Consider the following 72089-nt stretch of genomic DNA (forward strand, 5'->3'; position numbering starts at 1 on the left):
TGAAAAGGTGATACAATTATATGCAACCAACGTTGATGAAAGTCTCAAATTAGTTTGATATATATATATATATATATATATATATATAAAGAAATGTTTGCATTTGAGTTTTTTTCAAATTAAAAATGAATCTTATTTTAATATTATTTCATGTAAAGCGGACAAAAATATTTTGTACTTTTTCTAGTTCTGCTATTCTGGTTTTCTGTCTTGACCGTGTACGGACAGCTGATCCTCTATTCTGTTCTTTTCGTCTGTTACGTTTGAATACTTCTTCTTCTGTTAACTGTATCAATAAAGATAGAAGATGAATTATCAATGACCCTTGCAGGATTTATTATGTTTATATTTCACACACTACAACTGCAATAAATGTTTAAACAACTAAGAACACAACTAAACAAAAAGAAACGTTATGACAGAAACAAGCATTATACTTCTTGGAAAAATTGAAATGCTGATGCCATCAAAAGTGTTTGTTTTTCATCCTTCGTCATCGTTTAAAAAAAGAAAATATTAGGTGCTATTTCATTGTTACATTTGAAACATATACACGACTTTATTTAGTTAGCGAAGATAAGAAATAAATAGAGGAGAATGGATTTTTCGTCACTATCTTTTGATTTTGCTATTTGATTAAGGAATATTCGTCTTGGATTTTCCTTTGAGTTCAACAGTCTTGTTATTTTTTACTTTTTTAGCAATGGGTCGATACTGCTGTTCGTGGGTTATCAGTCCCCGCGGGTATCATAAGTCCAGTAGTTAGTACTTCAATTCGGTAGTATCATCATTTAGAACACACCTTACATCTAAATCACTCGAAATTGACCTGATATAGAATAAGCTATTTTCAATTTTTTAGGTCAATTTTGGTGATAAAGCTCATCAAAATTTCAAGTTTTTACATATCCTTGTCTTTTTTATATTTGAATTTGTGCGTCACTGCTGAAGGTAAATCAAGAAAAGGCTTCGGACGCATGAAATCTATATAGTTTCGTTTTCATTTTTTATTTTGTTTTGTACACTTTGACATACAGATTCAGAATACTTATTCAGTACTTCCGTCAGCAGTCTCCTCTGACTGTCAAGGTCAATTATCAACAAAATGGTGTTATGCTTAATTTTAACAAGAAGACGTTTTCATTTAAATGAGTGCCCATGAGACTGAAACCCAGCAATTTCCTTAATGTTAATTTAACAAAAACATAGAAACAACTGTTCATGTTCTAGCCTTAAGATGATTAATTTGGTCCTTTTTCGGAAAACTTACTGAATATTGAACACGTCGACGTTGATCCACTTTTAATTCTTCCTTTCCAGATTCAACCCTCTTACACTGAATTTTTAATTTGATTTCTTCCTTTATCAAAGGGAGACAACTCTCGTCTTCGAGACATTGTTGAATAGCGTTAACCATTATCTCCTCTTCTTCATTCTTAGTTTTTGCCTTTTCAATGTCTGTTGGAACTTTCATCTGAAAATATATTGAAAAAATATTTTTTTTTTACTAAACTCAAATAAATATTCAAAATGGGAACGTCCGTAAAGTCTGATTGATTGAACGCTCAACTATATCAATTAAAGGAACGACTAGACAACAACTGTCATAGATATCAAATAAGAAAATGTTTTAACTTATAAATCAAAGTTGGGATCAGTTGCATTTCCGGTACGTTTATTTGTATTGCGAACCTGAAACTCAAAAACGTCACACCATCTACAAAATTTGAAAACAAATTTCCGATTAAAATGTTGGATAAAAAAAAAACAAAAGCAGGCTTATATTCCATGTTTTGCGAATGCTTACATTGCGTTTGATTCGTTATTTGATTTAAAAGTAAAATCACAAAAGTTTTCTGACGTCAGATACGCAAATCAATGAATGTGTTTGTAGATAGATGTATTTTGTTTTCTGTTAAATTGTTCCTTTTAAAATTGTTACACGATGATGACTGCTGGACCCATTTTTTGACTATTTTATTTATTATGTCTGTTTAGTTCACGCATCATTGTAAATATAACGGAATTTGATGAGACAGTCATCAAAGTGAGAGGGTTAGCGATATAACACTAGGTTTAATCCAGCATTTTCTTCATTTGAAAATGCCTGTACCAAGTCAGGAATATGACAGTTCTTGTCCATTCGTTTTTGATGTTTTTTGTTATTTAATTTTGCCATGTGATTATGGACTTTCCGATTGGATTTTCCACTGAGTTCAGTATTTTTGTGATTTGACTTTATACTGAACTACGAGGAAAATACAAAACGGAAAGTCCTTTATCAAATATCAAAATCAAAAGCTAATACACATCAAACGAATGGGTAACAACTCAACTGTCATATTCCTTACTTAGTACAGACATTTTATAATTTTAGAAAATGGCGAACTTCAACCTAGATCTATAGCTAGCTAAACCTCTCACATGTATGTTAGTCGCATCAAATTCCATTATATTGCATTGACAACGCTGCGTGAACAAATCAAACAAAAATGTAAGGTAAAAATGTCAAAAACGGGATACAGCAGTTAACATTGTGTTATAATCTTGATCACTAAAAACCAAACAGATTTGTAACAAAGAAGAACAAAATATAGACAAAGCACATGGCAAAAATGAACGACAAGCATACAAACCCACATATTTACTCTGCATCACATCATTGGTTTGCTTATTAAGAAAATCCAATTCGTTAATAATGAAACGTTATCATTTCTTGCATAACTTTACGACAAACGAGATAATTTCAGCTTCCCAATGTGAACTTTCCGTACGGTGACCTATAGTTGTTAATGTCTGTGTCATTTTGGTCTTTTGTGGATAGTTATCATACCACACCTTCTTTTTTATATTTCCATTTCTATGTAGCAACATTCCAGCAACGCCTGCTTACGAAGTTTATATCTCCAAATTGATACGATATTCCCGCGCTTGTATTTCTTATCACGATTTCCATGAGGATTGCTGCTAACAAGGAAGCTTTCAAAGCAATATTTCCAAATGGTGAAGTTGAAATCATCCCTTCGTCAATTGTACGGACACCATCACAAGTTAGTTGACCGTTTTGTAATAACCATTTTATAGATGATATGTTTTTTTACAATCCCCTTACCTTTAAATGAATGTGACCTACCGAATTAGACTATCTACCAGGTTTGTAATAACATGAGCAACTCGACGGGTGCCATCTGTGGAACAGGATCTGCTTACTATTCTGGAGCACCTGCGATCACCCCCAGTTTTTGGGGGTATTGGTGACGCTCACTCTTTATGTTGTTTCTTGTGTATTATTATTTGTCTGTTTGTCTTTTTTCATTTTTAGCCATTGCGTTGTCAGTTTTGTTTCGATTTATACGTTTGACGGTTCCTCTGGTATCTTTCGCTCCTCTTTTTGCAATTAGTAATTAAAAAATTAAAGCAATAAACATTTGATCGATATCTTCGATTTTCTATCAAATGTCATCAGACGTTTTCTAGTTCGCACTTGAATATTTAAACGTTATTAGAATATTCATTAGTCGCGTTCTTATTCTTGTTATATAACGTTACCGTTAACTTTCGACAATAATGGTTTTCTTTGCAATGGACAGGCTTGCTTAAGTAAATTTTATAAAAAGACTAACCGTTCTCATTGCAATTAAAACCTTATTCAGTAAATATGAGGTTTGTTTTAAGTTTTTTGTGAATTTCAATCAGTTTCAAGAATATATTTGTACTATAAGGGGAATGCGTGTCTTTTTTGTTGATCTTGTTGAGAAAAAAATGTATGGCTATCCAAGTATTTTTAGCCATAATTGAGGGCATTTCTGGTAAAGGCGTTTGATCAATTCGTTAAATTTTACTTGTCGATTTTTAGGGAAACTGTACCTTTAAATAGACTCAAAATGCCTGCAAAGTGACTATCGTATTATACCATTCAATTTGATTCAAACGTCCACAACTTTACAATTTCCGAGCAAACATAAAGAGCTTTTAAGCATAACGAGAAATACAATTTAGAAGTACTGACTGATATCACAAGTACATAGATGCAATGATTAATAAATGTAGTCATATGGAATAAGGCCAAGGAGACGGTAGCTTAACTAAAGTAGGTTGTCAGGTATTATCAACCGAAATCATAAATATAAAAAGCAAAAAAATGTATAATTTTGGGAGAGTTTGTTTGGTTTGGGAAAAGATGGCTTGATATCGGAAAGGATTATCGTGCCAACTTTTGATTGCGTTAATAAAGACGCCATTTTTGTTTAGGATATGCATGTAATCATAATCATATTTTTGCAATTTCATGAACTTACAAATTAGTCTTGTTGATAAAATACATAAATCAATGCACAAAGCCAAATCATACAAATATCTTACCGTGTATTTTCCATTGATCGCGAATAATTAATTACACGAGGAAACTACTGAACTAATTATATATCCAGCTTGTGAAAATTTTCATGTTCATGGGAAACCCAATCTATTTTTATATTTGTGTAAGTCATGATATAATCTTTATAAAGCTACACGTAGCATGTCTATTGATATATCGGTGAATACATACAGCTGTCTGCCTTTAAAAGTTATCATAATTTACCTCCGTACCATAATAACAATCATATTTACAAATACAAATATAGCTTTGATTAATATAATATGTTCAGGCTTGTGCTCCTTGTTGTTTTACGGTCAAATATACATATCATTTTGTAGACCCGAAAAGGTCACAGTGTTGATATTGTATGAATGAAATATACTTAGAAGACGAAATATATGACAGCAATGCTTTCAAATATTTGCAATATTGTCTCTTTTTTCGCTTAAATAAAAGTACGAGTGACACATCATCATCTCAGGTTGTACAGGAAACTTTAAGTCAAATCAGGTGACATAAATTTATTTATATTATTTCACTTTAGTCTGTCAACACTCAAAAGAATGAGTTTCCCAATCACGATTGTGTTTAGGAAGAAGTTTGGCATAGAGACGGACTTTATTAATATGGGGTGGATTGAGTCCGCATAAACATATTTATCCCCACTACATGTGCCTGTTCCAATGCAAGAACCTGCAGTTCAGTGCGCGATTGTTGTTTGTTCTAAAGTAATCAATAGATCAACGAATAACATTCAAAATATTTGGAGCAAACCCTCTACTATGAGGTGTGTTTAAATGGTTTGATTTATGACATATTTTTGATACAAGTTATTAGTTATCAACTCCTTTCAGCATTAATTATTTTTTAAAAGTATCGGAAATTCAGAAGACAATTCATGTTTACTCGATCGCCAATGTTCCTAACGCATTTAATAACACGATATAGCTTAACTAAATAATATTATGTTCGATTTTAAAAATCTTCGCCTCCAATCCTTTCGACATTCTGGCCTTATACTAGTATTATATTGTATACTTTAATTAGTGTTTTACATGAGTGACATGTACATGATGTAACATTGGTTTTGTAAAAATGCACTGTAAGTAATAAGTGGGAAAATTATTCTTTTTTTACATTAAGATTTATGTGAAATACTTAAGCATGTTGGTGTCGCCTCAATCACGGTATTTTATCTAATGTATCATTCATTCATTTGAATTTTAAACGTATACTTTATTAGTTAGTATTATTCCCTGCAATTCCTCAAATCTTTATTAAACCAATATTAGCAATTTTGCAATCTATATATAAACAACATGTAATCGTCTTTAAACACTCCTAGTGGTATTTTTAGATATGACGAAACAGTAAGTCAATGATGTCTTTTCGGATTGTTTAATTAGATAAGGTAGGATGTCATATTAAGATTATGATGTTACATATTTAGAATAAGTTTATCGTCACTTTGTTTTCGCTGCATTCCAATTTACGTGATGGTACTTCAAATTGACATTGCATATGATAAGTTCGTTACTAGTATTTGGTGATGTATATAATCATATAGAAATACGATGTGATTAGTTTCAGGCATTGTGGTGTTTGGTTTTATTGGCATAATGATTATTTATATAAATTTTCTGCATAAATTGTGCTTAATATAATTGACTTAATCTACACCTGTGTTCCCAATTGGTTAACCACTATCATCACATTAGCAGAATATGTATAGCACAATAATAACCATTTAGAAAGTAAAAAGCACTTGCAAATACATGTGGATACCACAGTAGTCGAAAACTAAGTGCCAGTCTCAACATTTCAAATATATACAGGAATGCATTACTGATTAAACCTATGTTACATGTATCACTATTATTGAAGAATTCTCTCGATAATTATATGTAGAATATTTGATAAATTTCGAAGTAAGTCCACATATATGCAGCAATGTATTTACAAATAGTATCCCGTCACGGAAGTATTGTGAGGTTTTTTTTAACTTATGTGATTAAATGTTCCTTTTATATCAGTTGCATCTGTTTTCCAACCGAAAATATCAAAAGTAATTTCTGACTCTATGCGAATTTCATACAAGTCAGCATTTTTGATAGCTATAAATTCAGTGTTAATCAACAATTTTCTACATTATAAAATGACAATACCAAATCAGGAATATGACTTTTTTTCATTCGTTGATATGTTTGCGCTTTTGATTTTGTATCTTTCTGTGTTGAATTTTCCTTGGAGTTCAGTATTTTTTATTTTACATTTTTTTTATATCCTACGTCTTTAATCCGAAAGCTTCATACAATTTACAGAGTATTTTTTCATAACAAACCTTCCTTAATTTTTTTTTTTTTTTAAATTATAAAGACATTCTAAGGTTTCAACTTAGTCATGCAAATAAGGCTGTGACTTATATGTTCTGTTTTGTCATATAGCTCTATAAATGTTAGTTTTATACATCTGTGACTTCCAAATATTCAGTTTGAGTAGTTAGTTATCAAAGGTACCAGGATTATAATTTAATACGCCAGACGCGCGTTTCGTCTACATAAGACTCATCAGTGACGCTCAGATCAAAACAGTTAAAATGCCAAACAAATACAAAGTTGAAGAGCATTGAGGACCCAAAAATTCCTAAAAGTTGTGCCAAATACGGCTAAGGTAATCTACTCCTGGGCGTAAGAAAATCCTTAGTTTTTCGAAAAATTAAAAGTTTTGTAAACAGAAAATTTATAGAAATGACCATATAATTGATATTCATGTCAACACCGAAGTGCTGACTACTGGGCTGGTGATACCCTCGGGGACGAAACGTCCACCAGCAGTGGCATCGACCCAGTGGTGTAAATAGTTATCAAAGGTACCAGGATTATAATTTAATACGCCAGACGCGCGTTTCGTCTACATAAGACTCATCAGTGACGCTCAGATCAAAACAGTTAAAATGCCAAACAAATACAAAGTTGAAGAGCATTGAGGACCCAAAAATTCCTAAAAGTTGTGCCAAATACGGCTAAGGTAATCTACTCCTGGGCGTAAGAAAATCCTTAGTTTTTCGAAAAATTAAAAGTTTTGTAAACAGAAAATTTATAGAAATGACCATATAATTGATATTCATGTCAACACCGAAGTGCTGACTACTGGGCTGGTGATACCCTCGGGGACGAAACGTCCACCAGCAGTGGCATCGACCCAGTGGTGTAAATAGTTATCAAAGGTACCAGGATTATAATTTAATACGCCAGACGCGCGTTTCGTCTACATAAGACTCATCAGTGACGCTCAGATCAAAACAGTTAAAATGCCAAACAAATACAAAGTTGAAGAGCATTGAGGACCCAAAAATTCCTAAAAGTTGTGCCAAATACGGCTAAGGTAATCTACTCCTGGGCGTAAGAAAATCCTTAGTTTTTCGAAAAATTAAAAGTTTTGTAAACAGAAAATTTATAGAAATGACCATATAATTGATATTCATGTCAACACCGAAGTGCTGACTACTGGGCTGGTGATACCCTCGGGGACGAAACGTCCACCAGCAGTGGCATCGACCCAGTGGTGTAAATAGTTATCAAAGGTACCAGGATTTGAGCATTCCCGATTAAGATAAATAGTACGCCAGACGCGCTTTTCGTCTACATAAGACTCATCAGTGACGCTCAAATCGAAATATTTATAATGCCAAACAAGTTCAAAGTTGAAGAACATTGAGGATTCAAAATTCCAAAAAGTTGTGCCAAATACGGCTAAGGTAATCTATGCCTGAAATAAGAAAATCCTTAGTTTTTCGAAACAGGAAATTTATTAAAATGACCACATGATTGATATTCATGTCAACACCGAAATGTTGATTACTGGGCTGGTGATACCCTCGGGCACGAAACGTACACCAGCAGTGTCATCGACCCAGTGGTTTAAATAGTTATCATAAGTACCAGGATTATAATTTGGTACGCCAGACGCGCGTTTCGTCTACATAAGACTCATCAGTGACGCTCAAATCGAAATATTTATAAAGCCAAACAAGTACAAAGTTGAAGAGCAAAGATAAAGCCAGGAAAACTGCTTCCGATGCAGGGAATTTAACAGAAACAAATAACATATTTCATATTACAAACACAGTGTGAATGACGAGATGGTTTCTTAAATTCAACTTTCGAACAAACGTGAACCATACCATATTAATTCTTCCTATTTTCAGCTTACTATTGACAAACAAACGGTGGTAATTGTGGAAAAACCGTTCAATACAAGCTAATTATAACATACAAAAATGAAAAGATTTTTAACAATACAGAAATAGCTATGCCCTCAGCAAGGTAAATGTTATACACACGAAAGCGATCTTGACGATATAAACATTTATAAAACAGTCATCAATATTACTAATGCTCAATTGTTTTCTGTTTATTACATAGCTAGGGTGTTTTTACATTGTCTTTTGGTTTTTTGTTGCACTTAAGTGTTTCTGTTGTTTCGTTGTTTTTCCTCTTATAGTTGATGTGTTTTCCTCAGTTTTAATTTGTAAGCAGGGTTTGTTTTCTCTCAATCGATTTATGACTTTCGAGCAGTGATATACTACTGTTGCCTTTATTTACCACAGGGGGAAATCCAGAACTATTTATAATTGATCAATGAAATTATTCTTCGCACACAAGAGGTGTCCTTCACACGAGCAATCTTTAGATGCATATATGTCTGAAATGTGATTTATTGATGTAATAATAACAGTGATGTGAATCACTGTTGTAATTTAAGGATTGCTATTTTATGCATTTGAGTTAAATGTAAAATGCCCTGGATATTTCTTTTAATGTGTATTAATTTTTTTTTAAATGTCTAGACTAGCTACAATAACAGTATTACAATTTGTTGAGTTCTTAATTGTTAAAAATCACATGTAAACATTCAATTGTCACAATTTTGGTGTAAGTTCAATCTCTGTCTCATTAATGATTTCCTCTTTATTTATAGAAAGATGATAATGACGTAACTGATGTATCTTTGTTAAAACAAATCTCTTTCGTTGGCAACATCTTCTTATCAGTTCTTTTGTCTTTTGATTAGCTGTTGTACATGACTATTCTAAATCTCCTGTATTTCATATCTTACAAGGAAATCATCTGTCGAATATAAATATTTTCTTAAATATTGTCTTATATACTGAAGTATATAACCTCTTATAAGAGTTGGATTCTCCATCGTAAGTGTTTTCAAATCGCTATAAATGATATTTATAAATGAGAAATGAATTTTAGTCCGTATTCTTAATCAATTAAATACAACAAAAAAAGATCATATGTTCAGGCATTAAAAGTGGGCGAATATAACAGAGAGACATTCAAACTAAAAAAAAACTAAAAATAGATTGATAATGTCTTTGTTAAAAACAACAACAACAAAAAACAAACAATACTAAACATAATACAACATAGAAAACTGAACCTCACCAAAACATAGGCTTCATCTCAGGTGTTACATAAGGGTAAGCAGATCCGGTAACACTCGTCGTATTGCTAATATTAGACCAAACCCGATAATGTCTAAATCTGTAGGTCACAATCAATAAAGGCGACGGGATTGTAGTTAGAAACATATTCGCTATCATCTATGAAACGGGTCTTCCGTAACGGTCAACCAACTCATGATGGCGTCGGTTATACAAAAAAGGGACGAAAGATACCAAAGGAACAGTCAAACTCATAGATCGAAAATAAACTGACAACGCCATGGCTAAAAAAAAAGACAAACAGACAAATATTAGTATACAAGACAAACCATAGAAAACTAACGACTAAACAACATGAATCCCACCAAAAACTGGGGATGATCTCAGGTGCTCCGGAAGGGTAAGCAGATCCTGCTCCAAATGTGGCATACATCGTGTTTCTCATGTGTTTTCAAACCCGGTAAATACTCTTATTCGTTAGGTCACGAAAAAGGGAAATGGATTGTTGTTTCCACATAAGGAACATATCCGATATTAACTATGAAATGATTATTCCATAACAGTCAACCAAACTCGTGATGGCGTCCGTAAAATGTACGAATAACATTAACGGTACCAATTTTCCTGCCCCAGATGCGCATTTCGACAATACATGTCTCATCAGTGATGCTCGTGGCCAAAACATATGAAATCCAAAGCGTATATTAAAAAAGAAGAGCTATAATCCAAAAGGTCCAAAAAGTATAGCCAAATCCGTGAAAGGAATCAGAGCTTAGCATGAGGGAGATACGTTCCTTAATTTATAATAATTTCTAACATTTTGTAACAGCAAATTTTAAAAACACAAAAAAATAACGACGAAGGAATGATTCAACTTCACCATTTGGAATTCTTGGCTTCATTGTTTCTTTGTAAGCAGCAACCCACTATCTAGGAAATCATTTTAGCAAATACAAGCCCGGTAATATCGTATCAATTGGAAAACATATGAAATCCAAAGTGTGTATTTAAGATGAAGAGCTATAATCCAAAAGGTCCAAAAAGTATAGCCGAATCCGTGAAAGGAATCAGAGCTTTGCATGAGGGAGATACATTCCTTAATTTATAATAATTTCTAACATTTTGTAACAGCAAATTTTAATAACACAAAAAAATAACGACGAAGGAATGATTCAACTTCACCATTTGGAATTCTTGGTTTAATTGTTTCTTTGTAAGCAGCAACTCACTATCTAGGAAATCATTGCAGCAAATACAAGCCCGGGAATATCGTATCAATTGGAAAACATATACTCCGTTTGCAGGCGTGGCCGAAATGTTGCATCATAGAATGGATATTATACATCTGGGATGCTGAAATCATCTCTTTTGTCATAAAGTTTTGTTTACAACCAATCCTCATTGTCGATCATACTAAATAATGAAGCAACATAGGTTCAAATCCCTATCACAAAGTTAACAAAAGCTAAATTTGGCTATTCGTTTTAAGCCCTTTTTCTGTCATATACTACCATTGGATCATATCGTTTATACATACGTGAAACTGTAAATAGTATCAAAATTCCTATCCTATCAAACTGGTAAAATGTTTTGGAATATAATTGTATATTATATACTGTAAGTGATTGACTACAAAACATGTACGCATAATATGTTAACAAAATGACATATTGAACTGTAACTTGCATCATTATTACTATCATTTTTATCTTTACCATATCTATTATTATTATCTTGATTTTATTTTATGTTGGTTTTTTTATTATTATTATTAACTTTATTTCCATTACTATTTTTATTACCATTCATGTTGTAAAAGGAGGAACGAATAAAGCATGATGTGCTATTTGTCTTGTGCCGAGATGCCAAATTTGTATAAAGTCGCTTTCTATAATAAGAAAAAAAACTATTACACATCACTGGTAATGAGATTTTATACATTATCGTTGATCATCTCAACGAGATTGATTTTCTCGCTTGAGCCGGGACGGCGAAAATGAGAAAAAAAACATCAAGTTCAGATGACCAATGATAATTTGTTCTACGATATTTTACCTATGACAGCGTTGTCAATTTCATGCCAATTTCATTAGCAACGCCACGTGTCCCCTTAGTTTCTAGAGAAAATTTTCATATCACTTCTCGACTCCGTTTCATATCACTCGACTCCGCTGAAAAAGAAAACTATCAGTCAGTAATTATATGTAAGATCAAGGGAACATTTAGTATAGTAGCGATATAAATTGAATACTGCATTTGATCGGTTTCTTACCCTTCTCATTTAATTATTTATTTAAATATATAGTCGTTCCGATGCAATTATTTAGGTAAGTAAATAAATTTTCAGATAAATCGAGTGTTAATCGGATCAATTGAAATGAAAGTAATAAAGAACTAATGAAATAATGAAATATTTATGATGTAAGATTTTTTGTTATTGTACTAATGCATACTTCCTATATCACATCTTCCTATATCTATTAAAAGAAGTCTTGGATTTTATTTGTACATTGTATGTAAACTTTAAGAATGAATTTTTTTTAAATGTGGTGTTTGATACTGTTTAAGTCGCTATACATAATGTTACACGTTAAGAAATTAAGTGAAAAGAGAAATAAAACCAATTCAAATATGTCAATCGGGTAATTTATATACATGCAATTACAATATATTTTATGAAGATATTAAATCCTTTGCGATATTGTTTGTTGTAATCATCCGTATACAAAGAATGTAGAAAATTTCAACGCACAACCAAAAAGTGCGATTCGGATACAAAGCCTAAGGATTTAAACAGTGCTGTTTCCAATTTGTTTATCCCGGTATATTTATATTTACTTCATTAAAAAAGTATATACTATATACGATCATTTTAACCTATATTGAGGGGGGCAGGACCTTTTTCGGAACTCCATGATCGGGTGTTTTAAGCCCGGGATTTTGGGATTGATCCTTTCGGGATCTGGGAATTCATTTTTCGAATTTCGGGATGTCGGGTTTTAATTTCTTATTCCCCCTCTATGTTTTTAACCTTTGTACGCGCTTATTTTCTTTGGTAGATACTTTTTTATCATACTTCAAGTTTGCAAAAAAAACAAAAAAAAAACAACATGTCTTTCTCATATAACCTTTATTATGGTTTATAAAACACATTATCAAGCTAACAATTGCTAAATATTACACACATCATCTTATTTGTCTGTATTTTTGTTTGTTAATAATTGCTTTTTTTCAACAATGTATCGAATGTTCATTTGAAATCAATTTCCATGTAAAATTATCTGCATTGCGTATTCCTAACAATTTCGTAAAATATTCCTTTTACACTATTAATGCCTTTATTCTATTGATATGTATACCACTTGCCGAATTTGATTTGAATCAGTGAAAAAAAATTTTAAATTTCCATATTATAGCATTTAATTTTTTGAGCTTTCGATTTGCCATTTAATTACGGTCTTTCCGTTTTGAATTTCCTCGGAGTTTGGTAATTTTCATATTTTACTTTTATTTGTACAGTAAGCAATTATATACTAAAACTTTCTTAAGATTTACGCTTAACACTCCAAATGGTATGAAGTATACTAATCATAAATTTGACATTGTCATTGGGGAAATTTTAATTATTTCTTTCAAATATTGATGTGCAAGTTCTATATGCATTATCTTGTTTTGAAATAAACTGCATCTTTAATTACAATTTCGTCTATTTAGTACATATTTCATATGTATGTATCTGTCTGCGCATTTACATACTGTATTCCTGTCACGTTGTGTTGTCATTTTAACTGTATTTTTTACATTGCCATATACCATGTGAGCAGGTTTTCGATTAGTCCTAAAACTAGGTTCAATCCTCTTTTTTTCTTAAAATGTCCAGTACTAAGTCAGGAATATGGCAGTTGTTATTAAATGTTTCTATGTATGGTGGCGTTTGGTTTTGTTGCAGTTCATTGTTTCTGTTGTTCCATTGTTTATCCCTTATAGTTAATGAGCTTCACTCGGCTTTAGTTTCTACCCCAGATTTAGTTTCTCTTAATATATATGACTATTAAACAGCAGTATGAAGATATAAGATACGGTATGATTGCCAATGAATCAATTCTCAATCCCAGTCACCGTTTGTATAAGTAAACCATTATAGGTCAACGTACGTTCTTCAACACGAAGCCTTAGCTCACTCCGAACAGCAATTTTAAAAAGTTCCCAAAAATGACTAGTGTAAAACCATTCAAACAGAAAAAACAACGGTCTAATCTATATATAAAACAAGAATGTGTCCATAGTACACGGATGACTCACTCGCACTATCATATCACATATTCAATGGACCGTGAAATTGGGGTCAATACTTTAATTTGGCATTGAAATTAGAAAGATCATATCATAAGGAACACGTGTACTGAGTTTCAAGTTGATTGGACTTCAGCTTCATCAAAAACTACCTTGACCAAAAACTTAAACCAAAACTTTAACCTGAGCTTCGCACTATCCTTTTCTTTGTTCAGGTGACAGTGAAATTGGGGTCAAACTTTAATTTGGCATTAAGATTAGAAAGATCATATCATGGGGAAAATGCATGTGTACTAAGCTGCAAGTTGAATGGACTTCAACTTCATCAAAAACTACCTTGAGCAAAAACTTTAACGGACGGGCGAAAAGACAAATGAACGAACGAACGGAGGCACAGACCAGAAAACATAATGCCCCTCTACTATCGAGGGTGGGGCATAAAAACAAAAGACCAGAAACACTTATGAACCACAGCAACAAACGACAATCACTGAACTTTAAGTTTCTAACTTATAACATGTGCAAACAAATGCTTCGGGTTTCAAGGTACAAAAAGAGGGGCGAAAAATTCCAGAGGAACGTTCAAAATCATAGTTCGAAAAAAAAACTAGCAACGTTATGGCTTTAGTAGTACCAATCTTCACCTTAAACAGTAGTGCAGCATCACAACCTAGAAACACACAAAATATCAATTGAAATGGCTGAACGCAATCAAACGACATATTAACACAAACAAATAAACATTCACTGAACGAATAAATTTCATTGATGATACAATGTAAATAAAACAAGAATGTGTCCCAAGTACACGAATGCCCCACTCGCACTATCATTTTTTATGTTCACTGGACCGTGAAATTGGGGAAATACTCTAATTTGGCACTAAAATTAGACAGATCATATCATAGAGAACATGTGTACTAAGTTTGAAGTTGATTGGACTTTAACTTCATATTTTGTGCTTGACCTTTCTATTCACCTTGGACTCCATTTAAAAAGTCTGATTGAGCACTCGACACTTCTGAAAAATTTCAACTTTTACCTATTATGTCTGTTTTTTTAGTTCACATATTGTTGTCATTATAATGAAATTGTATGCGACTACCATACAAGTAACACGTTAGTATGTGTTTTGATTGGCGTCCATTTCACTGACCTTTGACACATTCTCCATTTCCATTTTCTTTTCTTTTATTAAGATACATTTCTGAAAAGAGGGCAGAAAGATGCCAAAGGGAATTTAAAACAGCAAGAACACTACCAACAGCTGGATGTGAATGCAGGTGCTATATAGAAATGGAAAGTTCACAATCTAGAATCTGAAGTCATCTCTTTTTTCGCGAAGTTTTGCTTTTGATCATGGACTCCCATATGGACTCCAATAGTCCATTTCTTGATGTAAGACATGCGAGGCAGACTTAATTGTATCTACTGTATCAGTTATCTCATATTCGATACGACAAATTTTTTATTCCTTACTATGAGAAAATCATCTATATAACTGAAAATAAAGTTTAGGGATAACGCTTACTTCGTTTCTTTTTGCCTAAAAAGCTACTTCTGAAGTCAGCCGCATATGAATCAATGAAAAAGTCGACAAGAAGATGAGACAGTTGGGACCCATTAGAATGCTGATAGTTTCTAACACGTCCAAAGTGAGAGATAATGATAATCAGATTGACAGGAGTATGATGTAAACATATCAAATACTGATATACTTATTAAGGATGTACTTAGGTGTTCTTAGGTTGAATTAGATAAATCAAGAATTTAAATTAATACTTTAAGCTGGAAAAGTATTAGCTAAGGATCAGAATAAGCTAAAAATGTTAATAGGTCATGGAGCTTCTTTTCGAGATATTTGATTAATAAAATATGGCGGGAAAAGGCTGACTCGGACTTTTACCTTATGCTTGAATTGATATTATTTGGGTCTCAAATAAAAAGAAAGAAAATCAAAAATCTGCTTAAATTTTGTCAAATGACCTGTTATGAGCTATAAAGTCTTATATTAAAAGGTAATTAGGCGTTATTAGACAAAATAGTTTACCTTGTATCGTATGAGAAAACACCAAGGAGTTCCAATAGTTGACTGAAATTCCAAAATCTTACCTAAGTACATCCTTAAAAACTTTATTTTGAACATATCACACAGTATGCGGCTCTGTTATCGTGATAAGGAGGACAAGGCAGCGATCCGCATTTGAAACCAACCGCATAAAAAAGATGACCATTTTTGTCTTCTTGTCCAGCCTGCAAATATTCCGGATGACTATCTATGCATATGTAAGAAGAAGGACCATGATAGACGCTACCTGAAGCCAATAAGCCAGTATACTCGAAACTCCACCCACTAAAGCATGTTTTTCTGCCTGGAATCATAAGTGTTGTCGATGCTGTTTTGCTTCTACATACAGCACAAGGTATGTCCTCGTTAGCAGAATCGTATGCAAAGATGTTTCTTTCGTATTCTGATCCGTGTAAAAGGCTATCTATTTGGGAAAATGTGTCATTTGATAATTCTGGATTACTTGGAAGGCATAGTGTGTTTGATGGGCCACCATAATATGATGTGCTGCCTGTGTGATAATATGACTGCCCGGCTGTATAACCTGGAATAGAGCAAAAGACTATGTGGTACTCAAACTGAAACTAAGTCAATAAAAACCTTACAATGAAAGTTTACTTGAGACAATTCGATGCCATGGAAGAACTTATTACAATTATATTTTTTTTGTTGCGTTGTTACTTCATTCATGTACTGCAAATGAAGAACAAAACATTTTTAGTGTGTAAATAACGGTGTAGGTCTTATTCAAAATATCATTTGGCATCTAGTGCATGCTTCAAACGTTTATTTGTTCTTGTCCTGTTTAGGTATAAAAGATTTGCCGTGCGACATTACACAATCGTTATGAAATTGTTCAATCTGTAGAAACTAACAAGTTACGGTCAAAAGGCAATAAGACCTTATATTTCTCAATATATTTCTGTTATCAATTTGGATTGTGCAAATATCGAAAATAATTTCGACAAAAGGTGTGTTATTGGATCACCGCACTTTCGTAATGCGTTTTTATAGTGATAGCGTCATTCTAGTGCTTGGTAAATATTTTTTTGTTTAAAGTTATAGCACATGTCTGTTTGTAAATCATAACCTAATTCTCATTCGATACAATTTCACCTTGTATTGTGTTTTTTTCAAATTTTGAGATAGGTTGTAGGATAAGTAGAAAAGAGAGTAAAAAAATAGGAATTTTTGAACTTTTGTAAATAATTTGAACAAAGTTTACAACTTCAGAGTAGGTTTATCTCGTTATAAACTAAAAGGATTCGATTCATTTCGAAGCTGTGTTGAAAATAAAGTGAAACTAAAAGTGCTTGGAATAATTAAAAAGATAAAATAATCGTGTTTTTACAAAACTTGGCATTATTTCTAATCGAAAAAAAAAGTTTTGTAAGTTGACATTTCATTTTTCACACGAATAGAAGACAAACAGCATGTATAAAACACCTATATGAATACCAGTTATTAATACGACTTCGGATTTCTCATGTTTGCAAATGTCATGTTTGCATATTTATTTAACCGCATATATAATTTAATTGAAATGGTTGTCGTCATGATAAAGCAGTAGGGCCCCAATGCAAATTAGTTTTTCCGAAATTGGTTCTTTTGATTTTTCAACCCGGTATACCACCATTCCCCATGTAAAATTCAATAATCTTTTAAAATAAAATTGAGAATGGAAATGGGGAATATGTCAAAGAGACAACAACCCGACCATAGAGCAGACAACAGATCAATCATAGATACTTTTCAACATACAAATGGTAGCATACGCTATTAAATAATTACTTTGGAATACCATACCGCATATTTTGTTACAAGTGAACAAAAAGATAAAACACGGTACACAGAGTTGTCTAGTCAATGTTTGTTAATATCCATTTGACGTGGCAGGGTACTTTTACATCCTGTCATTGTGTTTTTTGTGCTAAGGTAATGTTTTGTACTCTCAGTTTAAACATATTTATTTTTAGTGGATTGGGAAACATTTTTTGCGACTTATATTAATTCCTTTCCACTTTGCGGGTGCGAGTGCTGCCTTGTACTCTCATATTTGCTTATGAGCTTTGTCTATGTGCCTTGTTGTATTTCTGTGTTACATATTTGTTTGTGTTTAAAGTGATTAAGATTATATCACAATGTTGACTGTTGTACCCCTATTTTAACATTTTTACCTATTATGTCTGTTTAGTGTGTTCATATATCGTTTTCAATATAATGGAATTGAATTGAATGCAACTGTCATACAATTGAGAGGTTTGGCTAGCTATAAAACCATGTTAATTTCACCATTTTCTACATAAAAAATGCCTGTACTAAGTCTGTAATATGACAGTTGTTATCGATTCGTTTGATGTGTTTGAGCTTTTGATTTTAGCCATTTGGTTAGGAATTATCTGTTTTGAATTTTCCTAGGAATGTTTTGGTGATTTTATTTTTTAGCAAAGTACCAAAAAAATTACCCTGTAATTTTTTTTCTTAAATGCTTAACATAACGCTTTTCATAAAAAAAAACCCTTATTTACGGGAAATGAATAATAATACCATACCTGAATAAACTAAATCTGTATTTGAACCTGGACATGTAGTTCTTCCCCAGCGCACAAATGTTGACCCAAAACCTAAATACACGATGTTATACGTGTTACACGAATGAATTCTACATCATCACATATAGTTACAGAAATGATTTTGCAAAGATATAATTACAACTTCTTAAAGCAACATTTGTTATACACGGAAATCATTTGATTGTATAATTTTTTCCAAAGATATGGGAAGGTCTGAAAAGGATTTTCAGAATAAAACATAGTGGACTAGCAGTTGCATAATAAAACACAAAAAAAAATAAAAAAAATAAAGAAAAATGGGGTGCTCAAAATGCAAAGAATAAAGAATAATGGCCAAAATAAATAAAGAATAGAGATGGCAATGTGCAATATCCTGCAAAAGATAAAACTCAAAAACCACTTTCAGCACAAATTGAAAAGCACAACAGTAGAAGTTATGTTACTTCTACTCCAGTAGCCAGTACTTCGGTACTGGCATGAAAATACGGATTTTTTGTGTTTACTGTTACAAAATGATAGAAATTATTATAAATTAAGGAATGTATCTCCCTCATGCAAAGCTCTGATTCCTTTCACGGATTTGGCTATACTTTTTGGACCTTTTGGATTATAGCTCTTCATCTTTTATATAAGCTTTGGATTTCAAATATTTTGGCCACGAGCATCACTGAAGAGACATGTATTGTCGAAATGCGCATCTGGTGCAAGAACATTGGTACCGTTAATTTTATTACTTCCGAATTTGATTGAATTGCACAATACCTAATCCTATGTTTTAAAGTATATTTATGAAACAGAAGCAAACAAAAATCCTATTGTGCTTCTGTTTTGTAAATGGAGAAACAAGATATGGATTGTCAGGTTGTCAATCTGGATATTTGTGGGGACTATACATGCAAAGACATCACCTACGTAAGAAAGATCGTTGACTATTATCAAGAAGTTATATAGAACATTACAGAAAAAACATTTTAAAATGTCTCTGTAAAGCTGGAAAGCAAGAGGGATTAAACAAAAAGGAATTACGAGAAATAGCAATTTTAAAAATGCACACAAACATATTTACAATTGTTTTTCATTTACTTTTTGTGTTGGTCTTTTAGAGTATACATGCTACAATGAAGACCTGTTGGTGACCCTCTGCTGTTGTTTTTTATTTGGTCGGGTTGTTGTCTCTTTGACACATTCCCCATTTCCATTCTCAATTTTACAAATATCAATTTTCCAAATCAGTAAGTTCCAAATGCATTCTGAATTTCATAAAAATTCTACTTACCACCAAGTAAATAAGACTAACTGTTACTCATGTGTATTTCACTTACCATTTACATTATCTACAGTCTGACGTAGATTTTGATTTTCTATCTTTAACTGTGATATTTCGTTTTCCATATGTGTTAGTCTGGCAAGAATGGCATCTGGATCGTTTAATAAAAGACGTTTGCTTTTTTCATTCGTGACTGCGTGTTCCGCAGTATTGCATGTCAAACAGAGGGTCCAGAAACATGCCATACAAATAACAAATTTCATTGTTACATTCATCAAGTAAATCTCGTTCTTCGATAATTTTTCAATTCGCTGGTTATAAAGATAAGATTATGTAGGGTCACATTACACTGAAAACGTGACATATTTATGTATAAGGATATGCAATAGAGATCAATAGAAAATCTTTGTTTCTGAACAATTTGGCAGCATATGAAATCAAACGTTTTACCCCGACGCATTATCACACCTGTCCTAAGTCAGGAGTGTCTAGCCTTTGCTAGGTTTTGGTTGGGTTTTTTGTTTATATTCTATTTCAGATCAATAATTATTCGGTGTTTAGTATGACGTTCATTTGCACTGAATAAGTACACATTAGTGTTTATGTACCATCTAAGCCTGCCTTCTGGTGCAGGATTAGAAAACAGTGGGATTAACCTGCGTTTTTTAGCTATAAATTGATTCTTGTCATTATCAATTGAATCGCGCAAACTAGCGCAATGAATGGTCTTGTATAATACCTAGTTAATAGACCACTTTCGACTTCATCCGTCACCGGAAAAAACTCGACAATTATGCATGCCTTTATGACGTCATTTACCAGATAGAGGAGATCGTCTGTATCCCTGCACTATCAACGTTCATCAACCGTCTTAGTGATCGTCATTGTGCAGGATAAACTAGAAATAATATTTGTTTTGTAAGTACTTAGTTACAATTTCCTATTGACAGCAGCGCTGATTGTCAATTATGAAAATCTAGTTTGCTGAATAATTTGTATTATAGCATTATAGTTTTCCAACCACTCACTCAACATTGGAACGGAAGTGACGATGCCCCTAAACCAACCAATGATGTTCACTAAAACCAGGTTTTTTGACGGAAATGCATCGAACTCGAAAGTTTTCTATTATGTCTTAAATTACTATTTTTGAATATCGAATGGTTTTTCGTAAATTATCTTTCTATACACCTGGCTGTTGGTTTTCTCGTTAGAATTTTGTCAATAGTTTCATGCGGGTCTTTTTATAGTTGACTACTATACAAGTATATGGTATGATTTTTTTCTCATTGTTGAACGCTGTACATTTGGCTACAATTTATAATATCCACTTCATTTTAACTCTGGTGGATAGTTGTTTCACTGGTATGATACCATCTTACTTTATTTTCAAATTAATCCTGAAACTGAATATTTCAAAAGTACAATTGATTATCATTACATAACGGATCACAGAAGTTTAACTAATGAAAAACTGCAAAGAAAAAAAATACCTGATAGTCCTGAGTACAAACTTTATTATCTGAAAACCATTCTTGGTCATCCAGTAACAAGTACTCGAAAGTAGAAAATCATGTACGTTCAGTAACAGACAGTAGATACAAAACAGGCCATATAAGGTTCATTATTATTCTTGGAGTACCTATTGTCATTGATTTCGAGAGTAGAGGTACTCAAATAATTTTACTGGTTAACGAAGTACACATTTTTCTATTTTCAGGAATACTACGAGATTATACATCTACAACAATACAATTTTCCTCATTGAATAAAAACTTTATCTTATGATATCATATTAATGGCAAATGTTTTGTATATAACAATCTTGCTTCATACCTCAAAACCATATATTTACGTACATGTTTTGTCTTAACAAACGTTTCAAATTGAACCATCGAAGCTTATTGTTTTCAATTGTTTTATAACATTGCCGTTTGACATTCTGTAGCATTAGAGCAAATAATTCATGATTTCTGAGTAGAATGTATAACGCAAATTTGATCTTGAGGAATAAGCTTTGTTTAGTTCCCTCAAACGATCACTAATTTATTCCCTGTAGGTAGAAGGGATTTCGCTGGACGGCAAGCAGATGTTGGTTTTATATTTGAACACTTGTGAATATGTAACACGCCGTCCAACATTTGTAACTCCGTTCTCAAAGTGTCAATTGTTTGATGCAGGGAATTCTGGTCTTCCTCTAATGAATTCACTTCCTGTCAAAATAAAAAATACGTTATATATAGTTATCAAAAGGGCCAGGATTATAATTTAGTACGCCAGACGCGCGTTTCGTCTACATAAGACTCATCAGTGACGCTCATACCAAAATATTATAAAGCCAAACAAGTACAAAGTTGAAGAGCATTGAGGATCCAAAATTCAAAAAGAGTTGTGCCAAATACGGCTAAGGTTATCTACCGTTTCTCAGTATGATAATAAAAAAATGGATAAAATATGTTACTATATGAAAACTAGGATAGCAACTTCATTTGTGCAATCAGAGATGTAAGAAAAATGTCAGTTTTGTCTTGATATATTAACGAGGTGTATGTTAAAATGCAAATAATATAAACTAGTCAACAAAAGAAACGATACGCAACTTTGAAATCAAATTGATAAAAACAAGTTTAATATAAAACAAAAAGAGATACGCTATTGTAAAAACTCTTCATTTTCCATGTATGTGCATATGATTATGAAAATCAAAACATGTCGGAAAGAAACTAAATTCCGCATAAATGATCACATGATTCAAATTACTTTTGCAGAAAAATTGCATTAAAATCGATACACAATTTTCAAAGTATTAATGAGAAATTCAAATTTGTTTACAAATATGCAAATGGCTAGTAAAGTCATGTTCATGTTGTAAATTTTGGGTTGAAATATTGATTTTTTTAATTTTTTTTGTAAAAATAAGTATTTTTCTAAATCTCAAAAAATAACAAAAATAAATTTTGATTACGTCTCAAATCAATGCTGTAGATATGAAAACACGAAACTGTAAATTTGGAACCCTTCATATTAGATTTTAGGTTTGATACCGTGTATTTGAGTTTCATTCCACATATACTGTATATGGTAAAAAGTAAAAACACAAAAACACTGAACTCCGAGGAAAATTCAAAAAGGAAAGTCCAAAATCAAAAGGCAAAATCAAAAGTCCAAACACATCAAACGAATGGATAACAACTGTCATATTTTCTGACTTAGTACAGGCATTTTCTAATGTAGAAAATGGTGGATTGAAATTGGTGTTATAGCTAGCTAAACCTCTCACTTGTATGACAGTCGCATCAAATTCAAACATTGTCAACGATGCGTGAACAAAACAAACATACTCAGAGTAAAATGTCAAAAATAAATGAAAGGCTAATGTATACATTTCTTATGGGACCGAATTTTGCTTTACAAATAAACGAAGAAACTGTATGATTTTTAGAAAAAAAATTGGTGGCAAACTTTACCTTTAAATGAAAGGTTGGTATCATTAGTTGGAACTACTGTTTATTTTTAAATTGTCGTGTTTTGTAAATTTTGTCAAAAAAATAGCTTCCCCAAATGACGTCATGGAAGCAAAAAATGTTTTTTGTAAACGGATTTAAAGTAACATGGTCATTCGGTATAACAATCTTCAACAGTGATCGTATATAATAAAAACTTCATCTTGTTTTTGAAAAAAAGTCTTGTATCGTTTCTTTTGTTGTCTAGTATAGATTATAAATGTATTATATATTTTTTCTAATTGTATACCCTATTGTCATTAGTATTTGATAACATAGGGAGGTACCCTACCGTCATTGTTTATGCTTTAAGGGACATTTTCCCAACCAACAGCATGAGTAGTGCAATAAAATATTTGAAGTTTTAAAAAAAAAGTTAAATGTATTCGTTGTTTTATTGAGATTTTTCAGAGTAGGTTTAATAAAGTCATATTTAAATTGTTTTATCTTTACAGTCGACAAATGAAGGTTTGAATCCGTACTTATATTGTGTATGTCATGTGTATATAAACTGGTATCTATGAGATTAAACATAGCGATCATATAAGGGAGCCAATACGTAAACAAAACAAAATATCTATGAATATTATGTATATCCCATAAAGAGTCGTGGTTTGTGAAACAGCTGTATTTACAAAGTGCAACCTATAAGAAACTGAGCTACTCAATCACTGGTACTTTTTCCAGTTCTACTATTCGAGCCTTTTGTCTTATCCTTGTACGGACAGCTGATCTTCTGTTCTGTTCTTTCCGTCTGTTACGTTTAAATACTTCTTCTTCTGTTAACTATTTCAAATAATATAATTAAATAATTTATAAAATTATGACTTAGGTTTGAGTAATTTTCATATTTTATTGTAAATTCATGTCACTGAACGTTTAATTAATTATTGTCTTGCAGTGAAAGCGAAACAATGAATAAAAATTAAAAGACATGTACAACGAGTGCTTTCCTAAACTGTTCTGAACTCTTATCATTTGGAAATCATCCTTGTTATCGTGGTGATCGAATGAAATATTTCTAATACTAGTACAGTATTATCTCTATAATTTGAGAAAACTTAAACATTGACTTGCACGTATGAACTTAACAAAACAACAACAGAAAATTACATACATGTGTTTCATTTATATGCAAAATACTTATACTAAAATATGTCAGTCCAAATGCGCATGCTTGAATAAATATGTTTCTCATTTTTCCATGTCTTGACCATTTATACGATATGGGTTTGCCTGATCCTAAGGACATAATGGTGACCTATAGTATCAGCAATCCACTTAATTTAAATTGTGCTGGATAAATGTCGAATATGCTAGCATACCACATGTCCTTAGTGTATACGTATTTCAATATAATTTGTTTTCAAGGCAAAACAATCTATTTTTTAATCCTTTTTTTTTCAGCAAAACAAACACAATGACATAGGTTTATAAGTCTAAGTCAGATGTTCGATGCATGTTAAGTGGTGTTTGTAATTTTCAGTCTTTAGTTTTGTAAGTTATCATGTGTATAAATTGCTTGTCTTTTTCGTTATTGCCATGAATTTGTTGTTTTAATTTCGACTTCTAAGTTTGAATATACCTGTGATATATTTTGCCTCTAACCTATTGCAATTATGTATATCAGTAATGGCTTATAGTTGGGTTCGTGTTATTCAGTCTTTAGTCTCTATGTTGTGTTTTGTTTATCAATGATTGTCTGTTTGTGTTTTTTTTAGCCATTGAATTATTTTCGACTGATGTGTTTAAGTGTCCCTTTAGTATCGTTTGTCTCTCTCTCAATGATCAATTATAACACTATCTTAGATGAATAATACATGTTTCAAATATACTTACTAAATATTTTACAGGTCGACTATGTTCCACTTTGAATTCATCCACTCCAGAAATGACCCTCTTACACTGAATTTTTAATTTGATTTCTTCCTTTATCAAAGGAAGACAACTGTCTTCTTCGAAACATTGTTTTATTGCGTTGACCATTTTCTCATCTTCTTCATCGTTATTGTTAGTTTCTTCCAGTCCTTCAATGGGTCTGGAAACTTTCATCTGGAAAATGTTATGGACTGAATTTATTATACTATAAATTTTATACAAAGTCGTAGTCACAAAAAGGAATTACATTATGCCAAAATGAAAATTAATTTTGTAAATTGACTTATCATTCATGTATGAGTTCAATGATGATTTGTTCCATGTTCTTTGTGTTTTGAAACTAAGGTTTCAACTCCATTAGCCAAAGTTGTCCTCGGATTGGTTTGGCCATTTTTATGACTATTTTTTGTCATATAGTTCTTTCATTGTTTCTGTTTTTATAAATCCTTGGCTTGCAAATATTCAGCAATGAGTGTTCCTCATGGAGGTGAATCCAGAAAAGCACTGCGGACGCATGGAATTTATCTAACTTATTGATTTCATTTTTTATATATTTTGTATCTAATACTTTAAAGTTGAGAATGGAAATGGGGAATGTGCCAAAGAGACAACAACCCGACCAAAGTAAACAACAAAGTCAGAAGGTCACCAACAGGTCTTCAATGAAGCGAGAAATTCCCGCACCCGGAGGCGTCCTTCAGCTGGCCCCTAAACAAATATATACTAGTTCAGTGATAAAGAACAACATACTTATTTCCAAATAGTACACAAGAAAAAAAAATTAAAATAATACAAGACTAACAAAGTCCAGAGGCCCCTGACTTGGGACATGCGCAAAAATGCGGCGGGGCTAAACATGTTTGTGAGATTTCAACCCTCCCCCTATACCTCTAGCCAATGTAGAAAAGTGAACGCATAACAATACGCACATTTAAATTCAGTTCAAGAGAAGTCCGAGTCTGATGTCAGAAGATGTAACCAAAGAAAATAAACAAAATGACAATAATACATAAATAACAACAGACTACTAGCAGTTAACTGACATGCCAGCTCCAGACTTCAATTAAACTGACTTAAAGATTATGATTTCATCATATGAACATCAGGCACAATCCTTCCCGTTAGGGGTTTAGTATCATACCATCATAACATATACGAGAAGAACATAACCCGTGTCATGCTAACAACTGTTTTTTGAATAAAAGTGTTTAGTTCCGATGCAAAGACCCTATAAGTGAATCAATATTAACGCCAAAATAAAATTTAGTAAATGTTTTGACTAGTTTGTGATATCGAAAACCCTGGTGTAATAATTTTTCAGTAATACATAAATTTCTCTCGTTAAAATCTAAAACATTGTTACATACACGAGCGAATCGTACAAGTTGAGATATATAAACTCCGTAAGATGGTGACAAGGGAACGTCACCATTTAAAAATGGATAATTAACGATAGGAAATGATAAATCATCTCTTTTATCATAAATTTTAGTATTCAGCTTTCCGTTAATGATAAAGATATCAAGATCGAGGAAAGGGCAGTGGTCATTGTTAGTATTAGCTTTATTTAAAGTAAGTTCAACAGGATAAATTTCTTTAATATACATACTGAAGTCGTCATTATTGAGAGCCAAAATATCATCCAAATATCTAAAATTATTATTAAATTTGTTTATCAGATGTTGTTTCGATGGGTCTTTGCTTATTTTTGTCATAAATTGTAACTCATAACAATACAAAAACAGGTCCGCAATAAGTGGTGCACAGTTAGTCCCCATTGGAATTCCGATAATCTGACGATATACGGAATTCCAAAAGCGAACAAAAATGTTATCTAGTAAAAATTCAAGGGCATATAGCATGTTTTAATCTTTTTTTTTAAATTTCGTTTACATCTATTCAAATAAAATGCATGTTTTGATAATGTATCTTAATCCATTTTTTTGGTTCTGTCACTATAACGTAGGACACGTAACTGAGAAGCAAACGATACCGAAGTTGTATACAGATCATAAATCGACATAAAAACAATCAGTCTAATGACCAGAAAAGAAAAACGACCAAAACACAATTAACAGTTTACAAAACCAAAATAGAAAACTTATGACCAAGAAACACGAACCCCACTAAAATTAGAATTTTGATTTAATCCTTTATTTAGCATTTGAACAAAAGCTATGAGATAGCCTTTTCAATAGTCGTCTGGCGCGAAAAGGACGATAACTCAATTTTAGAATTTAATATTTTTGGAGACGGTCAATTTCCGGAATTCCATGCTTGATCATCCCGATTTTTTCTTTGGCCGTTGACAACAGAATTATTGCTGCATTCTTTGACAATAAGGTATATTTAACAAGGCAGTATTATCTATGTATTATCGTGGTATCAATATATGTTAGAAATGTTAGATACCTGAATTATTTGTAATTTTGGCAAGGACAATTCATCACGTCCCCTGCAAACATGATTTTGTAAAATATCACTTATTGGCATCTCCGGACGGCAAGCCAGATTAATTTCCTGATGATATTTACTACAGCATTCTGATTGTTATTAATTGCTACATATTACCGCTTTGTTTGTAAATCGATGTTTGTTTACATTATCAACAAATGTGAGTAACATTCTAGGTCGAGTTGTCGTTCGTAGTGTATAGTTTGTTCCAAACCAATGTTTGTTTCTGGTACAGGTTGGCAGTTGTTTATCAACAATAAAGTTGTTGCAACATAAACACATGTTATTTTCAGTGTGTATGTGTGTTTTTTCTTTCTTTCTAATTAGTTATGATTGTTTATAAAAACAAAATGTTTTTAAATTCATTTGGAAGACAGGATTGTCATGTAATTGTTATTTCCCTTGTTTAAAAATAGAAATTGCGTGTTTCTATATTTAACGATTTACATGACACTATTTAGTACATATTTGTTAACAATGGTTAAATAATATAGATATTGCTGTTTTGAATTCATTGTTAAAGAGAATTATATATGTTCTAAAATTCAATATTTGCATCGTTGCTTATCATTTATAACCTTTGTTGAAAGACTTAATCATTTTAGATAAGTTGTTTGAAAATATTGGTGGTTACAAACTTTTATCTGTTGTTTGATTGAAAGCAATCAATGGCGCTTTTCAAGGGCTGCCAAAGCTAATACTGTATATGGTTGGTGACAACATTGAATGATTGAGATGTTTGTGAACTGACATTCAGTCCGACCATGGGAAGCTGTGCTCTGCCGGATGCTTACTCAATTATTGGAGTCATTCAATGCTACATTTCTCTACTTTAGGTCTACATAATAAAATTTGTACTTATTGAAAAAAAATATATATTGTTTTCATTTATTTTATTTAGATAGCGCTATCACATTCGGCATCCATCGTATTTTTATTTATCAGTTGTCAAATTAAACCAATCTGTGGTCTGCATCCCCTGCATAATTGATCCTTTTACATACAAGTCAGACCCCACTCCTTTATTTCTTTAATGGCTTTCAGTTATTTGGTGAACACAGGGATTGATTCCCAGTTTCCTCCCCAAACTTCTCCTATACTCCATTCATCAACAAGAATTATCCCTGTTTTATCAAACTTTTCTCACGATTAAGACCACTCTGCCTCAAGCTTTCATCCATCAAATTCTCATTTCTAGTCCTCTTGTTCCATAGTTCCCATAATTCTGTCCAACCCCTTTAAAGTGTCACAATGACTCGTACCCATTAACAACCCATCATTCGACAAATTATATTAAAGAACCTGATTTGTCTCCTATATGCAAAAATTACGAGTCAGGTTTTTTTTGCTTTAATATAAATGGCCGGTTTTTTCACACATCTCATTTTTGAACTCCCATGCGTATTTGTTACTATCAACTATATGGCATCAATGCACATAATTCTATCTTTTCACAAAACCACAAAAATTGCATAGCAAATACATTCTCAGGGTTTTTAATAAAGTTTACTTTGCGAGCACAAAGTGAGGAATTAATTATAAAACAATTTGGTAAAGCAAAATAAATATTTAAAAGATGTTTTAAAAATAGACTATAGTGGATGAGCTACCCCTTCGTGTAACAAGATTTATCTCTCCTGGGATTTAAACACATTGAGATTGAGATTGAATTGTTTCCCTTTGATAACAACCAGTTCCAAAGCAAGATTATTTGTTTGATGATTTTTAATTGATTAACAATATTTTGATAAAGGAAAAAAATATATATTGTTTTATTTAGATAGATTATTTTGATAAAGGAAAAGGATAATATTTTCAATTTCGAGGTCTCACAAAGGCTTTTTCACCTTCTATTCTAGTTTTACATTAAAAACCCAAATTTAGATGAAAAGGCTATATGAGAGTTTCATAAATCAAAAGTTTAAGATCATACAAAACCATCTAAGGAATAAAACGGTCTTTGAAGAACATCAAAACAAAACATAATTACTTGAATTACTTGATGTACCAAGCATTTAGCTTTATGATACATGATAATATAAGGAACTCGATATTATTGTTATTGTAACGAAAACGAACCTGTACTTGTCAGGCATAAAAATAAAAATCACTCATCTGCCTATGAATTCGTCTATTGTTATAAAATATACGGTAAAACAATCCTTAATCTATTTTATTACGTAACTGCTTAAAGTGTAACAAAGAGTTCATTTAAGTTCATTGGGAAGTGTAAGATTATATTTTGAAGAAGGTAATGATGATTGATTTTTTTGCAATATGTAATCTGTATGCATTCCTCTAGTTTTGTTTTTCGGGCTTTTTTTTCTCCAAACGGCTGATAATAACTTGCAGGTTCCTTAATTTCAATTATACATTCATCAAAATTCAATGATGACGTCATCTTTTTGATCTTTTTTATTTTGCTTTTGTGACGTTAAGAAAATAATGTTTTATAGAAACATGTCGAATCTCTCTGCAAATTATTTAAAACAAACAATAAAGTTTGCGAACATATTGTCTTTAAATCTTTTGAAAAACTAAGTTACCGTTTCAATTGCAATACATTACTCCATTCCCAATAGTTACAAGCCTCGTATTTTAATCCTTTTTTTCAATTTGATTTACTGGAGAGGAGAAATATAGGTTCAACCACTGAATTAAGTGGGTAACGATATTTCTACTCTGGAGACATTTTAAGATTAAAAGCTGTACGCTTGTGAAAGTGGAGAATATCGTTGTATACTAGACAAAGTGGTGGCATCTGTTTCTCTAATGCTTTATTTACGTTATTTGAACAAAGTTTATCCTTCCTTTCCAAATATGTGTGTTCTTTATATGTGACGTCATCATATATGGTCGTAATTTTTCATGAGGACACAATAGACAATTCAGAAGAAAATAGGAAAATTTGACGACGTAAATGAATTTCGACTATTATAAGAGGTTTAACTAGCTATAAATATAGCTTCAGTCCACTATTTTGTACATAACAAAATGTGGGTATCAAAACAGGAAACTGACACTTTTTTTCGTTTCGTTTGATGTGATGGAGCTTTTGATTTTGTTATTTGATTGGGGATTTCCGCGACAATGTTGAAATCATTTTCTTTTTTTTTTCGGGGGGGGGGGGGGGAGCACTTCAGTTTTTTTCGTTGTTTCCCTCAAATAGTTGATGTGTTTCCCTCGATTTTAGTTTGTAACCCGGATTTGTTTTTGTCTCAATCGATTTATGACTTTCGAACAGCGGTAAACTACTGTTGCCTTATTTGGTACCGAACATATTAAGAAGAAATGGTGGTTTGTTTTATGGCTAGCCGAATCTCCCGCTTATATGACAATGCTAAAAATTATCACTAGATTACAAACAGTATGTGAAAGGAATACAACACAAACACACGCAAGAAGACTTTTCACAGAGAAACGCCCAAACAAATAATATAATAGTCGACACAACATGCAAACAACAACGAACATATTTCATCAACGACAGATAACACAAACCGTCATGTACTTACGTAACGAGCATGCAGTCTCGAACTTGATACAATTATTTTCACAGTACCAGTCAAAACAATGTTTATGACACTGATGGTATTGAAAGGCATTTTTATAATTATTTGGACTACAAACGATAAGACATAACACATTATCCAACCGATGCTATAACAGAAACATCAAACATAAATACACGAATGTTGTATACATGTACAAAATACGGAGACATGTCGTACAAAGTAGCAGTGCAAATTAACATTCGGTATAACAGTCATTCGGGAGTGAGTCACGTTTGGTACTTAGCAAACATATGACATAGATTTTAAATCACTATCTAAGACGTGGCAAAAATACAATTAGTGTTAAAACACGAATTCCAATGAGACCATTTTTCTCCAGATACCAAATAAAATACATAGAGAATAATACATGGCAAAATCCGTATCATATGTCGTATCATCCCGAGACATCAATATCAGCCCAAGGGCCTTTAGGCCCGAGGGATGATATTGGTCGAGGGTGATACGGCATGTGATACGGATTTTGCCATGTATTATACGCTTTATCATATATTTCAACAGAAGAGTATTATATTATATGAACTGTTTTCTGATCCCGATAGATTAGCACTGGGTTACCTTCAGTTCTGCTTTTGTCTTGGTTCAAAGCCTTAAAATAACTGCTTATACAAAGCACCTGGGTTACCTTACCATTTGCCTGCTGCTGTTTTAAAAATATTTTGTTTATTATTGTATTTATTTGAGTGTTTTGTATTTTTTATAGTTGCATTTAGTGTGCCAAAAAATATGCAAACTTGATGTTCGTGACGTCACATACAATATGAAAACTTGACGTTCGTGACGTTACATACCAAACAATGACGTCATTAAAAAAATGACCTATTTTGAGGAAATTTTTTCTTAAGCAAAAATAAACAAAAAACTTTATGTAAAAAAAGAAAAAAAAAAAAAAAAAGTATGCGATACGGGTTTTACCATGCGATACGGGGTATGCGATACGGGTTTAGCTATGCAATACGGGGTATGCGATACAGGGTAGGTGATACAGACTGGAAAAACAACCTTTATTAGATATACAAAATAGCTGTATTTTGTACTAAATATATGATAAATATTATTATCATCATTATAATAATATTACTACTGTAATTTCAGAAATTATTGCGATGTTTTTATTATTGCGTAATCGTAGCAGGGTTATAATCGCAATAGTTTGAACTCGCATTTTAATTTTTTGTATATGAATTGAACAGAATTTTTCTCAATATCGCAAACATTAAAATCTCATTTCAGTCTAAAATGGCAAAATTGCAATAATAAATGCACGCGATAATTTCTGAATTTACAGTACTGTATTAGTATTATCATTATTATCTATTATCATTATTATTATTTTTATAATAATAATTATTATTAATAAATATTAATAAAACAAAATACTATTATCATCATTATTATTATTATTATTTTATTATTACTATTACAATTGCTTAAAGTTCACTAAACGAAAAAAATCTAACCAACATTTTACACATTAGATTATTTACCATATTTCTTTATTTTATATCAACTGATAATGCAATATCATTTCTACCTTATTCATTAATTAATCTATTGATGTAAATGTAAGACCTGTTCGATTCATATAATGTATATTATTTCATACCCTAATTGGTTAATATAAGTTTATTGAAAACGATATACAACAAGAGGAAATAAGCATAATCCTAATCAATATAGCCAAATCTGATTGAATATACAAGGAAGGTTCAGTTAATGTATACGACTATTATGAATATTTAAAACATATAGGGAATTTTCGTATAAATAGCTTTGTATCGTTGTCAAACTTTTTGAAATAGTTGTGGTATTTGATAAGGTTGACGGGGCTAAAGGTAACACAATAAGCTAGTTTACTAACAAAATAACATTTTAGAATATGCCATTCATGTAATCAGATAGGTATTACATATTTCGTTTGAATAGCCATCAATAACGAAAATGTGTGTTTTAGATCAGCTGTATACACAGGAATGTTGAAAATTTTCTTCAAAAATTTCCATTGATCAATCGTTTTTTTTTTTTTTTTAGATTGTCGTTCATGATGAAATATTTAAAAATTTCAAAGAGTTGCCACTAAACAAATATTGCTAATAAATCAAAGTTCTATTTAATAAAGTTGTCATCTTGGTTATATTTATCTAAAATCGTTTTGAAGTTTTAACAAGAGACAAAAACAATGTATGTTTAACAAAAATCTAAAACAACACTTGAACCGGTTTCCGGGTTTACCTTAATTAGAGATACCCAGAAGCTTAATATTTGAAAACCAAGGATGTGTAAAAATCGAACAAGATAGAAAATTTAAAAAAAAAAAAATTTTTAAGGCTAAGTAGGACCTTACATACATGGTTCTACAATCTTTTCATTTCATGTTTCTACAGTCTTTTAATTTCACCTTTCGGTATATTGATGATGTACTGTTTCCTAATAATAATAGATTCAGTGATCACTTACATTTAATATATCCAAGTGAACTTGAAATTAAAGATACTACCGACACAGATAAATCTGCTTCATATTTAGACCTTTTTCTCGAAATGACTACTGATGGTAGGTTGAATATCAAAATTTATGACAAACGCGATGATATTAATTTTCCTATAGTCAACTTTCCATTTTTGTGTAGCAACATCCCAGCGGCACCAGCATATGGAGTATATGTGTCTAAATTGATACGTTACTCTAGAGCTAGCTCAAAGTACGTTGATTTTGTTGAACGAGGAATACTGCTTTCTCAAAAGTTGCTTAGACAGGGCTATGAATCAATCAAATTAAGGTCATCACTCAAGAAATTTTACGGTCGCCATCATGAGCTGATTGGCCATTATGACAAAAGTGTGTCAGAAATCATATCTGATATTCTTCCTCAGTCATAATAACCTTCCATCATTACCGGACTGAACAAAGAAATAACACGACGGGTGCCGTGTACGGTGCAGAAAATGCTTATCCTTCCGGAGCACCTGATTTCACTCCCGGTCTTTAGAGGAGTTCGTGTTGTTTCTTAATTATTATTTATAACTGTTGATGTAAATGTCCTTTGGTTTTGTGAGTCTTTGATTACTCCTTGGTTTTGATTGTTATTGTCTTTCGATACCTGTATCGTGGCATTGTAAAATATTAATTTTTTTTTCTGTCTGTTTATGGCGATTTGATTGATATTTTAGACTTAGATGCTTCTTGTTTTTCATTAGTTGTTATTGTTTTTGACTAGCTGTCAGTAACGGCGAGAACTCTCAGATCTGTGCATAGTGTCTTTCTGTTGTGTGGATGTATTAATATTCTTCCACGTCCACTCTGTTCTTGTTAGATACATTTCTTTTTATAGCCATCACAAGTAAATTCTTTTTTAGCTTTCAATTTGTTATGTGTAATTGTTACACCACTGTTCAAGGTTAAAGGAGGGTTAGCGCTTTCAAACAAGTTTCTATTCTATTCATGTTGAAAAAACTCAAATGCCGATTATGTTATATCAATCTTCCAGATTGTAAATTGTACTCATTCAGCATGCTGTAATATTTTTATATGATTTCAAACATTAATTTAAACTATCAGAATATATCACATACATTACTTTCAGTCCGACGTACTAAGAATTAACCCTTGAAAAGATGAGTTTAGTGTTCAGCCAATCGATTGCCAAAATATATATTCAGATAATTATTGTTATTATAAACTTTATGCATATACTACTATGTCTTTTACAAAAACCTACATATATAAAGGCAACAATAGTGTATAGCTGTTCAAATGTCATAAATAGATTGAGAGAAAACAAATCCAGGTTACATAATAAGACCAAGGAAAACGCATCAACTTTAAGAGGAAAACAACGAAACAACATAAACACTAAAGTGCAACATACACAGACGCCAACATACATAGAAACGGACTATTCGAAAACAGCTTGCATATTCCATATACTATATATAATTTCAAGTACATATAGGTTCAATAATGTATACACACATTGTTTGAAGTTGTTTGAATTTATGAAACTCATAAAGATTTTAGGTTCAAATTTATTTTTGATATTAATATTATTACTGTCATCATTAACATTATTAATATTTGTCTTTGGTTTTCAACCGTTGCAATTGTTTTATAATAACTCATAAACATGCATAACCAATTGGTGGTCCCGTCAATATCACATGTCTCTTCTTGTACTTAATAGTAAATAAAGGCAACAGTAGTATACCGCTGTTCAAAACTCATAAATCCATGGACAAAAAACAAAATCGGGGTAACAAACCAAAACCGAGCGAAACGCATTAAATATAAGAGGAGAACAACGACACAACATCGAAACGCAACACACACAGAAACAGACCAATCATCAGACAAAACACTACGAGAATAACAAATGTAACATGAAAACCAAATACATGAATTTGGGATAGACAAGTACCGTGCCACGTCTTATCTCAATATCTCAAAAATAAGAGAAAACACAAACGACTCAACGTTAAAATGCAACACAAAGAGAAACGAACAATATATAACAATGACCATCTTCCTGACTTGGTACAGGACACTTTTAAAGGGGAATAAAAGTGGTGGGTTGAACCTGGTTTTAAGGCATGCCAAACCTCGCACTTTAATGGCAAAGTTAAATATAACATTGAAATGACAACATAATATTACAGGACTACAATACAAATAAATAGGAGAACATATTAGACACAGAAAAACATGGGTTGCTACCACGAATACATATAACTACCCACATCGCTTTTTATACAATTTGTAACTTTTTGGCGTTGTCTTTAAGATATTATCTATTAATAAAATTAGGACGCTTTTTTGCGTTTAATTCCAATGTCTTAGTTTGCATTTATTGGCATAACTGGAAAGATTGAATATTCACAGATTACTGCAAGTTTTAAAAAGTGTGTTGACGTTTTTATTTTCATGCATTATAATGTCACAATTGATATGCCCAACTGTTCTCTTTTATCGTTTATTTTGTTTTGTGTGTGTAAAAACTTAAAAATAATATCACAAAAATACTGAACTAGTATAAAATTTTAAAGGGAATGTCCCTAATAGAATAGAGTTATGGAAGACAAATTCACATATACAGTATATCCATTTTCGCTTCCTTATGTCTATGGCATAAATCTAAATAATACATATTACAGCAATATAATGATATCTATCTATAATTACACAACTTTCGGGTTTCACCAAATGAAGTATCAGTTGCGTAGAGTTTAATGTAGGTTAATAGTAGCAATGATCAACAAAAAGTGTAAACAACACAGCAAAGAAAATAACTCAAATTGGCTTACCTTATATATTTACTTAATCACTAAATAATCGCTTGCATGTGTACACAAGTTAACAGCTTATATGATATATAGCTCAACTTGTGTAAATTTCCAGAATTTTTTGGAAAACCCTAATCTATATTTAAACATAAACTTTCCAACGGCTAAACTATTCACTCAATATTGCTTCACTACAAAGATGGTGTATACGTCTTAAATATGAAATTAGTTCAGTTGTGTGTATAAAGAAGAAGATGTAGTATGATTTCTAATTAGACAACTCTCCACAAGAGGCTAAACGAGACAGAAATTAACAACTATAGGTCACCGTACGACCTTCAACAATGAGCATAGCCACGACTTGGATACTAGTATGAATTAAATTATTTATAATATTTGTAAATTTCATTAAATGTTCAAGAAAGATTGCAAAGCATATTATGAGCATCAAGACGGGTACAACTTACAAAATGTGTTACCCTCATGGAGACCCTGATATCCCATCTTCTTTTTTCTGGGGTGCTTGTAGATTAATTATCTATCCGGTAATAACAATTGGTCAGGCAAATTAAAACAAATTTTGAATTTTAAGGCATATATAGTATCTTAATTTTCTAAAATATTTGACAGATTTCGAATTTGACAAAGGATGCATAAATATATTTTTTCCAATGTACAGCATAATTTGTAATTTTTTAACCAGTAAGATCGGAACCTTTACACGAGCAAAGGAGGAAAAATCTCTCATGTGCAGTTTACCAGTAGATGAAATGATAAAATCAACATCAGCCACGTACTACATCACGAAGAGGTAACATCTAAAATTCTACTACATTATCAAACTGATTGTATCCGACAGTTACACCAAAACAATTGTACCCAAAGATTTTAACCATAAGTAAGCGTTGCATATATGTAAAAAAAGACAATGTGGAACGATCACCAATGAGAAAACTCTCCACAAGAGAGCAAATAACACAGAAACTAACAACTATAGATCAGCATACGGCCATCAACAATGAAAAAAGTCCATACCGCATAGTCACCTATGCAAGGCTCCGAATTTCATGACTTTATTTAGAACAATACCTAAAAAAAACTCTGACATGGGGCTGTTCCAACTCGCCTTACAATAAAAGCCCCTATTGTCTTGTTATTACCGAGGATCTAAATAAAGGCAACTGTGGTATACCGCTGTTCGAAATTCATAAATCGATTGAGAAAAAAACAAATCCGGATTACAAACTATAACTGAGGAAAACACATCAAATATAAGAGGAGAACTACGATACAACATAAACACAACATTTAAATGTAACACACACAGAAACAAACTATAATAAAACAATGGCCATTTCCCTGACCTGGTACATAACATTTTAAGAAATAAATGGTGGGTTGAACCTGGTTTTGTGGCATACAAAACCTCCCGCTTTTATGACAATGTTAAATACAACATTAAATTGACAACATTACATGACAGGACTACAGTACAAATAAATGGGAGAACTGAGAAACACACGAGTGATAGCTAACACATACTTAACATATTTCGATGTGAACATCTCCAAGAGAACACAACACATCAATTTGAACCATAACTATGAATACATATGGATTCCATTAAAGACTACACTAGAACATTGGCTAAACGAGAAGTTGAACTAGAAAATTTGTCAAAATGGGTTATAACAATCGGGTTTCTGATAAAACGTTGCATTCATCACTTGAAAAAAATGTGAATGATCGACCAGCGTCTATTTTAAGAGACACGTATGCTGTGAAATGTAAACCATCTCTTTACTATAAATTTGTTGTTGTTTCTGTGGACAAAGCTTTAAATAATATTGTTTTTTTAATTTAAATTACAAATTTCTTATTGAAGAATTACGAATAAATTGGCACTCAGGTAATTCCACATACAAAACATATCATTTGACAAGAGTGAGATTTTGGAAAATGATAAGTCATTCATGGCTTCACTGAACTCTACATCGAACAACAAATCGGAGGACTTACCTTGCTTGTATTGGACACCTCAGCGTTACACATTTCAAAACAAAAACTCATATGCATGTTCAATTGAATTGGCCATTACATTGACAAACATTCGTTCCGCAGTGAAATAGGGTCCTCAGAAATACTCCGAAACTAAGTGGTATTTAAAAAAAACATTTTGAAGAACTTCTGGATCATTTAAATTTTGATCATTCTCTCAAATTCGTTCCTTCAAAACTTTTTTTTTTATTTTTCAACCCTGTATACCACCATCTCCTTGTGAAATTTTAAAAATCGTCTAAAAGAAACAATTTACAATGCTTTTCAACATAAAATTGTAGCATGCGCTGTCAATTTATTACCATACGGCATATATTGATAGCAGTGAACAAAAGGGAAAGCATGCTCCACAAAGGAATATATTATCAGTATGCTGGAGTGTCAACATCTTCTTATTTTCATATGAGTCTGAGTTCTTTCAAACACTTGTCAAAAACAAAACAAAAAGAAAAGAAGCAAGATCCCTTTATTTCACATTCAGATGAATTGATGATGTTCTTTCGATTAACAATTTTAACTCCTCAGCTGATTGGTTTTAATTAATATATCCTCCAGAACTATAAAATTAAAGAAACAATAGACAAGGCTTACTAGGTTTGGACTTATATCTAAAATTGGACATAAGCAGTCATCTCTGTACCAGAATCCATGACAAACGAGACATTTAATTTTTAGATTATCCATTTCCGCACACCTTAGAAGCAATATACCAACTTCACCGGCATATACGATATGCATTACCCAACTTACGGTTTTTCAAAAGCTTGCAGTTGCTTTGCAGACTTTGTTCCAAGGTTCCGTATTGAAAATCGTATTTTACCTATAACGGTTTACTTTTATAAAAGAGGGACGAAAGATACCAAAGGGACAGTCAAACTCATAAATCTAAAACAAACTGACAACTCCATGGTTAAAAATGAAAAAGACAAACAGAAAAACAATAGTTCACATGACACAACATAGAAAACTAAAGAATAAACAACACGAACCCCACCAAAAACTAGGGGTGATCTCAGGTGCTCCGGAAGGGTAAGCAGATCCTGCTCCACATGCGGCACCCGTCGTGTTGCTTATGTGATAACAAATCCGGTAAATAGTCTAATTCGGTAGGTCACATTCAGGAAAGGGAAGGGGATTGTAGTTACGACGTAAGGAACATATCCGATATCATTTGTGATACGGTTATGCCATAACGGTCAACCAACTCGTGATGGCGTCCGTAAAATTTACGAAGGGATGATTTCAACTTCACCATTTGGAACTCTAGGTTTAATAGCTTCCTTGTGAGCAGCAACCCTCTATCAAGAAAATCATGATAGGAAATGCAAGCACGGGAATATCGTATCAATTGGGAGATATATACCCCGTATGCAGGTGCTGCTGGAATGTTGCTACTTAGAAATGGAAAGTTCACAATTGAAAAGCTGAAATCATCTCTTTTGTCGTAAAGTTTTGTTTTCAACCGACCCTCATTGTCAATTTCTTGATGTAAGTCAAAATATGAGGCCGACTTAACTGTATCTGTAGTATGCTTTATATCTAGCTCGATTTGATAGATGCGTTCCACATAGTCACCAAATTTTGAATGATTTAGTGAAAGAACATCATCTTTATAGCGAAACGTAGAGTTAAAGGATAGTGCTAACTTCTTATCTTTCTTCCTAAGAAGTTCCTGCATGAAGTCAGCCTCATAATAATAAAGAAACAAGTCGGCAAGTAGAGGGGCACAGTTTGTTCCCATTGGAATGCCGACAGTCTGTTGAAAAACACGTCCTCCGAACGTAACAAATATGTTGTCAATCAAGAAATCAAGCATCTTGATAATATCAGTTTCAGAGAATTTTTTGTTCGGATCAGAGTGATCCTTTACAAAGTAGGATTTATCCTTCCCTAAGACAAGATACTTGTATCTACGTTGGCCATTCTTTTTTACGAAGCAAAGCAATACCAACTCTTTCAATTTGTCTTTTAGTTTGGAATGTGGAATACTAGTGTACAGAGTAGAAAAGTCAAATGTTTTAATACTTTTACAAGATGAAAGAGAGTTAGATTGTATGTATTTTAAAAGATCTTTGGAATTTTTAAGTATCCACATCTGATTCACGCCCCCTCTAGAATGGGCAGTTTATAAGTTGTGACTTGGATGGAGAGATGTCTCATTGGTACTCATCTTCCTTTATCTATTTTAAATATAAAAACAAACCCACTTATATTCAAACGGAAAGTTCATTATCAAATGTCAAAATCAAAACTGACAACGTCAGTACATGTATATATATTCTATACTTCACGACCTTCATCTATTATTCGATTCAGCCCTTGGATGGTGTAAACTTCCGAATCAACGTGTTTGGTGAAATGGTGTATGATATAAGGGGCAATGGTAGAAGGTGTAAGAAGAATGGTGTTTTGGTATATGAGGAATTGTGTGATTGTGTAACGTGTATATAAATTGTGGTTATCAAAATTTAAGAGAACTGATTTTAATTTTATATATTAGTTTACAATATTGTGATCAAAATTCGTTTTTTAGAATAAATAAATAATTTTGTAGTCGAACGCTTTTTTTTTTTATATTGAATTGCTTTATGGGTAGTTTCGGATGGTGAAGATAGAAGTGTAAGGTGTATGGTGCAAAGGTGTAACGTGTATTGTGTAATGACACAGGGTGTTTGGTGTAAAGATGTATGGTGTGATTGGGAAGTTTACACCAAAGGATTGTAAGTTGATACGGGATATTTATCAACAAGTTCTTAGTATCTTCCCATGAATTATTTTTAAGAAAAGGACAAAACGTTCTTTGACATACCACTGATTCATTAACTTTCTGCTCAGACATTAATGACTTTTTAACAAAGTCTGCAAAGCAGCTGAAAGCTTTTCTTTAAAGTTCAACACTGCAAACAGACAAAATAAATAATCATTGAATGAAAATAGATTTTGGAAATTTAAGTTTAAAGCGCAACCATCGACTCCAAATTTTAACAACAAGTGAATACATATTATGAATGAGATGAAAGTTTATCTTTGTTATTGTATTTTTCAAGGGCTTAAACATTGCTGGTTAAATTGATTCATTAGCTATTAATTCCTTACTGACCGAATACAAAAATTGATGGAATCTAATACGTTAAATGTAGAATCTGAAATCGGATTGCTCATAAAAAGTCATCATGTTAGGAAAATGTATCTATGTCAAACTCATTTGAACAAAATTTTCTCAAAAGTCAAAAATAAACTGACTACGCAAAGACTACCTTCGTACGGATTTAGGCAAAAACATTTAAGAAAGGTTTCAAAGAAAAAACAATATTGATGAAACTTTTTTTCATACCATGCGTTCTTCAAAAACATCATATAAAGATATTTGAAAGGGTTAATGAATCTCTCATCAACGGAAACCTGCATGATTCTTACAAAGACAGGTACTTAAATAGTCAACTGAATTGGTTAACATTAATTCTTATTTAATTTTTTTAACGTGTACTTGTTGAATCTTTGTAATATCTACATTAATTTCATAAAATATATTTTGTACGTAGATTTTCAAGAGGTATTTATTCACTACATTCTTAGTGTGTCTATTTTGACAAGGCATGTAAGCTACCTTCAAAGGTGTCAACACTTGATTGTTATATAAAAGGGACAATGATGGTTTGAATAAAATGCAATGCAAGCACTTTAAATCTGATATGTTAGCAAAACAAAAATAGATTTGGATTTTCCAGTGTTAAAATAGACTGTATATGCTAAATTAGCCTTAAGCTTGTACTGTATAATCTATTGACTTATTTATAGACGGGTTTCCCAAATTTTACAATCTCGGTGGATGTTACGCCAACAACTTTGTGAAGATGTTTATCGTCTAACAAGTATAATTTCTAAGAATCGTCTTAAATTACTGACCCTTATCAACGACCAAAATGTCATTTAATATAAAACGGACCTAACTATGATAATAATATAGTGTTTACAAAATGTGGAAAAGTGGTTGATTCAACTGTACCCTTTGGTAGGTTATTTTCAGTTTGATGCATACCTCTCTTTGAAATTCTATATGTATGTTGTCTCTTTTGTTATCTTTTGCTTCTCTTTAGATTTGAAGAAACGATACATAGCTGGGTCTTCAAAATGTTCGACCAAACATCTTTCTAAAGTACTGACTACTATTCTTTCGACAGTTAAAGATGGGCTTCAAAAATATTGAGGAGATATATTCTACCAGTGGTGTTAACCAGATGTGGATTCTCAAAAATTCGAAAGATCTACTGCTTAACCTTCAATCACAATCTTTGCAATTTTGCAGCAACATAAAAACTTTTGATTTTTCTACGCTATATACTACTATTCCCTATGCTCAGTTGAAAGATCGACTACACCATCTCATAAAACAGAGCTTTTTCTATAAAAATGGAAATCGTAGATACAAATTTCTTGTTTTGGGTTACAATAATTCATATTTTGTGAAAAATCACACTGAATCTCCCAGAAAATATACTGAAGATGATATTATCAAAATGCTGGACTTTTTGATCGACAATATATTTGTTGAGTTTGGAGGATTTATATTTCAACAGACAGTCGGTATTCCAATTGGTACTAATTGTGCACCCCTGCTGGCTGATTTGTTTTTGTACTCGTATGAAGCAGAATTCATTCAGAACCTTCTAAAAGACAAAAAGAAAAAGTACCTTGCGAAATTCTTTAATTTTACTTTCCGATATATTGATGATGTTCTATCATTGAATAACCCATATTTCAGCCAATACTTACATCTCATATATCCAAGTGAACTTGAAATTAAGGATACCACTGATACTAGAAGGACTGCTTCATACCTTGATCTTTTCCTCAATATTGACGTAGATGGACGACTTCACACGAAAATCTATGATAAACGGGACGATTTCAACTTCCCAATTATCAATTTCCCATTTCTCAGCAGTAACATACCCTCTGCCCCTTTGTATGGTGTTTACATATCACAATTGATACGTTATTCTCGTGCTTGTTCACACTATACGGACTTCATATACAGGAGTGTGCTCCTTACGCAGAAACTGCTCCAACAAAGTTATGAGGAGGACAGATTAAAATTGACACTCCGTAAATTTTATGGACACCATCACGATTTGGTGGATCCATACGATGTGTCGTTGACCAAACTAGCTAAGGACATTTTTACCACATGGTAGATTGTGTTTTGTCATAATGTCGTCTAATCTTTTAATTACCAAACGTGACTTATTCCCGATTGTGACTGTTTTGCCGAGTGTGAACTCGCATTACTATAAGACGTGGTACGGTACTTGTCCATCCCAAATTCATGTATTTAGTTTAAATGTTTAATGTTATATTTGTACTTCTCATCGGATTTTGTCAAATGTGTTGACGTCTTTTCTATTATATTTATGTGTTATGGTAAAGAAAATTAATCACCGCCTTCATTTATCAGATTTGATTTCGTTCAACGTAATCAGTACGATATTTTACGTTTGAAGTTAAATTCAAAACAAACCGGACATAGTTTTATAATATAGTTAATTGCTACCTTAGTTTGATATTAATAAGTATTAAGATGTGCTTTGTTATTAAATGCAATATCAGTATTTAGTTCAAATATATAATCTTAAATCAATCCTAATTCTTATCTTATTCATTCTTATGTGACGTCATTTTTCATTTTTTGATGATCTGTTTTACAAATTCAAATGACGTCATTTTTTCGTCATTTTTCAGTTTCAAATAGGACGTCACTTGGCGTAGAGGTTTAAACTTATTCGGATGTGTCTACTTTTGTGTTTTAAATGTCTGGTTATGTAAATGTATTTCAGTTGTTTCCTGTAATTAGTTAATACTTCAGTTTTATCATGTACATCTTTTGAATATTCATTTTATAACATTTACTGTTTCCAAAAGTATAAATTATTCTAAATTATAGGGATTTTCTGGTAACTAACAGAAAACCCTTGCCGTTTTTGGCACAACCTTTTTGATCTTTTGGTCCTCGATGCTGTTCAACTTTGTACTCGTTTCGGCTTTCAAACTTTTGTATCTGGGCATCACACGTAGGTCTTGTGTGGACAAAATACACTTCTGGCGTATTAAAATTTTGAACTTGTTGCCTTTTGTTGGCTGTTGTTCGTGTGATTCTTTGTCAATTGTGTTCTCCAATTTATTTATATTGTAGTCCTGTGTTGTCATTTTGATGTTATATTTCACATGGCCATAAAAGTGCGAGGTTTGGCATGCCACAAAACCAGGTTCAACCCACCATTTTTTCCTTTAAAAATGCCCTGTACCAAGTCAGGAATATGGCCATTGTTATATTATAGTTCGTGTCTGTGTGTATTACATTATAATGTCGTGTCGTTTGTTTTCTCTTATTTTTAAGTGTAAATTCACATTGCGATAAGACGTCTCACGGTACTTGTCTTTCCCAAATTCATGTATTTGGTTTTGATGTTATATATATATGTTATATTTGTTATTCTCGTGGGATTTTGTCTATGTGTGTTACATTTTAGTGTTATGTCGTTGTTCTCCTCTTATATTTAATGCGTTTCCCTCGGTTTTAGTTTGTTACCCCGATATTGTTTTTTGTCCATGGATTCATGAGTTTTGAACAGCGGTATACTACTGTTGCCTTTATTTATCATTAAGATGATTTAGTGCTCTTTGGAAAGAATGAATTCTGTAAGAAATTGTTTGTTACAATTTTTGCATTAGTTTGCGACACCACTTTTATTCACAATTTAAGTATTTTTTTTTTTTTGTAATTTCAAATATAATTGTCGTAGTGACAGCAGTATAGTTTTCAAGTTTTTAAATTCACTACTATTCTATTGGAAAAAATGTAAAAAAACCCAAAGAAAATGATAATATCTAAAGCAAATAAATATTTAAAATACTATTTATTATCAAATACAAGATTACCAATAATCATAAAAAATAACAGTTGTAGTTGTTGTTTATTTTTTATTTTTGTATGTGTGTTTGGTTTTTTTTTTTATTTTAGTATGATTATTATTACTTTATTATTATTATATTTTTTTTTTTTTTTGTATAGCAATATAATATTTCCCACAGAAAGTAACCAAAAGTTAGCGTGAAATAAATTCCAATATTGCAATAGTGCAATAAATCTTCAAAATTAATGACGTCATCAATGTCAATTAGTTTAAACCAATTTTTACTTTCAAATATTATATTGCTATACAATAAAAGGGTTATTGCATGAATATTGGGGAATATTGTCCCTTGTAGAACATATTATTATTATTATTATTATTATTATTATTATTATTATTATTATTATTATTATTATTATTATTATTATTATTATTATTATTATCTTACTTTTTACAAACTTTTGAATTACAATTTCTAGTTTTATCTGCTATCGGAATATTAAAAAGTTTAAATAAACCTTTAAATTCGAACATTAAATTGTAACTCTTTTTTTTTATTTACTTTTTTTGTTGGACTCTTAGAGTATACATACTACACATATCAATTTTCCAAATCAGTAAGTTCCAAATTATTCTGAATTTCATAAAAAAAATATAATGAACACCAAGTAAATAAGACTTACTCTTGCTCATATGTATTTTACTTACCATTCACATTATTTGTCGTACGTAGATTTTGATTTTCTACCTTTAACTGTGATATTTCATTCTCCATGTGTGTTAGTCTGGAAAGAATGGCATCTGGATCGTTTAATAAAAGACGTTTGCTTTTCTCATTCGTGACTGCGTGTTCCGCAGTATTACATGTCAAACAGAGGGTTCATAAGCATGCCATACAAATAACAAATTTCATTGTTACATTCATCAAGTAAATTTCGTTCTTCGATAATTTTTTAATTCGCTGGTTATAAAGATAAGCAAATGTAGGGTCACTTTACACTGAAAACGTGACATATTTATGTATAAGGATATGCAATAGAAAATCTTTGTTTCTGAACAAATTATCTTTGGCAGCATATGAAATCAAATGTTTTAACCCGACACATTATCACACCTGTCCTAAGTCAGGAGTGTCTAGTTTTTGCTAGGTCTTGGGTGGGGTTTTTATTATTCTCTTTCAGATCAATAATTTTTCAGTTTTTAGTATGAAGTTCATTTGCATTGAATAAGTACACATTATTGTTTATGTTACATCTAAACCCGCCTTCTGGTGCAGGATTAGAAAATAGTGGGATTAAACCTGCGTTTCAAGCTATAAATTCATTCTTTATCTTTATCAATTCAATCGCGCAAACTAGCGCAATACATGGTTTTGTATAATACCTAGTTAATAGACTACTTTCGAGGTCATCCATCACCGGAAAAAAACTCGTCAATTATAAACGCCTTTATGACGTCATTTACCAGATAGAGGGGATTGTCTGTATCCCTGCACTATTAACGTTCATCAAGCGTCTTAGTGATCGTCATTGTGCAGGATAAACTAGAAATAATATTTGTTTTGTAAGTACTTAGTTACAATTTCCTATTGACAGCAGTGCTGATTGTCAATTATGAAAATCTAGTTTGCCGAATAATTTTTGTGATATAGCATTATAGTTTTCCAACCATTCACTCAACATTGGAACGGAAGTGACGATGCCCCTAAACGCACAAATGATGTTCACTAAAACCAGGGTTTTTGACGGAAATGCATCGAACTCGAAAGTTGTCTATTATGTCTTAAATTACTGCGTTTGAATATCGAATGGTTTTTCGTAAATTATCTTACTATTTACCTGACTGTTGATTTTCTCGTTAGAATTTTGTCAATAGTTGTATGCGGGTCTTTTTATAAATGACTATCATACTAGTATATGGTATGATTTTTTTCTCATTGTTGAACGCTGTACTATTGGCTACAATTTCTAATATCCACTTCATTTGAACTCTGGTGGATAGTTGTTTCACTGGTATGATATCATCACCCCTAGTTTTTGGTGGGGTTCGTGTTGTTTATTCTTTAGTTTTCTATGTTGTGTCATGTGTACTAATGTGTCTGTTTGTCTTTTTTCATTTTTAGCCATGGCGTTGTCAGTTTATTTTAGATTTATTAGTTTGACTATCCCTTTGGTATCTTTCGTCCCTCTTTTACTTTATTTTCAAATTAATCCTGAAACTAATTTCATCAAAAGTTTAACTAATGAAAAACCGCAAAGAAAAAAATACCTGATTGTCCTGAGTACAAACTTTATTATATGAAAACCAGTCTTGGTCATCCAGTAATAAATATTTGAAAGTAGCAAATCAGTAAAAGACAGTAGATACAAAACAAGCCATATTATGTTTGTTATTATTCTTGAAGTACATATGTTCAGGGATTTCGTGAATAGAGGTACGCAAAGAATTTTACTTGTTAACAAAGTACTTTTTTTCTATTTTCCGGAATACTAAGAGATTATACATCTACATTAAAACAATTTTCCTCAATGAATAAAGTCTTTATCTTATGATATCATTTTAATGGTAAATGTTCGGTATATAACAATCTTGTTTCAAACCTCAAAACCATACATTGAAGTACATCTTTTGTCTACACATATAACTTTTTCTATTTAATTTAATGTTTTCAATTGTTTTGAAACATTGCGTTTGACATGCTATTTCATGTTATCTGAGTACAATGTACAACGCAAGTTTGATCGTAAAGAATAAGCCTTTGTTTAGTTCCCTCCAACTATCACTAATTTATTCCCTGTAGGTAAAAGGGATCTCGCTGAACGACAAGCAGAGTTTGATTTTACATTTGAACACTTGTGAATTTGTAACATGCCGTCCAACATTTGTAACTCTGTTCTCAACGTGTCAATTGTTTGATGCAGGGAACGATGGTCGTCCTCCAATGAATTCACTTCCTGTCAAAATAAAACTTATGTTATATACCGTTTCTCATTATGATCAGAACAGTTTTTGATACAATATGTTACTATATGAAAACTAGGATAGTATTTGTGGAAATAACGGTATAGGAAAATGTCAGTTTTGTCTTAAATGATATATTAACGAGGTTCTTGTAAAATGCAATTAACATGATTTACACATAATATAAATATATGATATGTTTTGCTGTTCGAATCCCCTGGTTTCATTAGCAATTAATACATGTAATAACACAGGGAGATGCATTAACGTCATTGTGTTAAGGACCATTGTTCCCAGCCAACAGCATGACTGATGCATTTATAAGAAAAAAATGTTAAATGTATACGGTGTTTGGTTGGGTTTTTTTGTGGGTTTTTTTGGCAATCTCACACGTTTTATAGGTAGACACATTGGTCAACCAGTTTTTCATTGTTCAAGACTTGAAACGTAAGATTGAGAAAAACGAACTTACAAAAAAAAAACAAAAATGAACCCTGGTACTCCATAATGTTTAAGCAGTCGTTTTCCATCATTTGGAAATATCGTGTTGCTTGTGGTATGTAACTATTTGGTGTCAAGTCGCATTGCGTGATGTCATTTGCAAGAGATTGAGAAAACAAAGAAACGAAATCTTTAAATGTGAAGACATCGTACATAGGACTGTGGGGCATATTTTTAACATGTATATGACCCACACGTCTAAGTTTAAACGTATACTTAATTATGTACTACATTTCCCTTCACTTTGGGTATTCTTTAGAATTCATAATTCGCAGCAACCATGAGAATATATACTGGTAACATTCCCCAGTTATGTCTCTATGAGATAAAACTTAGAGATTATATCTGGAAAACAGACTGTAAACAAAATAAAATATCTTTGAATATTATATATCTCCACGAAATAGCTGTATTTAGAAAGCGCAACCTAAAAGAAACTGATATGCTCAATCACTTGTACTTTTTCCAGTTCTGCTATTCGTGCTTTCTGTCTGGTTCTTGTACGGACAGCTGATCGTCTGTTCTGTTCTTTCCGTCTGTTACGTTTAAATACTTCTTCTTCTGTTAACTATTTAAAGTTAATAATATTAATATTTAATCATTATATTTTAAGTAATTGATTCGTTCAGGAAAAGTCACATGTTAAACTATATTTTCGAAGGTAGTTAGAAAACAGAGGATAGCAAATTAAAGTGATATTGCACGGTTGTAGAATCTAAACACCGATATACTTTGTGGCGTCATCTAACATGTCTAATGAATTTCATGATACTGTTAAAAGTTTATATCTATGATCGATTATTTGAAAAAAAATATCCTCAAATACATAAGATGAACACAAAAATTATAGAAAATAATTGAAGTAACAACTTATATGTTGTAATTGTCAAAGTGACAATATAATATTAAAACATTTCAACATTTCAATAAAATTAGACGATCGAAAAAGAGAATATAATACCGTCGGAAATTAATACATTGTAATATAACAATTAAAGTCTTTGTATGAGGTCACTTTAGGATATATCGACCCCACGAAGAATACCGACCTCAAACTTCGTTCTCAGTCAATATACTTCTTTCACTTCAATATATCCTTGTATCGACCTCAAACAAAGACTATATTGTACTATAGGGTTATTGAATTAATATTGGTGGATATTGCCCGAGCAGTATATCATATTGAACGAGTGCAACATGATATACTGCGAAGTCAATATCAACCAATATAAATGCAATAACCCTTTTAGTATATAGTAAATTTTTTTTATACAAAATTTCTGTTTTATTCCGTCTAACTACAAGTTTTAATTATAAATTTGACAAATAAAAAAAATCCGCGAAACTTCATGAATAACTTTTACACAAAGACGTCATGGCTCCTCAACGTGACGTCATACAATTTAAAACTAACACACTGGAGGTTATTACGTAACCTACGATTCAAATTCGCACACTTTCACATTAAATCGTCCAATTCTAGGTAAGTGTTGTTTTATTTTCGATAATATTATAGTAATCGAACATTTATTGATCCAAATAATTCAAAATGGCGGGCCCTTCCTTTTTAAAAGAAATAAAATCCTTTGTTTTTACGAAGAACAAACGCATGGACTTTGTTTTATTAATACTTATTCAGATTTTAGATTCATGTTTTGTTGGAATTTGTATTGCTACGTTTTTAGTTATGTATACTGATGTCTGACGTTTTTGGTCGTTTTTCCATATTGCAATGCAGTTTTCATTTTCAATTCTTATGATTTCGAATATCCGTGTGATATATTTAAGTTATCTTCTTACATGTCTAAGGCATCATGTATTTCAGGGCTGACCTATGGTGAGAATCGGGCTGCTCAGTTTTAGGTCTATTTAATATTGTGTTTTTTTCGTACTGACTTTTGTCTATTTTTCAGTTGGTAGACATCCTTTCTAGCCCTTGCGATGTCATTATTTTTTACTTATAAGTTAAATTGTCCCTTTGATATCCTTCGCCTCTCTTTCATGGACAAGTTATACACTTATAATCGATGTATGAATATCTTAAATGGCCCTTGTTACTAGTAAACTTACTAAATATTTGACAGGTCGTTGATGTTCCACTATTAATTCTTCCTCTCCTGATATAACCCTCTTACACTGAATTTTTAATTTGATTTCTTCCTTTATCAAAGGGAGACAACTCTCGTCTTCGAGACATTGTTGTATTGCGTTAACCATTTTCTCGTCATCTTCATCAATACTTTTAGGTTCTTTAATTTCTTCAATGTGTTTTGTAATTTTCATCTGGAAAACAAAATATTTTTATATAAGTCTTTTAAAAATCACAAAATATTACTACATTAAGTTAAAATGATTTTTTATTTACTTTTTACAGGTGCGTTTAAAGCAATGCTTTGAGAGGTTCATAAATAAAAAGTTAAAGATTAGACAAACCATCATGGGGACAGTCTATGATCAACTTCAAAACAAAAACATAATTAATGAGCTGAACAATTAAATTACTTGACATATTTCTGTACTAATCATTTAGTCTTATGATACATGATAATCGAAGAAATCGATAGTATTGTTATTTTACACTTAACTTACATCATGTATTGTCGAAATGCGCATCTGGTGCAAGAAAATTGGTACCGTTAATTTATTTGTAAGGCAGAATTTGTAATCTTAGCAAACATAAAAACCATTCGTCTGCTACTGAATTTGTCTATTGTTATAAAATAAAATGTTAAACATTCGTTAATTGATTTTATTTCGTAACTGCTAGTTTTAAAATATTTCAAAGAGTTAATTTTAGTTCAATGGGAATTTTAAGATCATACTTTGAAGAAGGTAACAATAAATTTTGCAATAGGTATACTTTTAAAATAATCTGTTTGCATTCTTCTAGTTTAATTCTTTTCGAAACAAAATTTCTTTAAACGGTTGATATAACTTGCAGGTCCCTTAATTTCAATTAATTATTTATCAAAATAAATCCCCATTGCCATTCTCAATTTAATGTTGATGTTGTTGTTTTTGTGACGTCAAGAAAAATGCGTTTTATGGAAACATGTCGAATCTTTCTGCAAATCATTAAAAACAAAAAATTAAATTTGCAAATATATTGTCTGAAAATCTTTTGAGAAACTAATTCCACTACCATTTCAATTGCATTACAATTATTCCATTCTTAATAGTTATCAAATAGTATTTGATTGCACAAGAGAGGCGAAAGATACCAAATAGCAACTTTACCTGACCATATCGGAAAATAGGTATTTAGTCGGATCTTAACACGTACTTGTGATTTGGTTAAAACCGGTTTTGATCAAAATATACGAAGAAATGTCGAAATGTTCAGGACTTAATTAAATCCGTATTTCGGTAGGATGGTGCAAGCATACGATTTTTATTGCGTCTTACACTTTGAGAAGCGAATAATCTTCAACTACTTTATTCAAATATTGTGTAAAAACGTTAATTTTGAGCTATGAAAGTGAAGTGGCTCAAGCATTTTTCTGAGGAAGTTTTAAAAAATTGCAAAGAAATATTTTTACAGTGGGTTAGCTTTCATTAGTCTTAACTATCTATAGATTAACAACTTTTGGTTATATTTATAATTTAGAATCATCATTGAAGGTGGGGGACGATTGCACAGATAATTAATTATATTGATGTGCCATTTGTATGCAAGAGTGACATTCCGTTGTATTATGTGCCAATTCGAAAAAGTTATACGAGTTTTCTCTCCCCTTAACAGGTTCATTATTTTATAATTAAGTTTAGGTTTCTGATATAATTTTGAATAATTACAAAATGTATCAATTCAATATATTTCAGTTTTTGTTAAAAGTGTATCAAAAACATTGATGTACGAATATAATTTCATCAATTTGAAACGTTTAAAATGATTACATACCAATATAAAGAACCGTTCATCATTTTTGAAAAAGACTATGAACGAAAATCGAATTATTTATCTTCCCTTGGTGATAGATTGATTTGGAAATGAACCAGCGTAATCTAATGGTAATCACAGAGAGGGACCAGCAAGCAATTAATACTTGTAGCTTAATCAACGTTAAAACAATTTTCCACTATAAACGAATGTTACTTTATACATATATAAGGACTTTGTTAGCTAAATCTACAAATTTTATTAGATATTATGATTTTTCATTGCAATAGATTAATATGCTATACCAAAGGGACATTCAAATTCATTCGTGAATACATGAGAACAAAAAAGGACAACTTTAGTTTCATAAATATTTTGAATTTAAATTATTGGACAGTTAAAGAAAGCTGTTTTGTATGATAACAGCGACTCATTGTCTCATTCGCTGTTAATATTTTATCTTTCCAAAAGCAATTACTCTTATTTTATTTATCTTTTGTTAATAATTATACTATGAGAATTAATCTATGCGATCGACAATAATAATTAAATCTTATACTAACAATGTTTGATGGCACACTCTTTGAAAACCTTATTAATAGTGTGTCTTTCTTTGTTGTGGTGCTACGCTTTATTTGGGATATGGGTGAGAATAGGCACCTGTATAAACGTTAAATTCGCTGCATTTGTTTGCACCTGTCAGGAATCTGTTGTTCCACAGTCGTCCTTTGTTGATGTGGTTCATAAGTGTTTCTTGTTTCTCATTTTTTTTATACAGATTAAACCGTTGGTTTTTCCTATTTGATGGTTTTTGGCCTATACAATTTCTCCTTTCATTTGAGCGTCACTGATGTGTCGTTAGTAAATGATACGCGCGTCTGGCGCAAATACAAAATTTCTCGTGACGATGTTGAAATAATTGTACTTTTACTACCGCTTGCTATGTTGTTTGTTATATGGAATTTACATCTCCATGGAAGTGCTTCTGGACAAACAAAAATTGAGCGATTACACAATGATATTTTTCATGTAATTTTTACTTCCTTGAGAATTTTTTTCACGATTTTATTGTCAATTATTTTTCTTTTTGTCCAAAATATTGCTGATGCAAATATTTGATATAAATTACATAGAAATCTGGCAAGTATTGTACAGTAGAGAACGAACGTTTAAAAGACTGGACGTATTCTTTATGGACAACAATCATGTCAGACCTGATTTCTAAGCTGAAGCTTAACTTGAGGAATATTAAATTGTATCAATTTTTTGACTTAAAAAATTTATGGACCAGTCTGGTTTATCTTTTACATAACTGACAATAGCTGATAAGATTTCAAAACAACCAAAACCTCACGCACACCTATCTTTTTGAAGTGCATACTCAAAAACTTAAACTGTAAAAGAGGGACGAAAGATACCAAAGGGACAGTCAAACTCATAAATCGAAATTAAACTGACAACGCCATGGCTAAAAATGAAAAAAAACAAACAATAGTATACATGACACAACATAAAAAACTACAGACTAAGCATCACGAACCCCACCAAAAACTAAGGGTGATCTCAGGTGCTCCGGAAGGGTAAGCAGATCCTGCTCCAAATGTGGCACCCGTCGTGTTGCTTATGTGATAACAAATCCGGTAAATAGTCTAATTCGGTAGATCACATTCATGAAAAGGAAGGGGATTGTAGTTACGACGTAAGGAACATAACCGATATCATTTGTGAAACAGTTATTCCATAACAGTCAACCAACTCGTGATGGCGTCCGTAAAATTTACGAAGGGATAATTTCAACTTCACCATTTGGAACTCTTGGTTTAATAGGGGCGGATCTTATTTTGTTTGCTTAAGGTAGTACAATACAAAGATTTTTATCTCCAATAAACCAGTTTTAAAAAGATGTTACTTTCTTTATAATGCTTGAAAATTTATAAAATTGGTTACTCTTTCAAATTAATGCAATATTAGTATTATACAACATTCATGTAATCAAATATAATGATAACTATACTGTGTCTACAAAATTTAAAAAAAAATTGTCAACTTTCAATTGAAATTAGCTTCTTTCTGGATACTCATAGAGGGTTGATTTTATTATATGTTGTTCCTAGAGTCATTATCTACAAAATAGTGTTTCATATTTAGAATAGAATGTATAGATCAAATTTTACACCTAACATTTCTACTTTTATGTGGTAAGGATTTTTACACTAATTACAGATTTATGAGAGAAGATACAATAGCGATAATTTGCGACACCCTTGTGACCAATATTTTGCGATTAATTGCATAATAATTGATTACATATTGAGTGCGTAACAAAAATATTGCATTTATTTAAAAGATTAATCTTTTATCTATCTATATATACCTATTTTATTAATGTATATGCAATCTTTAGAAAGTAATTTTAAAGGTTGGAAATTGGAAGTAAAAACATATTAGTATTGTGCTACCTTAAATCGGTAAACTACTGTTTGCCAAAATATATATGATTGAACAAAAACAATATCTAGCATTACGGTTTTAGATATCCACCTTGTCCTTTCTAGTGTGCGTATACTATGATGTGATCCACAATAAATCATTCTATAGAAGACAACATGAATTCATTGTGTGAGATATATAAAATAAACAACTTTGGTTTACAAAAAATTTGAATATAAGAAGATACGACATGATTTCCAATATGAGATAACTTTTCTCCAGATACGAAATGACGTACCATATTATTATCATAATTATTATCATTTTTATTATTTTTTATAATTCACTAATGGAATATCAGGGAAATGATTTACAAATTATCGCTCAAACTACAATATTACATTATTTTATGTCAACTTATAGTGTAATTTTATTTGTTTAGTTTTCTTCTTTATTCATTAAATAATATAGTTAATTAAGAAATCTAAGACTAAATCATATAATTTATTTCAGTTCATGTCATAATTGGTTAATATAAGTATATTGAAAACAATATAGACCCAGAAAAATCGGCATAATTCTATCAAAAACGTTAAATTAATATATTGTGTTGTTTTCTTTTTTTTTAATTTTAAATTGTCGTTCATTTTGAAATACTTCAAAAAAAAATTAAAGGGTTGACACTTAACTAATATTGCTAATAAAACAAAATCCTTATTTATTAGAGATATCTACTCGGTTATACTTATTAATAAGCGTTTTGAAATTTCAATAAGAGGCAAAAACAATTCATGCTTAATAGGTCAAAACCAATAATTTATAATTTCATATGTCCGAAGTGTTTTCTGGGTTTGAAGGACACTCAAAAACCTAGTATTTGAAAGCAATGGATGTGTAATAAAATGGAAAATGGAAAATAGGAATATCTCATCGAAATGGAAAGAATCGGAAAAGATTAAAAGCTTTTAAAACAAGTAGAACCTTACATAAGCACATTCATTGATCTATAATATGTCGATACCTGTATCTTGATATTGCTAAAGGTAATTTTTTGTACTAAATTTATTGGATATTGATGTGAACAGAATGATATTTTAGTCTTAGATTCTTTTAAAATTGGTTTCATTAGTTGTTAACGGCTTGTCATGTCAGTTATTGCGAGTACTCTAAGAACTGTCTTTAGTGTCTTTCTGTTGTGTGGATGTATTAGTACCCTGCCACGTCCACTAAGTGGTTTTGTTAGATACATTTCTTTTTATTGCCATTAAACATTAATCTCCTCCACCAATAAAACTAGCAACCACGAATGCGGTGAAAAGAAGTGGCTTAAAAATCTCAAAAATAAAAGATCAGAATAAAACATACATTACTTTCAGTCTGACTTAGCAAGGATTCACCCTTTAAAAGATGAGGTCAATGTCCAGCCAATTGATATTGCCATAATGTATACTCAGATAATTATTATATCAATACACTTAATACATATACTGTTATGTCTCTTGCCGAAGACAATTACATAAATAAAGGCAAAAATTGTATGCCGCTGTTCAAAAGTCATAAATCGATTGAAATATAACATGTCCCGGTTACAAACTAAGACCAAAGGAAACGCATCAGAGGAAAATAACAAAACAACAGAAACACTGAAGTGCAACACAACCAGACGCAAACATACATAGAAACGGACTATTTTACAACAACGGCCATATTCTATATACTATATATAATTTCAAGTCAACATAGGTTAATCAAGATTTTAGGTTTTAATTTTTTTCTTAATGTCAATATTGTTATTTATTATTAATGTTTGTCTTTGGTTGGTTTTCAAACGTTGTAATTGTTTTGAAATAACTCATAAACATGCATTATAAATTGTTGCTCCCACAAATATCAAATGTCTCTTCTGGTATTGAAAGATAAATGAGTTGCTGCCTCGATTACATATAAATACCCACATCGCTTTTTATACAAATTGTATCTTTTGGCTTAGTCTTTAGGATATTATCCATTAATAAACGTAGGACGCTGTATTTCCGTTTGATTCCAATGTCTTTATTTGCCTTTATTGGCATAACTGTAGAGATTGAATATTCACAGATTACTGCAGTTTTTGAAAACGTATGTTGACATTTTTTCAGGGCATTATAATGTCACCATTGATATGCATAACTGATCTTTGTTTCACATCTGTTCTCTTGTATCGTTCATTTTGTTGTGTGTGTGAAAAAAATAAAAAGTAGAATCACAAAAATGCTGAACTACGAGAAAATTTAAAAAGGAATGTCCCTTATCAAATAACAAAATCAAAAGCAGAACTACATCAAACGAATAGATTACAACTGTCATATTCTCACTTGGCATTTCCTTCTGTATATTTATACTTGACGAGGCTAGCACGACTGGTGCCACTATCGGAGGTTGAAATTGTTACACTTCTCGAGAACATTTTAATCGATGGTTTTGCTTAAGATTCATAGTACGTGTTATGGAAGACAAATTCACATATAGATATTGAGTAAGAACATATTCGCTTTTTATGTCTAATACATATTACAGCAATACTACTATCTATCAAGATTTTTGTTTTCAATGACACAACTTTCAAGTTTCACCAAATGAAGCATCAGTTGTGTACAGTTAACTGTAGGTTAATAGTATCAATGACCAACAAAAAAAATAGACAACACTGCAAAGAAAATACTCAAATTGCTTACCTTATATATTTACTAAATCACTAAATAATCGCTTGCATGTGTATACAAGTGAACAGCTTATATGTTACAAATCTCAACTTATGTAAATTTCCACAATGTTTGGAAAACCCTAATCTATATTTAAACTGTACTTTCCAACGCCTAAACTTTTCCTTCAATATTGCTTCGCTACACAGATGCGGTGTATACGTCTTAAATATTAAATTAATTAATTAAGTTTTGTGTATAAAAAAAGATGAAGAATGATTTCTAATTAGACAACTCTCCACAAGAGACGAAATGAGACAGAAATAAACAACTATAGGTCACTGAACTGTCTTCAACAATGAGCAAAGCCACGACCTGGATACTAAGATGAATTGAATTATTTGTATTTTTGTAAATTTCATTTAATGTTCAAGAAAGATTGCAAGGCATATTATGAGCATCAAGACGGGTACAACTTATCAAATGTGTTACCCTCATGGAAACCCTGATATCCCATCTTCTTTTTTCTGGGGTGCTTGTAGATTAATTATCTATCCGGTAACAATAACTGGTCAGGCAAATTAAAACAAATTTTGAATTTTTAGGCATATATAGTATCTTAATTTTCTAAAATATTTGACAGATTTCGAACTTGACAAAGGATGCATAAATATATTTTTTCCAATATACAGTATAATTTGTAGTTGTTTAAGGTGTAATACCACCATTGATTTTTCCCTATTAGTCTTTGTTAAATTGACACTTTTAAAAAAATTGTATAGTATTTACCTTTATTTCAACCAAAGAAATACTTTGCATGTATAAAGTTTAATCCTTTCCAGTGATACAGTGAAAATTTCACACTACATTTCATTGCATATAATAAAGTAACCAGCACCGGAAGTGAACAACCAAATTTTTACACTGTTATTTACTGGTTACCTGCTTTGGTAACTATGTAACCTTAACGCTCCAAAATATTCTATAAGACCATCAAATAAAAAAAGAATGCTGCTTTCAGACATCCAACATACATATTTACGACTCAGAAAAATTTAAGTGCACTGAAATGCATGGTTAATTTTCTACAACTGTCAAATTCAAGGGAATATTTTTTTAGGCCTACTTTCGTATGCAACCGGATGTGACGTACCATGATTTGGTGGTATTACACCTTAACCAGTAAGATTGGAACCTTTACACGAGTAAAGGAGGAAAAATCTCTCCTGTGCAGTTTACCAATAGATGAAATGATAAAATCAACATCAGCCACGTCCTACATCACGAGGAGGTAACATCTAAAATTCCACAGCATTATCTAACTGATTGTATCCTACAGTTACACCAAAACCATTGCACCCAAAGATTTTAACCATAAGCAAGCATTGCATATATGTAAAAAAAGACGATGTGGTATGATCACCAATGAGAAAACTCTCCACAAGCTAAAGAGAGCAAATGACACAGAAACTAACAACTATAGATCAGCATACGACCGTCAACAATGAACAAAGTCCATACTGCATAGTCACCTATGACTCCGAATTTCATGACTTTATTTAAAACAATACCTAAAAAAAACTTTGACATGGGGCTGTTCCAACTCGCCTTACAATAACAGCCCCTATTGTCTTGTTATTACTGAGGATCTAAATAAAGGCAACTGTGGTATACCGGTGTTCGAAATTCATAAATCGATTGAGAAAAAAACAAATCCGGGTAAAAAACTATAACTGAGGAAAACACATCAAATATAAGAGGAGAACTACGACACAACAGACACACAGCATTAAAATGTAACACACACAGAAACGAACTATAATAAAACAATGGCCATTTCCCTGACCTGGTACATAACATTTTAAGAAATAAATAGTGGGTTGAACCTGGTTTTGTGGCATACCAAACCTCCCGCTTTTATGACAATGTTAAATACAACATTAAATTGACAACATTACATGACAGGACTACAGTACAAATAAATGGGAGAAAATATAGGACTGAGAAACACACGAGTGATAGCTAACACATACTTAACATATTTCGATGTGAACATCTCCAAGAGAGCACAAAACATCAATTGGAACCATAACTATGAATACATATGGATTCCATTGAAGACTACGCTAGAACATTGGCTAAACGAGAAGTTGAACTAGACAATTTGTCAAAATGAGTTATAACAATCGGGTTTCTGATAAAACGTTGCATTCATCACTTGAAAAAAAATGTGAATGATCGACCAGCGTCTATTTTAAGAGACAAATATGCTGTGAAATGTAAACCGTCTCTTCACGATAAATATATTGTTGTTTCTGTGGACAAAGCTTTAAATAATATTGTTTTTTTTTTATTTAAATTGTAACACTACGAATTTCTTGTAAAAGAAATACGAATAAATTGGCACTCAGGTAATTCCACATACAAAACATATCATTTGACAAGAGTGAGATTTTGGAAAATGATAAGTCATTCATGGCTTCACTGAACACTACATCGAACAACAAATCGGAGGACTTACCTTGCTTGTATTGGACACCTCAGCGTTACACAATTCAAAACAAAAACGGTACTTTGCCGGCTCACATGCATGTTCAATTGAATTGTCCATTACATTGACAAACATTCGTTCCGCAGTGAAATAGGGTCCTCAGAAATACTCTGAAATTAAGTGGTATTTAAAAAAAAAAACATTTTGAAGAACTTCTGGATCATTTAAATTTTGATTATTTTCTCAAATTAGTTCCATCAAAACTTTTTCTTTATTTTTCAACCCTGTATACCACCATCTCCTTGTGAAATTTTAAAATCGTCTAAAAGAAACAATTTACAATGCTTTTCAACATAAAATTGTAGCATGCGCTGTCAATTTATTACTTCAGGATACCATACGGCATATATTGATAGCAGTGAACAAAAAGGAAAGCATGCTACACAAAGGAATATATTTTCAGTATGCTGGAGTTTCTTATTTACAACATCTTCTTATTTTCATAGTGTTCTTTCAAATAGTTGTCAAAAACAAAAAGATAAAAAGAAGCCAGATAACTTTATTTCACATTCAGTTGTATTGATGATGTTCTTTCTATTAACAATTTTAACTCCTCAGCTGATTGGCTTCAATTAATATATCCTCCAGAACTAGAAATGAAAGAAACAAGAGACACGGCTTACTAAGTATGGACTATATAATTACGATACTGTTGTCAAGTCATTAAAGATTGCATATTTTGGCGTTAATATTGAGTCACTGATAAGGTCTTTGCATCGGAACTAAACACATTTATTCTAAAAACAGTTGTTGGCATGACACGGATTATGTTCTTCTCATATATGTTATGATGGTATGATACTAAACCCCTAACGGGAAGGATTGTGCCTGATGTTCATATGATGAAATCATAATCTTTCAGTCAGTTTAATTGAAGTCTGGAGCTGGCATGTCAGTTAACTGCTAGTAGTCTGTTGTTATTTATGTATTATTGTCATTTTGTTTATTTTCTTTGGTTACATCTTCTGACATCAGACTTGGACTTCTCTTGAACTGAATTTTAATGTGCGTATTGTTATGCGTTTACTTTTCTACATTGGTTAGAGGTATAGGGGGAGGGTTGAGATCTCACAAACATGTTTAACCCCGCCGCATTTTTGCGCCTGTCCCAAGTCAGGAGCCTCTGGCCTTTGTTAGTCTTGTATTATTTTAATTTTAGTTTCTTGTGTACAATTTGGAAATTAGTATGGCGTTCATTATCACTGGACTAGTATATATTTGTTTAGGGGCCAGCTGAAGGACGCCTCCGGGTGCGGGAATTTCTCGCTACATTGAAGACCTGTTGGTGACCCTCTGCTGTTGTTTTTTATTTGGTCGGGTTGTTGTCTCTTTTACACATTCCCCATTTCCATTCTCAATTTTATTATATCTCGAATTGGACATAAGCAGTCATCTATGTACCAGAATCTATGAAGAACCAGAAGATTTAAATTTTGAAATTATCAATTTCCTCCACCTTAGTAGCAATATACCAACTTCACCAGCATATAAGATATACATAACCCAACGTATTCGGTTTTCAAGAGCTTGCAGCTGCTTTGCTGACTTTGTTAAACGTCATTTATTTCTGAGTAGAAAGTTAATGAAACAGTGGTATGTCAAAGAACGTCTTGTCCTTTTCTTAAAACAGTTAATCGGAAGATACTAACAACTTATTGATAAATATTCCGTATCAACTTACAGTCCTGCGATAGTGTAAACTTCCCAATAACACCATACACCATGAGCCAATTCACCATAAACCATTACACCAAACACCCTATGCCATTACACCATATACGTGACACTTTTCCACCATACACCTTACACATTCTATCATCACCATCCGAAACTACCCATAATACAATTGAATTTCAAAGAAAGCGTGCTACTACAAAAGTATTTATTTATTTTAAAAAACGAATTTTGATCACAATATTGTAAGTTAACGTATAAAATTAGAGATCAGTTTTTATCAATATGTTGCATAGTTTTAAACTTTGATAACCACACTTTATATACACGTTACACAATCAAACCATTCCTCATACACCATTACACCATTCTTCTTACACCTTCTACCATTGCCATATATGCCATACACCATTTCACCATAGACGTTGATTCGGAAGTTTACACCATCCAAGGGCTGTAACGAATAATAGATGAAGGTCGTGAAGTATAGATCATACATACTGACGTTAATTTATCATCTTCATAACGTGTTATAATATTTATTATTTATCTTTATGATTACAACTTTTACAGTTTAGTCTATTTTTGGTAAAATTCATTTGATATGGCTCGGTACTTATACATTATGTCATTTTGGCATTGTTGGATGGCAAGTTAACACCTGTACTTGTTTGATAATTATATCTATTATGTCTGCTTGATTTGTTAAAACATCGTTGTCAATTAAAGAATTTTATGTGAATGTCACACAAGTGAGATAAGATAATGGAATATGACAGTTATTTTTCTATTCCTTTGATTAGTGTGAGCTTTTGATTTTGACATTTCATAACGAACTTTCCGTTTAAATATAAGCGGGTTTTCTATATATAAAATAGATAAAGGAAGATGTGACATGAGTGCCAATGAGACATCTCTCCATCCAAGTCACAAATTATAAAAGTAAACCATGATAGTTCAAGTATGGTTTTCAACACGGAACATTGGCTCACACCGAACAGCAAGCTATAAAGTACTCTTAACAAGTTACTAGTGTAAAACCATTGAAACGTAAAAAATAAAGGTCTAATCGATATAAAAAGTAGTTGTCGTTTGTTTATGTAATTTATACGTGTTTCTCGTTTCTCGTTTTTTTATTTTATATAGATTAGACCGTTGGTTTTCCCATTTGAATGGTTTTACACTAGTAATTTTGGGACCCTTCATGGCTTGTTGTTCGGTGTAAGCCAAGGCTCTGTGTTGAAGGCCGTACATTGACCTATAATAGTTTACTTTTTTGTTAAATTGATATTTGGATGGAGAGTTGTCTCATTGGCACTCACACCACATCTTCCTATATATATCTACTAACTAATCGATAAAAAAGGACTGTTCAAAGAACGTTCACGATATCATTAGCTAATGTAAACTTGCGAGGGGAAAATAAAACTTTATTTAAAGTATTTAAGATATATCCTTAACATTGAAAGTCCATAAATACCCCAAAGAATGTTAATCCACTTGTTTAAAGTTCAAAGCTGCAGACAGACAAAACAAATCATCATTGAATTTAAACAGATTTAAGTTTAAAGCAGAACCATCGACTTAAAATTTTAACAACAGTAGAATACATATTATGAAAGAGTTGGTTTTTTAAAAGTTTCACTATGTAGTTGTACTATCTTACGATGGCTAAAATATTGCTGGTTGAGTTGAATGATTGGCTATGAATTGCCTAATTGACCGAATGCAAACGCTAGTGGACTCTGAAATCCTAAATTTTCAACTAAATTTGTTACCATTAACTCTTATTAAACTTTATTTTTTACAACGTGTACTTGTTGAATATATGTAATATCTACATTAAGTTCATAAAACATATTATGTACGTAAATATCCAAGAGGTATTTATTCACTACATTCTTAGTGTGTCTATTTTGACAAAGCATGTAAGTTACCTTCAAAGGTTTCATCACTTGAATATTATTTAAAAGAAACAATGATCGCTTGAATAAATAGCAACGCAAGCACTTTAAATTTGCTATGTAAGCAAGACAAAAATAAATTGGGATTTTCCAGTGTTAAAATAGATAGTATATGGTAAATTAAACTTGTACTGAATAATCTATTGACTTATTCATAGACGGGTTTCCCAAATTTAACAAGTAGTGTGTCTCGATGGATGTTACGCCTACAACTTTGTGATTTATCGTCTAACAAGTATTATTTCTAAGAAACTTCTTAAATTACTGACCCTAATCAATGACCAAAATATCATTAAATATAAAATAGAGCTAACTATGATAATAATATAGTGTTAAAAATGTGGACAAGTGATTGTTTCAACTATACCCTATTTTAGATTATTTTCAGTTTGTTGTGTACCTCTCTTATTAATTTTATCGCGTTTGCAATTCGATATGTATGTCTCTTTTGTTATCTTTCGCTTATTTTGTGCTTTGAAGTAATTTTATCATTATGTTGATTTGGTTCTCTTTGGAAGAATGAATTCTGTAATAAATTGTTCGTTACTATTTCTGCACTTATTTTGAGACAACATTTTAATTAATATTTTAAGTATTTTTTTTTTTGAATTTCAAATGTAATAGTCGCAGTGACAACAGTGTATTTTTAAATTCCCTACTATTCTATTGGAAAAAATGACAAAAAAACCCTAAAATATGAATCAATGAAAATGATGATATCTGAAGCAAAAAGATAGTAAAATACCATTTATTATCAAATACAAAATTACCAATACTTAAATACTTAACCAATAAAAAAAAATAGATGTAGTTGTTTTTTATTTTTGTATGTGGTTTTTTTATTAATTTTATTATGATTATTATTACTTTATTGTTATTATTATTATTCTTATTAGTTAGATTTAAAAGTGTCGATTTCATGTGTGTTTGAACATTTCATATTACATCTGCTGCTAAGTTTAGAGAGACAAATATCTGGAAACTAAAAAAAGTCCTTTTTCCGTTAATTAAAAATATCATTAAAACATCATATTGATAAGGAGTATAATAGATAATGAAATAAGAAGACATGGAACTATTGTCAATACGAAAACTATATTCCAAAGATATCAGTATTCTATTTGTGTAATGTCGTGTTACATATATGCACCAGGGATATAACTTTCCAAGTTCTTGATAGAATCAACACAATGGATACCACATACAAAGACTAACAATTCTATATAAAAGTCTGGAGATAACTTGCCAGGACTTTACAATTAGTCAAAACAGAGAAGGCCACTGAATCTACACTGTTGCAGTTCTATGTTATGTTGTCTTCGCTATTGTTTGTCTGTTTGTCTTTTGTTTTTAGCCATGGCGTTGTTAGTTTATTTTCAATCTGTGAGTTTGACTGTCCCTCTGGAGTCTTTTGTCCGTCTTTTTGAAATATAGTTTACAGCATTCAGATAAAAAAAGGGACGTATATTCTTATGCTAAGTCTTTAGTTTTCTATGTTGTGTCTTGTGTACTATTATTTGTCAGTTTGTCTTTTTCTTATTTAGACATGGCATTGTCAGTTTATTTTTTAGTAATGAGTTTGACTGTCCCTTTCGTCCCTCTTTCCGAAACTCCACATAACTCGAAAAATTGTTTGCTAGTGGTCAAAACAAACAAGGCAAATTATTTAAGATTCTGCCTATAAAAAACAATACAGTTTGCGATTAATTCAGAACAAAGAAGACTGCTGTACATAAATATAGCTGTCATTAGTTAACCGATGATCACTTCTCGTAAATCAATCAAGAGACAACATATCAATGTAAAACTGTTTACAACCAGTCGAAACAACGAGTATTACTTAAAATAAAATGTTGTAAAAATATGAAAATAATGAATATTTTTCTGTAAATACAGATACATATCAATTATATATCCTTTCTAAAACCATTTCCAAGAGATTTCCCATTAATTTAATGCTTAATGTATAAATATCTTATATTGATAATAATTATGTTAAATTTTCGTTTTTTCTCATAAATATATAGTGGTTTTGTTTGTATGTTTAAGTAAGAAGGGTATGGCCAACAGCAATTTCCTAAAACAATTGAAAATTAAGACATCATGAAATTGAAAACAGTTAATCGACCATTATTAAGAAAGAAACATGATTTAGTTTTCCATTATTATTATTTTACTGATTTTGCCAGATAGCAATTATCTATTTAAAAACGGCTTCAGCTCTGAAAATTTTCAATCTTAAATAAGGAAGGTTGTTCTTTATTTTAGAAAACTTCCACTGGCCTTGTAACAATTGGTATTTACAATTTGCTACTATAAAATGTAGCTTTTTTAATCAAGCATTTGAATTGATAATTATTGTAAATCATTTTAATAAAAGTTAGCAATTTCCAGAGTATTTACATAAAAAAAAATATGACTTAAACCACTTTATTAAAAAATAAAGAACTATTTTTATTTGTAAGGGGTTGCGAATTTTTATTGATCAGAATATAATTTCTTTCATGCTAGCGCACATATTTTATTTCACATGTAGAAAAAGAAAAATCATTTTATCTACCTATGCACAGGAGTGAAGTAATGGAATGATGCATATATTGCATGAATAAACAAAAGTTACAAATTGTAATATTGTACCTAGAAAAAAAACGATACAGAAAAAATATAGATTAGAACCTAATTACTCAAATGTATATACAATAAACTCATCATAGATCCCAAGCCTACAATTGTGTAGGACAAACGCACGTGTCATGTAAAACAATAATCAGTCAGTAACGATAGAATTAAAATTGAAGTTTTTTTACAATAAATGCAAAAACATGAAATTAAGAACATGTCTTTAGTTGGTATTTCGATTTCAAATTGATAATATGTTATTTAATGTCTTTACTGCCAATCAATTGAAATAAAGTTAAATCATAACATTGATAAAGGATGACATGACAGCAAATGCCTCATGTACACTGCATATATTGGACAATGAAAAAATTAAGCATTGTGAATTTCAGCTTCCTAAACATACAAACAATGTATTAACATATGAATTTATGCAATGTTTTTCTCAAGTTGTTTTAAAAGCCCATAACACTGACGAGAGTGGATTCGTTATGCTATTTAAGTCATTAAACCACTCCAATTAACATAGCATTTTTCTAAATAATCAGATATTTGTACTTTACTTTAATTGTTTCGTATTTATTTATTTTGAAATAAATGATTATATGTATATCAACCATCAAGAGAATATATTCCCATTGTATATAACGATTCATATTTAATATATTGCATTGTTTTTTAATGCCTCTTTAAAAGAATCTCCATATGCGTCAAAAACGTTTTCAGTGATAATATTGTATTGTCAAAATTTTCGAGTCATTAATTGACCTTATAAAACTTTTGTCTTGTTTTATTAAAGAACCTTACTTGTAACAAATATTTGAATCGGTTAAATCATTTTATCAAGTTTTATTGAATAAACTCTTAATGTAGTTTTTATAAACTTAGATGCTTGTTTCATTTTTCTTCTTTATACCTGTTGTATTTGTCAAAATTACTCCGAACTGTTTAATGACTAGGAAATGCGCTTAGACAGAATAAAATATGATCAATTTTAAATTACTAACCGCGTTTAAAGACAGAATATAATTAATAAATAACCGATATACATAAATTTCGGTTTTTTTGGTTTTCTATTTAGGTAACAACATTCCAATCGGATGATACAATTGTTGTATCTGCTATAGAAAATTTATTTTGAGTTTAAGCGTGCATACTTTTAAAGGTTTTAACAAATTAAACACAGTTATGTAATGTGTTATGTAAGAAACCGATGAAGATACAACTACTTTGTCATTATGATCTGATTTAAATTGTAAAAGCATCAGTATTTTTTGATTTTGACAGGTAAAGTTTAGATAAAAATATATTCTACCTGTAAATGAATAGTCTAATCCTTAGCACAACCTTTCAAAGTGTCTTGTTAACAGCATTTTAATATGATCGACGTCTATATCATTAAACAATTTGGGTCAGTGGAAGTTTAGTTGGAAATTCCCAAGTAATATTTTGATAAGGTCAATGAACAGTTATATACTTAAATCTGTTGTAAAATGAAACCTAAACTAATACAGTACATATTAGATATATTTGATTCAGTAGTCATTCAAAACCTTTATTATATTTCCGAATGTCTCTATACAATAATGATTTACATGCACATGCGCTGGTTTCAATAAATATAACAATGTATAATGGCATTATAAATCAACTCTTCTCCAATTAATTATCATTAAATACGTATGTTAAAATTTATTAGTCTTGATAATTTTTTTCTAAAACGTTGTATCAATTATATGCCTTTGAAGCGTTTCAAATATTTTGATTTATCATTATCTGTACACATTCTGGCCACATTATAGCTTTTCGATTTAGTCATATGGTCATATACATAATTAAAATGACACTCCAAAATAATTAGCTAAACGGATACATAGATATAGGAAGACATGGTATGAATGCCAATGAGACAACACTCCATCAAAGTCACAATTTAAAAAAGTAAACCATTATAGATCAAGGTACGGTCTTCAACATGGAATCTTGGCTCATACCGAACAGCAAGCTATAAAGACCACCAAATATTTACTTACAAACATTCAAACGGGAAAACCAACGGTATAATCTGTATAAAAACGAGAAAAAAATATGAACCTCATCAACAAACGACAACTGCTGAACATCAGATTCTTGAAAACCTTAGAGATAGCACATCTGGTGATTAAAAAACGATGTCTTTATAAAGAACATGTATTTAGATGTTCACTATTTATCTCTGGTCGTAATTGTTTTTTATCTTTAAAAAAACATGAAGTATGAATTTGGTCCATCTATACTTTATAGGGGGATATGGATGAGGTTTACAGCGAGAATACCGAATAATTGGGAAAACACAAAGAATACAGAATAATGGCCACAAATAAAATGAAAAGAGAAATATGAGATACCAGAGTATGAAGAAAACCGAAATATGGGTGCTCAAACATTAAGAATAGAGAAATATGGGGAGCTAAAATATAAAGAAAAGAGAAATTTGGGATGCAAAAATATAAAGAATAGACAATTACCAATGTATGAGATGCAAAATTTAAAGATAAGAGAAATTTGAGACGGCAACAATTATTAAGAATAAAAAAATAAGGGACGCAAAAATATAAGGAATAACAAAATATGGGTTGCCAATTATAAAGAATGCAGATATATGGGGTGCTAAAATATAAAGAACAGCGAAATTGGTGGTGCTAAAATATAATGAATACGGAAACATTGGAAGCAACAATATAAACAGAAAATAAATCAGAGAGGCAAACATTGTAAGAATAGAGCAATATGGGGTGATAAATATAGGAATAGAGGAATATGGAGTGCAAAACATAAAGAAAAGAGAAATATGGGGTGCACATATAGGAATAATAGAGAAATATGGGATGCAAAAATAAAGAGAATACAGAAATATAGGGTGCTTAAATAAAAAAATACAGAAATATGGGAGGCGAACGATATAGACAACAGAGAAATATGGGTGCAAAATTATAAAGAACAGAGAAAAATGGTGAATAGCAAAAGTGACAGTTTATATGTGCTCTTGTTTGTTTGTCCTTTTCATTTTTAGCAATGGCGTTGTCAGTTTGTTTTAAATTTATGAGTTTGACTGTCCCTTTGGTATCTTTCGTCCCTCTTTTATATGATTTACTTATAAGATGAATTTTATCGTTGAATATTCTTACGGTTGTTATAAGCATGTCTTAGAATTTAATTTTTAAATGGTACAACTTTCATTGAAGTCTACTGATGATCAAAATGTGTCCTTGCTAGGCGTGGGAGGAAGGCACTCTGTAACTAAAGGCGAAGACAGTGATACTAGTATATGGAAACTCGCAATATTGATGTACACATTATTCCTTTTTAGAATTACTGCATACTTATGATTCAGGGGTTGGCCTTCAAAGATTAGATTTATCTCAGAATAATCCGCGTACGTTTTCAAGGGTGCACCGTCCTCCTTCAAGGGTTCGCGTACGTTTGCGAAGGTGTGCCGTCAACTTTTAATGGTTTTGCGTCACGTGTTCAGGTTTGAAGGCAGAATGGTTCAACACTAGGTTGTGGCGCCCAAGTCCTGAACTAACGATAGACTTATCCAATACTAAGGTATAGCGTAAACACAAAGAGGGCAACTGTAAATTTAAGGGTTTAGTGTGTGTTAAAACAAAAATGCCACATACATTATAATTGTTTTGAACGGTGAAATTAAAGAAGGGAATATTAACATAACAGAAACTTTATGTGACTCATTTTTATGTTGTTGGCTTTCAGTAATTATTAATCCTTTTCGGAACTTTGTGTCTTTTGGTATTCCGTTATTTTTTTACTGTTCAGTTTCGATCTGGTGATTTCCATAATCTATATATTTCTTAGTGGTTATCATCATTATGGGTTTTTTCCCAAGTCTATTGATATCTTTATGGTTATCATCATTGTGGGGATATCTCCCAATTATATTGATTTCTTTGTGACTATCAATCATTTCGACACCTCAGGTCAAGGTCATGCCATGTTATGATATTCTATTATATCACAAATATATAAAGAAGTTTTTCCCTTTTGAATAATTCTGAACAAAATTAATTGATTGATTAATATTCAACGCCAATTTTAGCTCTGTTGATTATTGTCGAAGAAAAGTTGAATGCACGATGAGGTTGATTGACCTTCATCATAACAACTTACAATCCTCGACATATTACCCATAAGTCAATGTTTTGACTTGCTAGGGGAACAGTACTTGAACCACTCGGTCATCCTTGCCCCTGAAAATAACAAAGACTACTGGTTCAATATCTAATGAAAAAATATACCAGTGATATTAGGCTTCTAAATTTATACAACATAGTCGCAATACAATAATTTACACATCTTCTCTTCTGTATAATTTGGTCCCTGATAGATAGTTTAATCATTAACACCTATACGTCATCTTCTAGCTTTCATATAGGTTTTCATTTTATAAATTTGTTAATTTCTGCGTCGTTTGGTCTCTTGTAAAAAGTTGTCTCATTTGGTATTCATGCCACATCTTTTTCTCATATTTAATCATTCATTGCTTGGATTTAATCTATTTGGTAATTTGTTAATTTCCATTAAACCATTCACATGGCTTAAATTTATTAAAATGAATCCATATCATTTGCATAATTATTTCATGGTTAATGTTCAGGGTAGATGCCTCTCGAAGGAACGTACAACGAACAAAACAAGAGGAATTAAATCAGATATAAAATCAAAATTGCCACACAGAGCTAAACATGATGTTTCCCATTAGTTTTTACTGAATTACGCTCGCTTTAAACAATATGTCATGTTTCATACATTTTTTTATTTTCAATTGGTACAGTTTTTTTCTAATGCTTCGTTTTTATGTATGTTGCATTCGCTTTGTTTTTGATGCACTTCAGTGTTTCTATTGTTTCGTTGTTTTCCTCTTATAGTCGCTGTGTTTTCTTTGTTTAATTTTGTAACCCGGATTTGGTTTTTTTTTCAATCGATTTTTTACTTTTGTAAAGGACCTCTTTAGACACAGCCAATCAATGATGTGGTACTTTCATTTAAACAAATTATCGACCAGGTTCTTATATGAAGAAAGACAATAACAATCAAAACCAAGGAGTAAACGAAGACTCATAAAACCTAAAGACAGTTATAAATAATAAGTAAATGTCA

The 72089-nt window shown here is 31.4% G+C and overlaps 3 protein-coding genes and 1 long non-coding RNA gene across 6 annotated transcripts in view; all 4 read right to left on the bottom strand.

Annotated features, from left to right (window-relative positions):
- The window catches only part of LOC143044239 (uncharacterized), a 5686-nt gene extending 1221 nt beyond the window's left edge, over positions 1–4465 (bottom strand). Inside the window, exons 1-3 of the mRNA XM_076216166.1 lie at positions 4363–4465; positions 1271–1474; positions 179–286 (exon numbers count right to left, since the gene is read on the bottom strand). Of these exons, the coding sequence (XP_076072281.1) occupies positions 179–286; positions 1271–1474 (312 nt within the window). The 5' untranslated portion in view covers positions 4363–4465. The remainder of the gene's footprint in view (positions 1–178; positions 287–1270; positions 1475–4362) is intronic.
- An 11350-nt stretch (positions 4466–15815) lies between these two features.
- On the bottom strand, positions 15816–20338 carry LOC143044240 (uncharacterized). Its single transcript, XR_012968606.1, has 3 exons — positions 20072–20338; positions 18729–18800; positions 15816–16720 (listed from the first exon to the last, which is right to left on the bottom strand). It is a non-coding gene; the product is annotated as an uncharacterized LOC143044240 (long non-coding RNA).
- A 1172-nt stretch (positions 20339–21510) lies between these two features.
- LOC143044241 (uncharacterized) lies at positions 21511–36787 on the bottom strand. Its single transcript, XM_076216167.1, has 4 exons — positions 36724–36787; positions 25359–25571; positions 24198–24305; positions 21511–22229 (listed from the first exon to the last, which is right to left on the bottom strand). The coding sequence occupies exons 2-4, from the start codon at positions 25569–25571 to the stop codon at positions 22047–22049; spliced, it is 504 nt and encodes a 167-aa protein (XP_076072282.1). The 5' UTR covers positions 36724–36787; the 3' UTR covers positions 21511–22046.
- An 11323-nt stretch (positions 36788–48110) lies between these two features.
- On the bottom strand, positions 48111–68373 carry LOC143044243 (uncharacterized). Of its 3 annotated transcripts, none has more exons than XM_076216169.1 (6): positions 68248–68373; positions 62357–62803; positions 60646–60785; positions 51204–51416; positions 49588–49701; positions 48111–48625 (listed from the first exon to the last, which is right to left on the bottom strand). In XM_076216169.1, the coding sequence occupies exons 3-6, from the start codon at positions 60748–60750 to the stop codon at positions 48434–48436; spliced, it is 624 nt and encodes a 207-aa protein (XP_076072284.1). In that variant the 5' UTR covers positions 60751–60785; positions 62357–62803; positions 68248–68373; the 3' UTR covers positions 48111–48433. The 3 variants fall into 3 exon arrangements, 2 of the variants coding, with proteins under 2 accessions (XP_076072284.1, XP_076072285.1); XM_076216170.1 differs by having other exon boundaries at positions 48114–48625; positions 49594–49701; XR_012968607.1 differs by lacking the exons at positions 60646–60785; positions 62357–62803; positions 68248–68373 and adding an exon at positions 58158–58281 and having other exon boundaries at positions 48116–48625; positions 49594–49701.
- Between the last annotated feature and the right edge of the window lie 3716 nt (positions 68374–72089).

The sequence above is a fragment of the Mytilus galloprovincialis genome, chromosome 9, assembly GCF_965363235.1.
Source record: "Mytilus galloprovincialis chromosome 9, xbMytGall1.hap1.1, whole genome shotgun sequence".
Classification (NCBI taxonomy): domain Eukaryota; kingdom Metazoa; phylum Mollusca; class Bivalvia; order Mytilida; family Mytilidae; genus Mytilus; species Mytilus galloprovincialis.

Coding starts and splice junctions, on each gene's coding strand:
- LOC143044243 (XM_076216169.1), bottom strand. CDS start 60,750: ATGTTTGTCAATGTAATGGACAATTCAATTGAACATGCATGTGAGCCG. Junction 49,702..51,203: donor AACGACCTGTCAAATATTTA/GTAAGTTTACTA, acceptor AACTTTAAATAG/TTAACAGAAGAAGAAGTATT. Junction 48,626..49,587: donor CAGAACTGGAAAAAGTACAA/GTGATTGAGCAT, acceptor TTATTTTGACAG/GAAGTGAATTCATTGGAGGA.
- LOC143044241 (XM_076216167.1), bottom strand. CDS start 25,571: ATGAAAGTTTCCAGACCCATTGAAGGACTGGAAGAAACTAACAATAAC. Junction 24,306..25,358: donor GTCGACCTGTAAAATATTTA/GTAAGTATATTT, acceptor TATTTGAAATAG/TTAACAGAAGAAGAAGTATT. Junction 22,230..24,197: donor GAATAGTAGAACTGGAAAAA/GTACCAGTGATT, acceptor TTATTTTGACAG/GAAGTGAATTCATTAGAGGA.